The sequence below is a fragment of the Lotus japonicus genome, chromosome 2 (assembly GCF_012489685.1).
Source record: "Lotus japonicus ecotype B-129 chromosome 2, LjGifu_v1.2".
In the NCBI taxonomy this organism is placed as follows: Eukaryota; Viridiplantae; Streptophyta; class Magnoliopsida; order Fabales; family Fabaceae; genus Lotus; species Lotus japonicus.
Genome location: NC_080042.1, coordinates 89,830,838 through 89,890,061, shown reverse-complemented (window position 1 = coordinate 89,890,061; position 59,224 = coordinate 89,830,838). Strand labels below are relative to the sequence as shown.

Sequence of the window (59,224 nt, the reverse complement as noted above, 5' to 3'; positions counted from 1 at the left end):
AACACGTCTCTGTAGTCTCACCCATTGATGCTTGTTCTAGAAAACCTTGGTAGCCTTTGAAAGTGGTAGCTAGGGCTCAAACTTCTCTTCTCTAGGTTGAAAACCTCAACCCTTATAGTTATAGGCAAGGTTGACAAAATCACGAGTTAACTCGTGGAATCGTACGAGTCTACGATTCTACTATGTCTTTTCGTGTTGACTCGGTAGTATAATTGCAAATGATCAAAATCAGGTGGAATAGTCGTGTTTAGATGTAGAATCGTAGAATCAAAAACCATCTCCGATTATGTTTTCTAGAAATCAGTCCATATACTCACAAAGGCATTTCTCTTTTCACACACTCACAACATGCACTCCTAATCTTCAATGGAATGATGATTGTATGGATTCCAATTTGAATGAATTACTTGGCCTACCTTAATGTTTTATGGATATGTTAAGCTTTTGGTACATTGTAGATGCACAACTTTCCCTTTGGTTTACATGGAAATGTAAAGCTTTCTTTTGGTAATTAAGTTGGGATGTAAAACTTTCTTATGATATATTCGGGATATAAAGCTTTCATTAGGTACATCACGATTCTTTTAGTCGTACAGCACAAGAATTGGAGTCACAGCCGAAGTCTACATTACTAATTCATGTTTGATTTGAGAAAGGAAAATCAAATCCATGTCTCTAACAAGTAACATCTTTATAACTCTTCTTGTTCTGGAACTTTTCCTATCCATTCAAAGGGCTTAGCAAAATATATGTACTAAGAGATTATTAAATGGCTAGTTGAATGTAGCATGAGTATTGATTGGTGGCTCTTAATGTTGTAACCTAATTTTTACTGACATTATTTTCTTACATACTTACCTGACATGAAAAACATAATGGATAATGCTTAATCTATTATGCAGCACCAGGAGTCCAGGATACTGATTCATTTTTCATTTTCACCTGTGTGCAATATTTTCTGGATAAGGATTATCCTTATACACATTTCATTTTTCACTTGGCCTGCCATGTTCCATTTGAAAGATCAGGACTACATTCCAAAGTTTGAATTAGTAACGTAAATGTATTAACTATTCAGCCTGAATATTAATAAAGACACCAACAACCAGTCAATTGAAAAGATTCTCCAATATAACTAAGACAAGACTTCAAATATCTAGAAATTTAGAACAGTCATTAATAAGTACTAGAAATCAAAGTTAAACCTAAATAGCAACAGTAATCCTTAAAGTTAAACCTAAACAAACAGCAAGTTAATTAGCAACAGTGAAACTTAAAGATAAATCCAAATAGAAACACTGATAGACTAAAATTGAAAGAAATTGCATAGTCAATTTAGGATCAAAGGCCGTCTTCGAAGCATTGTCTGGCCATCTCGAGATCTGCCTTGATTACTCCTACCCTTCCATCTGGCCTCGGGTACTTCATGGTGAGATGCGCGGTGGACAAAATCCCTCCCAACAGTTTGAAAGTAGGCCTGCCGAGAATAGCATTGCAAGGAGTGTTTGCATCAATGACAAGGTACCTGATGTTGATGCTATCAACGTGCTCTCCCTCACCGAACGTGGTTTTGAGATCCACATATCCTTTGATTTCAGATTTGAATCCGAAAATATCAGTCAGATTTCCTGTGGAGGGTTTGAGCATGGAAGGATGGAGTCCCAGCCTCTGGAATGTGGACCAGTAGAGAATGTCTGCAGAGCTTGACTCGAGGAGAAGAACCTTTCTCACAGTGAAATCGCTGATTTCAACGGAAATTACCATGGGAAGAGGATCAGGTTCCTTAAGCTTATAGCCGCCGATGAAATCAGTGGCGGAGAAACTGATTGGGGGAGGAGTTCCGATCATCTTCCTTTCTGGGTTTAACCTTGCAGGCTCCAAGCCTCCTCCTCCTGAAATGTTTGCAAGAATGTATTTGGTCTGTGGTGAACCATTATTCTCCATATTTCCCTGGCTGAGAGTGAAAATTAAAGTTAACTCTGGTTTGTTGGGGGTTATATATAGGCAATGTTGCACGATTTCCATTTAACCGTTTCTGATTTAGTGGGTTTTAACTTCTATATACAGTTTCTGCATTGCTTTATGGGGTCCAGGATTTCGTACAGCAATTGAGGAAATCCTCTTATCTGAAAAAAAAATTGCGAATCACGCAACGGTCACTGCAAGAGTAGATTGAGTGTCACTAAATGTTATTTTTTCTAAATTGCTCTCGTAATGTGATGAAGGTAAAAAATTCCCATAACTTAATGAGCCTGCATATTGTTTAGCGGGGTTTGGAGCCGATTTGCAGTGTGGCGTCACATATTGAACCTATTTATTTTGAATGAGTACTAGAGAAATCGCAGTAAAAAGACATTGAGATATCATTATTAGTTTTTTTAGCTTAGTGTATCCACTACCGATAGTAATGATAAATTCATTTGTCGCAAGTGGTCACATTAAGAAATAAACGACTTGTCACAAAGAGAAATTAATCAATTGAACAACAACTTCCCCTTATATTATTTTAATCTAATTGATGTATCTACCAACAATAACCGTGACTAATCTTTTCGTCATGGTGATTGCAATAAGAGGGGGTAAATAGCTAACTTGGTCCCTGAATGTGTTCACCGACTTCAACTTCGTCCCTAAACTTTTAAAATGACGCCCGTGGTCCCTGGATGTGCCAAATCTCCTTCATCAGCGGTCCCTGAGTTAAAAAAAGCTGACCCCGTTAACGGAAGTGTGACTTGGAATATTTTTTTTGTCAAAGTTGAAGCTTGTATGACATTTGACTGTTGGGAAAGTTTTAAAAACTTCAATTTAGTCCCTGAATCTGAAAAAAAAATCTTTCTCTCACCCATCTTCCTCTACCTCTCCCCACCACCATCACCCTCTCTCCATCTCCATCTTCTTCATCCTTCTTCTTCTTCTTCCCACCATCATCCCCCTCCCTCTATCTTGCATATAAGAATTTGATTCCTACAACATGCCCATCTCTTGCATATTACAAATTCAAAAGAACAAACACGGAAAATATTCCAATCTGCCTCATTTTCCTGGATAATCCTAACATATGTAACCAATCGCCATAATCCAATGAACAACCCTCCTCAATTACTCAAAATTCATGCTCCACCAATTACCAGACTCTAGATCACCAAATACTGATGTTTCATTCATGCTCACATAATACACAAGAATAATTACCAGGAAATCAAAGCATCAAGTATGAACATCAATCACTCAACATCATATGCACATAATTGTCAGTTTTCCAATTTACTTTGCTCAGATAATGAAACAAAATTCATTCAGTTACCATGCAAAGTTGCAGACAAATCACCTCAACAATTTTTCACCAGCACAAGTCAATCCTCATTATTATTCAGAAACCAAAAGTGAAAAAACACAATCCTAGACCCTTCAAGAAAAAAGAAAAGCAACTCATGCTATCTGAGAAAAACATAAATCCTGAGGAAAAGGTAGGAGAACAATTACAGTACAAAAAATTCAAAGGAGCTTGAGGATATCATCAGTGAGGGTGGGGTGGGTTGCGATGGATTTTCGATCGGTGAGTGTGGATTTGTGGGTTTTTTGGTTTTGTGATTTTGGGTTGAAGGATTTTGGTTTTTGGAAGGGAAAAAGGGTTGGGGTGAGGGAGAGCGTCAGAGTATGAGAGGGAGGAGATGAGGGTGGGAAGAAGAAGAAGGATGAAGAAGATGGAGATGGAGAGAGGGTGATGGTGGTGGGGAGAGGTAGAGGAAGATGGTTGAGAGAAAGAATTTTTTTTCAGATCCAGGGACTAAATTGAAATTTTTAAAATTTTTCCAAGAGTCAAATGCCACACAAGCTTCAACTTTGACAAAAAAAAAATCGAATCACACTTCTGTTATCGGCGTCAGCTGTTTTTAACCCAGTGACGGCTGATGAAGGAGATTTGGCACATTCAGGGACCACATGCGTCATTTTGAAAGTTTAGGGACGAAGTTGAATGCGGCGTACACTTTCAGGGACCAAGTTGACTATTTACCCCAATAAGAGGTAATGACTGAGCACAGTTTGTTTTGTTGGAGAACAATCTAACCTCAACCTCATGTTCTAGATGAAGTAAATTAACTATTACACAAAACCCTGTGGTAATTATATGTTGATGATGATTTAATTTTTTTTTGTGAATGGTGACATTGCTAAAGGTAAATGGGATGCATGAGCGAAAGCTGGTCCTACATACAAGGTATAGTCAAACTGCAAATTCTTAACATTGTCTCCCATTACATGAACAAGAATGAGAAGAAAGGGCGATTCAGCGGGATCAATTAGGAAAATGAAATGACCTCCACTAGCTACCATCACTCGCTTCGCTCTTCAGCACCACCACTGGCCTAGCTAGCTCATCTTCACATCACATCAATCGATCCCTTCTTTACTTTATATCGTTTTGAATATGAAATATTGAAATGAGCTTTTTTTGTTGAATCACTCATATTACACGTACGGTTAGGCTTGATGGAGAGTAGTGCAGGGCCTACAAATTCAGGATCAGAAAGGGTGGGGTTTAAATTCATGAGACACCAAAACAACGACGGATTGAAAGGAAGGAAATTAACGAGATGGGAAGTGATGGGATGGAAAGGAAGAAACGCTATTAATGAGGGTGGCACTGGCACATGGAAATCACAAGAAGATATAAGAGCTCAGATCATGAGGCCTTGGCGGTGTTCCACACGTCAGTCACATGAATCAATGCTGCAGTCTGCAGAAGATAAAGTTCGGGTTCAGGATTACTCACTGTGGTGTGGAGCCAAAGGTACTATGATTATGATACGCCTGTTAGGCCTGTATGGACTATGGAGTGAGCTAGTGACCATTGGTGTGATATATGGATTACATTTATTGACTCTTACCATTTTACGCCTGCTAAGTTTTGCTATAAGTAGAATCTTCAATAAATGTACTTGACATACCTTGTTAACTAAAATAAATAAATAAATAACACATATACCTTTTTACTTCCTCCGTTCTAAAATATAGGTTGTTTTAGGTTGTATACTGTAACACCCCAATTTCTCAACTGAGGAGTCACATTAGTAACCTAACAAAGTCTAAGGACCAATCTGCAATCCCTAAAAACCAAGGGAATTTTTTTTTCTGTAAAACAACTAAACACTTCGGCTAAAAGGTTGGAAACATACCATAACTTTATTTAGATAAATTGTTTCCCGATATACAGTAATAATAGTTTACAATACCATAAGTAAGGTTCAGAATAAACATGCGCACTTTAACAGTGGCGGAAGCAAGACTTTAATAACAGAGTTCTCATAAAGTAAAAGAGACTCCAACATAATCCACAAGAAGAGAAGCAAAGCTGCTTCTCATACCTCTACTCCACCGCTTACAACTCGATCTCCAACTCGAGTAGCTATGCATCGGCGGAAGGATCTCCATCGCCTAATAGCGTTAAGCGCCCAAACAACAAGTAGCAAATAGAAAGGGTTAACTCCATGCAATTACCATGTATAAAAGAGAAAAATCATGCTGTTCGAATTTAATTACCTGGCATGGTAAATAACTAGCAACATAACTCAACTCATATATCAACAACTTAAACATAAATCGGACTCAGATAATAATAACCTAAACAATGTAACATCAAATCAGATATCAATAAACCAATACGAAAATCCAACAACATAGGGTCAGGTGTTAGTTCCCTATAATGCAACTATATGCTGCTAACAAAATGGATCGATCAATATCGTCTCTCAAGACGGGACAATGATAGGACACACCTCCTCATCGCCACTTATAACGTCATACATGACGGGACAATCATAGGACACACCTCCTAATCGCCACTTAACGTCACACAAGACGGGACAATCATAGGACACACCTCCTGATCGCCACTTAGCACCTCGCAAGATGGGACAATGATAGGACACACCTCCTCATCGCCACTTAACGTCACACAAGACGGGACAATCATAGGACACACCTCCTGATCGCCACTTAGCATCTCGCAAGATGGGACAATGATAGGACACACCTCCTCATCGCCACTTGACTCAAGCCCTATATGCCAAGTCAGACAATAACAAAGCCCACCCAAGGACCAATCCAAAGTAACCACATGTTCCATCCACTAGGAAGCAGTAACGACAGAAACCAGTAAACGGCCGAAGCCTCTCAGAAAACATTTTCCAAATTCAGCATAATAATCATAATCATCTGCCAATCAATATAAACATCTTCATCTCAAACACAGGCAGTGCGATAAAAGCATGCAAGACTCAAAGACGCTCTAAAACCGAGTTACCCTTACCTTCGTGAGTAGAAGTTGGGCATGGAAATTGCGAACCTAGAACAAAGAAAACACAATCATCAACACAAGCTTCACTAGGAGCAACACGATCTACTAATACTAATCGAAATCGTAAAGAAAGCCTCTAAAGCTTCAGAGTTCCTATTTAGGCACAAATTGACAACGGAGACTTCGTTCGCTAAAACGAGCATAACTCGAGCTACAGAACTCAGAATGACACGAAACCGGCGCCAAAATTTCGACAATTGGAAGAGCTACGCAATGGCTCAAGTCATAGAGACCCAAAAATTATTTTTGGACACGGTACCCAAGCAATTAGGTTTCGGCCACTATGGAAAATAGGGTTTTCGAACTTTTTCTTCGATCTAAATCAATTCACAAGGTAGTTTTAGGGTAAAACTAAGGCAAAGAAATTGTCGGAACAATTTTCGGACAATCGGGTCGAAATACGACTATCCAGGGGCATTTAGGTCCAAAATAAAGGCTCAAAACTTCAAAGTTATCAGTTCGGAAAACAAATTTGACAGCAACGATCCTCATGATATCCGTGACAACAAATCCTAAAGGCACGAAGTCAGATTAAGTCTTTTCGACAATAAAGTTTCGAAATGTGAGACAAAAAGAGTTTTGAGTCAATTTTTCAGATCCTGGACAACTGAATCGCAATCAGAGTTTACTGACAGAGGTTTTAGACTCAGGGGAACATAAGGAACATAACCCAAGCGAGAAATCAGAGAAATCGGACAATTTTAGAAAAAGCTCAAAACTTAGAGCACAGAAACGACTTCAGAAACTCAGCAGAAACAGAAATCAGAGGCAGGATTCATGATAGTTACCTCGATACCTAGAAGTAGGGACGAACTGCACGAAGATTGGTCAAGTTTTCGCGGAAATCTCCTCCCCCCTTGCTCCCCACGAAATCAGCCACAAATGGAAAGAAAATGAGAGGATTTTGCTTTTTCGCGCTATTTATAGGCGGGTGAAATCGCGGGAAAATGAAAATTTCGCGATTCCGATTTTTGCAGCACGATCACCGAGAAATTCTAAGAGAGATTCTGGCGTCAGAATTCCAGAACTCAAAACAAATATCTAGGATTTGGGAAAAACGATATCGAAAAACTCAAAAGCGGTGTCGGTTAATCTGCCCCGAAAAACTACTTTTTGCTGTGATGCTCAAACGACAAAACTTCCAACTGAAGAAAGATTGGAAACGTCGAAACAAGTCTGGCAACATGGACGGAATCTTCGTTAGAAGTCCCGAATAGAAAAAGTCTTCATCCATTGCTCGAAAATAGGGTTTCGAAGCAAAGAAATTAGCGTCGGCGGACATCCGAAAAGTGAAACCTATCGTGCGTACAGTCCAGAGTTCCGAAATGAAACGCTGGTCGAAGGAAAAATAAAGAAAATCTTTAAATTTTCCAAGGATTCGAAATCTCACTTAAAACGTTGCTCTAAAGCGAAATTAGCCTATTCTGGACACGCTTGCCATAAGGCGGGTGTGCAGACGACTCGCTCTAATTCCTAAAATGACTACGCAACATTCCTCAAGCAATTCCTGAACTTTCTTCTTCATTAATCTTTCTCAAATATCAAACTCCTGTCACGCTTACACTGATTCTACGCGTGAGTCGGAAATTAGCTTGTTCTGAAAATCCAGGTCTTACAATACTACCCCCCAAAAAGAAAGTTTCGTCCTCGAAACTTAAGGCTCAGTGAAGAGTTCCGGATACTGTTCCTTCATCCTCTCTTCTAGTTCCCAAGTAGCATCGCCCGTGACTTGGTTCCAAATCACTTTTACCAGAGGAACCTGCTTGTTCCTCAACTGCTTGATCCTACGTTCCTCAATCCTCATTGGTGCCACTTCAAAAGACAAGTTGTCTCTAAGCTGAATATCATCTTCCTTGATGATGTGAGAGGGATCAGGAATATACTTCCTCAATTGTGACACGTGTAGCACATCATGAATCTTGGAAAGAAAAGGTGGCAACGCAATCCGATAAGCTACTTTACCGACTCGCTCGATAATCTGATACGGTCCAATGAACTTCGGTGTCAGCTTCCTCGACTTTATCGCTCTTCCCACTCCGGTAGTTGGTGTCACGCGAAGAAACACATGGTCTCCCGCCTCAAACTCTAACTCTCTCCGTCGTGTGTCAGCATAACTCTTCTGTCGACTCTGTGACGTCCTCATCTTCTCTTGTATTTGCTTCACTTTCTCAGTAGTTTGTTGTACTAATTCAGGTCCAACGAGAAGATGTTCGCCATCTTGAAACCAACATAAAGGAGTTCTACATCTCCTCCCATACAAAGCCTCATAAGGTGCCATTCCAATACTAGCATGAAAACTGTTGTTATAAGTAAACTCGATCAACGGCAACAGCTCATCCCAGCTTTCTTGACTATCCAGAACACAGGCTCGCAGCAAGTCTTCCAATGACTGTATTGTCCTCTCTGTCTGCCCATCCGTCTGAGGGTGATAGGCAGAGCTCAACCTCAACTTCGTCCCAAGCGCCTCGTGCAACGCCTTCCAGAAATGCGAAGTAAACTTCGGATCTCTGTCAGAAACAATACTCGATGGTACTCCATGAAGTCGTACAATCTCAGCGACATACACTTTTGCAAGTGCCTCCACATTGAACGTGGTCTTCACCGGTATGAAATGTGCTGACTTCGTCAGACGGTCCACAATGACCCAAATGGAATCAAATCTCTTCCTCGTAGCTGGCAAAGCTACCACGAAATCCATAGAGATACTGTCCCACTTCCACTCCGGCACATCAAGTGACTGTAACATACCCGCAGGCTTTTGATGTTCTATCTTCGCCTTCTGACATGTCAGACATGCCGCCACAAACTCTGCTACATTCTTCTTCATTCCTGGCCACCAAAAATTCAACTTTAGATCTTGATACATCTTTGTCGATCCCGGATGAATACTCAATCTGCTCTTGTGACCTTCGTCAAGAATCATCCTTCTCAACTCCATGTCCAATGGTACGCAGACACGTCCTTTGCAACGCAGAATGTTGTCGGTTCCTACCTCAAAATTCGGCGCTTTTCCCAAAATGATCAAGTTCCGTTTCTCGATCAGCTCCTCATCTAACAGTTGTTTCACCTTGATCTCGTTCAGAAAATCACTAGTGATCGTCACCATCCCAAAGCTCAATTTTCCAGGTGTCACTTGCATACCCAAACTGAGGTCGCGAAAAGTCTCGATAAGTTCCAATTCCTTAATCATCAACGATGAAACATGAATTGTCTGGCGACTCAGTGCGTCTGCTACAACATTTGCTTTTCCTGGGTGGTACAACAAAGTGAAATCATAGTCCTTGATGAATTCCACCCAACGCCTTTGTCTCATATTCAGATCCTTCTGATCGAACAGGTACTTCAAGCTCTTATGATCACTAAAAACAGTGAAGGTGCTCCCATAAAGATAGTGCCTCCAAATCTTGAGCGCAAATACCACAGCCGCTAACTCCAAATCGTGCGTAGGATAGTTCCGTTCATGTATCTTCAATTGCCTTGAAGAATAAGCCACAACCTTTCGGTGTTGCATCAACACACAACCCAAACCTTGGTACGAAGCATCGCAGTAAACCTCGTAGGGTTCCTTCTCTTGTGGTAATGTCAGAACTGGCGCGGTCGTCAAACGCTTCTTCATATCTTGGAAACTCTGTTCACAATTCTCTGTCCAAGCAAAAGGTTGGTTCTTCCGGGTGAGTTTCGTCAATGGTCCTGCAATCTTAGCAAAACCTTCGATGAATCGTCGGTAATATCCAGCTAAACCGATGAAACTCCTTATATCTGTCACAGTCTTAGGACGCTCCCATGCAAGTACCGCTTCCACTTTACTGGGATCCACAGGAATACCCTCCTTTGAGATGACATGTCCTAAAAACTTTACTTCTTCGAGCCAAAATTCACACTTTGTCGCGTTAGCATACAGTACCTTATCCCGAAGAACTTGTAATACTTGACGTAGATGTTCCTCGTGTTCTTCACGATTCCTCGAGTAGATCAAGATGTCGTCGATGAACACCACAACGAAGCGATCCAAGAATGGATGAAAGATCCTATTCATGTAGTCCATGAATACAGCTGGTGCATTCGTAACTCCAAACGGCATCACCAAGTACTCATAGTGCCCATAGCGTGTCCTAAACGCCGTCTTTTGAATATCCTCATCCTTGACTCTAATCTGGTGATATCCCGATCTCAGGTCAATCTTCGAGAAAATAGCAGCACCCTTCAACTGATCCATCAAATCGTCAATCCTTGGCAACGGATAACGGTTCTTTATCGTGACTTTGTTCAACTGTCGATAATCCACACAAAGTCGCGATCTTCCGTCTTTCTTCTTCACAAGCAGCACTGGCGCTCCCCACGGAGAAACGCTAGGTCGGATAAACCCCTTCTTGGTTAAATCTTCGAGTTGACTCTTCAGCTCAGTCAGTTCTGCCGGTGCCATACGATACGGTGCGATTGATATAGGTCCAGTGCCTGGGACTATATCAATTGTGAACTCCATATCTCTGACCGGAGGTATTCCAGGTACGTCTTCGGGGAACACATCCTCGAAATCTTGCACAACAGCAATTCCGTGTACTCCATTCTCCTTAGCTTCCACCACGGTTGTAGACATGAGAGAACTCAAAGCTCCTTTCCTCAAAGAAAGCTTTGAAAAGTACGAGTTCAGGAACTCAGCGAGTCCAGCATCGGGAAAGATAACTACCTTATTGGCGCAATCAAGAAGAACATGATGGTGGGACAACCAATACATGCCTATGATCACATCCAATCCCTAGAGGGGTAAGCAGGTCAAGTTAGCTACAACGTTCTCTACCTAATACATGTTGTTCGATAATAACTAACTATGTATATACTTATATCAGATGTATAATTAACAATAACTAGCATAAGGTTATTCACTTACGAATAACCTTCAAAAATAATCTATATAAACAGTAATCAAGCACACTCTTCCTCCGATTGACACCCCATCAATCGGTCTCAGAGTTCAAACATCTTAAGCAGGCACTCTACCCAAAAGCTCTGGTTTTCTAGACCAAAGCTCTGATACCACAATTGTAACACCCCAATTTCTCAACTGAGGAGTCACATTAGTAACCTAACAAAGTCTAAGGACCAATCTGCAATCCCTAAAAACCAAGGGAATTTTTTTTTCTGTAAAACAACTAAACACTTCGGCTAAAAGGTTGGAAACATACCATAACTTTATTTAGATAAATTGTTTCCCGATATACAGTAATAATAGTTTACAATACCATAAGTAAGGTTCAGAATAAACATGCGCACTTTAACAGTGGCGGAAGCAAGACTTTAATAACAGAGTTCTCATAAAGTAAAAGAGACTCCAACATAATCCACAAGAAGAGAAGCAAAGCTGCTTCTCATACCTCTACTCCACCGCTTACAACTCGATCTCCAACTCGAGTAGCTATGCATCGGCGGAAGGATCTCCATCGCCTAATAGCGTTAAGCGCCCAAACAACAAGTAGCAAATAGAAAGGGTTAACTCCATGCAATTACCATGTATAAAAGAGAAAAATCATGCTGTTCGAATTTAATTACCTGGCATGGTAAATAACTAGCAACATAACTCAACTCATATATCAACAACTTAAACATAAATCGGACTCAGATAATAATAACCTAAACAATGTAACATCAAATCAGATATCAATAAACCAATACGAAAATCCAACAACATAGGGTCAGGTGTTAGTTCCCTATAATGCAACTATATGCTGCTAACAAAATGGATCGATCAATATCGTCTCTCAAGACGGGACAATGATAGGACACACCTCCTCATCGCCACTTATAACGTCATACATGACGGGACAATCATAGGACACACCTCCTAATCGCCACTTAACGTCACACAAGACGGGACAATCATAGGACACACCTCCTGATCGCCACTTAGCACCTCGCAAGATGGGACAATGATAGGACACACCTCCTCATCGCCACTTAACGTCACACAAGACGGGACAATCATAGGACACACCTCCTGATCGCCACTTAGCATCTCGCAAGATGGGACAATGATAGGACACACCTCCTCATCGCCACTTGACTCAAGCCCTATATGCCAAGTCAGACAATAACAAAGCCCACCCAAGGACCAATCCAAAGTAACCACATGTTCCATCCACTAGGAAGCAGTAACGACAGAAACCAGTAAACGGCCGAAGCCTCTCAGAAAACATTTTCCAAATTCAGCATAATAATCATAATCATCTGCCAATCAATATAAACATCTTCATCTCAAACACAGGCAGTGCGATAAAAGCATGCAAGACTCAAAGACGCTCTAAAACCGAGTTACCCTTACCTTCGTGAGTAGAAGTTGGGCATGGAAATTGCGAACCTAGAACAAAGAAAACACAATCATCAACACAAGCTTCACTAGGAGCAACACGATCTACTAATACTAATCGAAATCGTAAAGAAAGCCTCTAAAGCTTCAGAGTTCCTATTTAGGCACAAATTGACAACGGAGACTTCGTTCGCTAAAACGAGCATAACTCGAGCTACAGAACTCAGAATGACACGAAACCGGCGCCAAAATTTCGACAATTGGAAGAGCTACGCAATGGCTCAAGTCATAGAGACCCAAAAATTATTTTTGGACACGGTACCCAAGCAATTAGGTTTCGGCCACTATGGAAAATAGGGTTTTCGAACTTTTTCTTCGATCTAAATCAATTCACAAGGTAGTTTTAGGGTAAAACTAAGGCAAAGAAATTGTCGGAACAATTTTCGGACAATCGGGTCGAAATACGACTATCCAGGGGCATTTAGGTCCAAAATAAAGGCTCAAAACTTCAAAGTTATCAGTTCGGAAAACAAATTTGACAGCAACGATCCTCATGATATCCGTGACAACAAATCCTAAAGGCACGAAGTCAGATTAAGTCTTTTCGACAATAAAGTTTCGAAATGTGAGACAAAAAGAGTTTTGAGTCAATTTTTCAGATCCTGGACAACTGAATCGCAATCAGAGTTTACTGACAGAGGTTTTAGACTCAGGGGAACATAAGGAACATAACCCAAGCGAGAAATCAGAGAAATCGGACAATTTTAGAAAAAGCTCAAAACTTAGAGCACAGAAACGACTTCAGAAACTCAGCAGAAACAGAAATCAGAGGCAGGATTCATGATAGTTACCTCGATACCTAGAAGTAGGGACGAACTGCACGAAGATTGGTCAAGTTTTCGCGGAAATCTCCTCCCCCCTTGCTCCCCACGAAATCAGCCACAAATGGAAAGAAAATGAGAGGATTTTGCTTTTTCGCGCTATTTATAGGCGGGTGAAATCGCGGGAAAATGAAAATTTCGCGATTCCGATTTTTGCAGCACGATCACCGAGAAATTCTAAGAGAGATTCTGGCGTCAGAATTCCAGAACTCAAAACAAATATCTAGGATTTGGGAAAAACGATATCGAAAAACTCAAAAGCGGTGTCGGTTAATCTGCCCCGAAAAACTACTTTTTGCTGTGATGCTCAAACGACAAAACTTCCAACTGAAGAAAGATTGGAAACGTCGAAACAAGTCTGGCAACATGGACGGAATCTTCGTTAGAAGTCCCGAATAGAAAAAGTCTTCATCCATTGCTCGAAAATAGGGTTTCGAAGCAAAGAAATTAGCGTCGGCGGACATCCGAAAAGTGAAACCTATCGTGCGTACAGTCCAGAGTTCCGAAATGAAACGCTGGTCGAAGGAAAAATAAAGAAAATCTTTAAATTTTCCAAGGATTCGAAATCTCACTTAAAACGTTGCTCTAAAGCGAAATTAGCCTATTCTGGACACGCTTGCCATAAGGCGGGTGTGCAGACGACTCGCTCTAATTCCTAAAATGACTACGCAACATTCCTCAAGCAATTCCTGAACTTTCTTCTTCATTAATCTTTCTCAAATATCAAACTCCTGTCACGCTTACACTGATTCTACGCGTGAGTCGGAAATTAGCTTGTTCTGAAAATCCAGGTCTTACATATACATTGTTTAAGAGTTCATTAATTGACAATTTTTTTTATTAAAATACTCATATTTAAAGTTGTGTTATATTAAGGAGAGAGAAATATTATTATTAGTTAAGTGGATAGTGAGAGTCGTGATAGGCGAAAATTGAAGGTGATAATTAAGAGATATAATATTAAATAAGGGTATATAAGAAAGAAAGAGAAAAAAGTGTATTGGTTTTGCAAAACAACTTATATTTTAGAATATACTATAAATTCTAAAACAACCTACATTTTGGAACGAAAGGAATAACTTTAAATGAATTATTTTGAAGAACAATGATGCTTTACTCTATTGTGGTATCATAGAAAAACAATTTTTTTGTTGCAAATTTAGCCGCGATTTTTTCTATATTAGGTTAATTGGAACTTAATTAAGGCACGCCCTACTAACCTCAATTAGTCTCTCTCATAGAGGTTATTACAAGAATCAAATCTAAAAGGCACATAGTAAAATGAGGGTAAGTTATCGTAGATCTGCATAGGTATATACAATAAGACTATGACCATTCTTTGCAATTTCATGCAAATATATTTTTTGAAAATAATTATTTTAACACTTTAATGCGAATTTTCTTACAAAGTTTTCCTGCAAATAGTTTTCAAAATCAACATGAAAAAATGCAAAGCAAAATCTGCAACAAAATTTGTGTTTATTATGTCCCCATTGTAGCGTAGTCTTTGAATCATTATTGTTCGTAGAATACCCCCTCCCTATTTCATGTCATATGAGAACCTTGATCAAATGAAATTGATGGTTCATCCCTCTTCCTTGCCCGATCACTATAGCTTTTGAATGTGCTTAATGATCCCTCAACCCACCTTCCCATCCTTCATATCTTTTGTAAGTCTTTATAGGGACCCCTCATGGGCTTGGTCACAGCGGACCACCACAAGGACCCCCCCTTTTCCAACTTGACGGAAGCCGCCTCACCTCCATCCTGACTAGAGTTCAATTGTTTCATCTTCAATCAATGTCCTCTTGAGGGATTTGATCGGACTAGTCTGATTAAGTACGGTCGGATCAAAGTGTGCATTCATGAACCTAGGCCACCCTTCACTGACAAAATCTTTACTGATGTTCATGACCTCTCCACTTTCTCGGGATGTTTGAATTGCTCTCTGCTCAAGAGTTGCAACTTATGTTTGATTCTAAAAAAGGGTCAATTGTTGCATCTTTGAGTGAGTTTACTTCTTATGGAATGAAGGAAAACAATTGCTCCTAGGTGTTGTATGATTTTTTTTTTAACACAGATTTCTTCTTTATCAAGATTGGTAATGGTGTGGACTGTGGCGGATCTTTCTCTGGGCTTTAAGCCCGCTATGAAACAAAAAATGAAAACAATGTCATCAAAATACAGCAAGCTACAAAGGTAATTTGAATTCAAATATAAAATACAAATCAAAATGCACCCTTCTTTTTCATGTACCAATCTCACGCTCCTTCACAGGAGAATCTGCACGGGTGTCATGTAGATTAGATGCTCCATAATGGTTACAAATCAAGAAGACAAAACTCAACCAAAAATATACAAAAATATCAGCTTCATTTTTTCATTACCTAACAAAAATGTCACTAACAAGTTCCAAAGTTACATGGAAGAAGGTGGGAAGAAGTTAATAAAAAAACGAAGAGTGGTAACCCGAGAGCCTCTTGTTCCCCCTACCTAGGCCGTACGGAACCGTGGGTTGGGACCTGGTGAGAGGCCCCAATCACGTGGCCCATCTTTCTTCTACATTCACTAACTTCTACTTCCAAATTTGCCCTTCATTTCTTTTTCCTTTTTCTTAGCACTTCAATTGTTTTTCTTCTTTTTATCACTTCATTTGTTTTTTTTACTAAATAACAAATACCCTGCCTAATGCCTATGCTTATTCCCTAACCTTTTTCCCAATCATACCAAATGTGTACAAACCCAAGGTCAAGCCAAAAATCTATACCCTTCTCAGCAAATCAAAGTAAGTTACAAACACAAGAGAACAATGTGCCTCGATCCTCTTTCTATTATTATAAATTTGGTGTCAGTTTTATCTGCCTGCAATGTAAACCCATACTACATGCATATCCTTTTTCAAATTCCAAAGAAATCAATCTTCAGATAAAAGATACAAACAATTCACGCATCTCTGAAAATGTCATCCAAATTGAAATTCTACTGTAAACATGATGAGAGAGACTTTTCAGCTCTCTCCAATACACACATTGCCCCCTTTTTCGTTCCACCCCACCACCCCTTAGGCAGTGGTAAAACGACGACACCTGTATCTGCTAGCCTTGCGTTTTGGGCACTGCTGTCCCACACCAACCGCAAGTTCTGATTGGAGGCACACCTTTCTATTATTTAGAAATACTATTCATCAATATTCGTACGTTAATGTTTATGTGTGAACATTCACACGTGCAACTGGGTTATTTAGAAACCAGCCAGCTAAACACATCTTCATAAACTAATTAAAAATCACATAATAGCAAGGTTTTGTTCAGGAGATTCACTTCACTGTATACACTAAACAATATTTAACAGTTGATCATTTATTATGAAATTATATAGTAGCATGATCATAAGCATGTGTGATGTTTGAACTTTTTTGATCTATTGTGTTTCATAGTACAATTTGCTTCCCCCAAACTCTGAGATCATAAAAATTGAAAAAAAAAAAAAAAGTGTTCACCGGGTTCCAAGTATCATGACTGGGAAACAGACTGAGCCAGTTTCTCGATTCTTTCCACAAGCTCTGGGGAAAGCTTTTTCACCGGTTTCCGTTCCTTCTCGGGTCGAAAATCGAATCCTAAAGCTTCGGTTACCTCCTCGGAGCTCCACCCAGCTTTCCGGAGCGAATCCGAATACCTATCCGCTTTCAATAGCAGAGCATCCAGCAGCGCTTGATTATCCAGCACCACCATCTCCCCTTCGACAAATCCGGAAGCTGAAACCTGCACCATTTCTGTTACATCCGTTTCGCTCCACCCACCCGCTTTCAGAACCGACCCGATTTTCCCTATGTAGTCCTCCACCCAACCCGGGACTCCGGATCGGGGCATCTCGAAGAATCTCTCCGGCGATGAAGACGCTGATGACAAAGAGTTTCTCCGGCGGCGATCGGATGCCGCGTCGGTCCAGAACTCAACCCACCGTGGCGTCCTGCCTCCGTTGTCGAGGCTCCTCCGGGAGAAAGCGGTTGAAGAACCAGCGGATTTCTCGCTAACTGATCGCTGCTTGAGAAGATGCGGGTCGGATTCGGAGCTCCGGAAGAGTGACTCGCGTTGGAAGAAATCAGAGAGATCTAAGCCGCAGCAGAAGATTCTGTTCTCGTCGACGAAGAAAACAGGGTTCCCGGCGAGGCAGGGGTTGGAGGGAATGTAGCAATGGTTGCAGATGGGAATCAGCAACGGAGCTCGCTTCAGCGCGTTCCTCGCCACTCGCAGCGCCTTCTCCGGCTCGGCAGGCCTCAGGCCCCATGACTTAGACCACACGGTGTTCCTCGCGATCTGGAACGAAATCGCTGCGATTGGAAGGTCCAGAGATGCGCGTAGGTGCAGCCGCGCGCCGCCGGATCGCCAGTCAGGGAATCCAGGGCCGACGGGGACACCGGCGGCGAGGACTGCACGGAGGTCCGGTGGGAATACGAAGCCGAACTCTGCCTCTGTGCGTGCGAACTCTGTATCGGAGAGACCCGGTTGGACTTCGATGCCGGAGCTTCGGAGCTGGGTTATTACCTTTTCTACTACTGATGAAAATGAAACGACGCCGTTGCGTAGTGGCACGGAGGACGAGGTGGTGGAGGAGGAGGATGCTGCTCGCGCCGATAACCGTCTTAGACCGGCTACGTGAGCCGGGTTTAGACCGGTCATCCTCCGGTCCACGTCGACCATGGTTTGGTTAGTTAGTTCACGTTTTCGCAGTGTATTGTGAAGGAGAGATTAGAGAAGAAGTGAAGGAGGTTAGTGGCAGAGGAAGAGAGGAGGTTTGGGTTGGAGAGAAGGCTTCAATATTTATAGCACCGAAAGTGTGGACCCTACTATTAGTTTTGTTTTTGGGCGGTTGAGGATTTTCCCCCTTTTTCATTTTTCTTCATTGCCCTTTTCACATATTATATTTTTAGTTTCAGTAAAGTATATCATATTCAATTTAAGCGGGTGCCTCCGTTGATAACATAAATTGTGTGGGAAGAGTATTCGGATTTGAGCCTCGCACAATACACTAAAAGAGAGGAATGATAAACTTTAATGGCAACTAAATCATGAATCTGACAACATTTAAAGAATGATCGGATACGAATGTATATATAGAAAATATGCATCATATTTGACTGGCATAGGATTAAACTCTTCAAAACTTTAAAATTATATTAAATGAATAATTTTTTTTAACAAATTATTCAGTATACACACCGTCTAATAATTAAACTAGAGTTTTTACTACCTTGTGCTAAATGGAAAATAAGAAATTGTAAATTGCATTTTATGGTCTACTAGTACTAGCTGTTGAGCAACGGCTCCTTCAAGAAAGAAACAACTGTGGGATAAGATATTTTTCAGGTTGTACATCAACGGGAATGAAATATACTTGCCTCTAATGACTTTTTAGTTTTTGGTTACTTCTGCAATTAAAATTAAGTTTATATGCTAAAAACCCATTTTGCATAATCATAACATGTGCCATGTGGGATGCTTATTTAAAAATAGTTTTTAAATACTCTATTTATGTCATATCATTCCAAGCACTAATAATTATTTAAAGATTTAGTTTTTTGCCTAAATTAATATGCCAAAAGTTACTCTCTCAAGATAAACTAATTGGATTCTGATAAACCGTGTGTCATTGCTTTTCTTAGTGACCACAGAAATTTGATATACTTCTTTACTACTAGCTTGGTGAATTAACTTGTGCCCTTAGATTATTTTTACTTTTAGTATACATGACCTATCTATGGCCTGCGAGCAATCATGTATTTGTTTGGCCGGGGATCTAAAAGCTAAGCACGCAATTATAATGGCACATTGTTGTTATAGTCCAACGTTAGGCTCCCCTTTTTCTCTTTTTATCCCCTAATTCCTTTCTTGTCATCTTTATTTCTTTCCGCCATTGTCTAAAGAAACATGAAGAAAAAGCCACATCCAACTAATCATTAATAGTTATTTACAACTAGCTTAATGAGGAGGTGCCTCTTAAATAAAGAGCATGGTTAACTCTGCAACTAAATTCCATCCATCTACTAATGACCGAGTGTTAATGTGAGTTGGCTTTAAAAAAATTGGAGAAATATAGTAAATGATATCTTAGCCTTGAAATTTAGATTCTATGCTGTCAGATATTTTTATAAACTACACTAGTCATGCAATATGACTTGCTCGATTAAAATAGGTCAGCTCTGATCAAAAAATATATTTATTATAATTTTGATAAAATATATCAACCAACTAGTCTTAATCAAATATTCCAAGTCCCTTAAATGCATAAATGCGGTGTAGTATCTATGATCATTGCAAGAAACTCGAATTCTATTTTTTGTGCATGTATAACCTTAGACAATAAACGTTCTGAAAATGATGTAGTATAAGTGATAACATAGGCTGTGGTTTACACATAAGCTTGGCTAGATTCAACCCCTTTATTTATTTTTTGTTTATCCTAAGAAAAAGTGTCAAGTGTTACTACTTCATTCACGAGCTGGCTACCTCTGCTGCTGTTTCCGTGAACTCCTCCAACTACTTTAAAAGCATCGGTGGGAAGTTACATCAAGAACCCTCTTTATTAATGATGGTTCACTTCACCCCCTAACAAGTAACAATGCATTTGGGTATTTGGAGGTTAGGGAGTAGTAACCTCAACCGCTCAACCTCAACCATAACTATCACATAGTCACACACTCTAAAGGATGGGATTGGTATAGTCACGAGGGCCTACCTTTTTTTAATCTCCAAGTTTCCACAAACTTACAATGAATACACCATTTTGATGACCTCATATTTATCACAATCTTATAAAGTTGAGATATGAAACATGCAACACTTATACTTTGTGGCAGTTTTAAATTACCACAAATTGTAGAATTTTTTCATATAAACTTTATAACTTATGACAATTAAAAACGGTCATAAACTGTAAGGGTAAGGTATCTCGCGATTCACCTATTTTTAGAGATCTCAGAAATAATGTAAATATACTAATTAATTATCAAACTTGCAAAGAATTGACTATAGATGATAGGTGAGTCCAAGTAACACCCAAGAAGTTAGGGGAATCCTAGAAGTTGCTTTTGAAATGGAAACAGAAGTATTTAACCACCGCCAATGCAAATTAGAAAGCCGGCACTTGACATTTTGCTGTCGTTAATTTTCTTAACGTCTCTTTGCAACATTGGATTCATGCACATGGTCCTGGACATGGTGCCATGTGAAACTTTCATTGTGGCCGCCCCAAATACTCACTCCAGCCACTATTATGAGTTTTTATGAAATGGAAAACAATGCTTGCACTTAATTGTTCTATTTATGGGAGAACCATCAATCAATAAAACTATAAAAGCCCCACCGGTCAAACAGTAGTTAGTTAGGTGCCAAAATATAAAAGAAAAAGATGCATTAATTTAGATATAAGGATTAATGTGTTTTTGCAGTCCGTATAAAATTTCTTTACACAAATATTCAATAATTGATTACCACATTAAAAAATTTGATTTAATAAAAACAAAAATAAGTAACTATATACTTTTGAGTTTGTGACTTGGAAGTATGTGTAAATATCATAATGAATTGAATTTTTTTTTGAACTCAAAGATATAAATTGGGTAGACAAAAAGAAAACAAAAATGTTATTTGATCTTCCATTTTGGAGAAGCCGCTGAAAGAAAAAAAACGATATTGCATTTTGGGTCAAGTTGGTCCCTGAATGTGTCAACCGCCTTCAAATTGGTCCCTAAACTTCTAAAATGCATCACGCGGTCCCTGAATGTGGCAAAAGACATTCAAGTTAGTCTCTGGGGTTAAAATCGTTGACGGACGTTAACAGAACTGCTGACATGGATTTTTTTTCCATGCTGGAGTGTCCACATGTAAAATTTGGGGAAAAGGATAAACTTCAATTTAGTCCCTCTTTCAATTAAACCCATAAAATAAAATAAAAACAATTTTAGTAAATAAAAAAACTCTAGCCCTAAATTAGTCTTCATCATTTCACCGTCTTCATCATCACATCAACACCACACCATAACCAACATGAATTAGCACCACCATCTTCCTCCGCCGTCAAACTCGATCATCCCACCATCGCTTCCCCTCCATCCAGATTGCACCAGCACCGTATCTCCCCTCCTCCCGGATTAAACGCGCTGCCACCTTCATCACCACGACCTTAATCGCGCTCAGCCACCTCCTCTCTTCCCAAATCAATCCCCTTCATCACCGATCTGAAGCTTTTCTCTCCAAACAATGAAAACCCAACAGATCGGGTGCGGTGCTCTGATTTCATCACATTCGTTTCCTCTTCCTTTTCCTATTATGTTGATGTTGCAGTGGATGCTCGTGGTTCTTGTGTTTCCTTGTTTCATGAAATCGACCTAGTGGCATGATTTATCGGAATTGCTTAATGGGTCTTGGATTTTTGGATTTTTTGAGGTTGTTGGTGGTTGAAAGAGCGGGGATTTGAGTTGTATATCTCTATTTTTTTTTGGGTTTTCAATTTGGGGGTTTTTCTCTGTTAAATTTTTTTTTGTCTCTGTTCATCTTACTGAAACTTCAGGTGTTTAACAGCAGCACTTACATGATCTGCGTGTGATTTTGTCTTTTTGATTCTTTAATGTGTCAATTCCTCGGAGAAAGGGTGTGGTTTGCTTTTGTGTTTATGGGTTATTTGTCTACAAATGGTGATTGTAGGAAACAATGATCCTTCTGAATCCAAGTGCTCTTTGATCGATGGCTAGGTGCGGGTTGTGCTTTGACTGTCGCTGGGGAATTTAAGATGGAAGGCAGGATGATAGTAAGGGTGGGATTTTGTTTTATTTTCTTTCTTCTTGAATCTTCTATTTCTGGCATTGCTTTGTCTTCATTTCTTGTAATTAGGTGTTAGCACCATCTAATTGGAAATGAAAAAGAAGATGGGGGATTAATTTTTTGGGTTTTACTTATTATTTATGGATTTGAGAGTTTAATTTTCTAGGTTTTTGTTCTTGTTCTTGAGTTTGGAAAAACATATTTAATCCAATTGTGAATTTTATATTGGGACTAGTTTGCCACATTCAGTGACTAATTTGACTCCAAATGTTTTCCCAACACTTTAGTTCCACGTGGACAATCCAACTAGGCAAAAAAATTTAAAAAAAAAGATTTTGTTAACGGTCGTTTGTTTTTTTCACATCAAGGATTAATTTGAATGACGTTTGTCACATTCAGGGACCGCAGGATGCATTTTGAAAGTTTAGGGACCAACTTGAAGGCGGGTAACACATTCAGGGACCAACTTGGCTATTTACCCATTGCATTTTTATAGAGAGAAGAGCACACGTTTAGGTTAATAAATCCTCTACACATCCTTCGTCTTGTTAATTTTCCTTGAACCCAAACCACAAAAACCCTTGCTGATGAGTGAACGAGTCATGATATATACACACCTCATTTTTAAAACACTTCATTTTCATCTTTTTTTATTTCTATCTCTCTCATCTTACCATCTATCACATCTCATATTTTTTCTCACTTGTTTTTTTTTCCTATCTCTCTCACCATTCCACCTCTCCACCTCAAAAGAGAGGTGTGGTCTGAGTGAACGAATTTTCATTTTTTATTCCACTCACTTAGCTGCAATGCGCGTGCAGTGCGCTACATAATTTATTTGTAAAGAATTTTGTTTAGTAATTTAGATTTGAATAAGATGTCAAATTGCATATTAACGGTCACTTTCTGACCCTAAGCACGTGACCAAAACATTGATTTTCTCCCATACTGTATTATACTACTATAGTACTATTACTATATGTATACAGTTAACCTGCGTAGACTTTGGGGATATTGAGAAGGGGGTAAAACAATATCTGTCACATACTCACATGCATGAAGGCCTAAAACTAATTGAACCAATTTCATGAAAGAAATTAAATATGTAAAAAATGGAATTCGGTCAACGATTTTGTGTTTTATAGTAAGAGTTAGAGACATAAGGGTTAGCTCGGATGAAGGGTGAATGGTCCACTGTTCGAACTCTGAGAATCACTAATTTACTAATATTACTAAAAACTAATATTTGCGATAATTATTACTGTATGAAATAAATTTTATAACAGTTTGAACGAAAGAGTATGTTCTTCAATCACTATTTTCTATTTACAATCTGAACCCTCACCTGCACAGTCCATAACTTCACATAATTCATTTAGTAAACATCTTAATCAGTTTGGAAGCAACTTCAGCGCCACTCATTCCCTCTTATCCCATTTGAAGAATATGACTTTGTTCGACTTTTGGGGGGTTTACATGGCCCATTTTTCTCACTTAAGTGCTTTTCAAAGAAAAGTTCCATCCTTTGTTCTTTTATTGTACTCTTCTTCAGAGGAAGAAGACTTTTATGATCATCCACTTGTAGTATTAATCAACCTTTATTTGTGGGTGAGGATCCATGCATACATTTTTCAAACATTATTTTATTAATTAATTAGGTTATTCGATGAAAAAGGTTCGTGGGGTTTGGCTCTCTCTATGAGTGCTCTTGACCAACAAGCTTGCGTGGTCTTGAATTTGAACATACATATATGCATTGTATCGTAAGGCATGGACCAATTAGCATGTTCAACTGACCTTATCGTAAGCTACAAAAGAAGAAATGTAGAAGCAAAGCTGAACATTTTTTGGTTGAGTGAGTGAGGAACCGTTTGGAGGTTCACCATACTTTGCCGTGGGAAGTATGAAATATCAAAATCTTTTGTGTGTGGATCTATTATGCAATATAAGGTACATATGGAAGTTGGGGGTTATGGGCTATTGCTTGCCTGTCTTTCTCAAATTAATCTACAAACATTTGCCTTTAATTTTAATTGTTGATTCTCTAAAAAAACACATAATTATCGATGATCTTTTTATGGGGTTGTCTAAATGACTCATGATAAAGTTTGGGTTAAATAACCCATCATCCAATTACATTAGAGATAAATGAGTTGGAAATAAATTAATAAATAAAATATAGAAATTCCAACTCACTTATCTCCAATGTGAATTCCAACTCATTTATCTCCAATGTGATTGGATGATGGGTTATTTAACTCAAACTTTATCATGGGTCATTTAGACAATCCCTCTTTTTACTAATGGTTTAGAAACTTTCGTAAAATTTCGCTGTGTTACCGATGACACAGGTAAGTTGGTAGGTTTTAAAAAATTTACGGTCTAAGACAGATTTAACCGTCGATAACTTATAAATATCTTAAAAAAGCTGTCGTTAACCTGTAAATAGGCGTTAGTGATTCTTATGACATTTTTCTTCGTATGATGGATAATGATAGTTTTAATGGCCACAAAATGCTCATTTTACTGTGGAAAAAATAACTCCTTTATGAATAAAACTTTCATCAAAGTGATATTTTTTACGCAGCAAAATGAGTTTTTTATGCATACCAAATTAATGATTTAGGTTATCAGTAATCAGCATTATGTATAGAGTACAATTGATTTAGACTAATTATTGAGAGTACTAGTTTGTCAACACATATCCTCCAAATCATTTTTCAATACGTTTCTAAAATGTATTGATCGGGAGAGTACGCTCAAATCACTGATCAGATTGGTCAGGTGTACGTGGTCCTTGATGATAATAGTTTTTCTTGTAAAAAATATTAACAACAATTATTTCAATATTCTATTTTTAACATTTTTTATTAGTTTGTTGAAATTCATGACATGTCCACTACTAAGATAAATTTTAGAAGAGACTCACAAAAATTTCAATTAATTATCGGAAGGGTGATAAAGAAAAAATGTTAAAATTAGCATAGCTATCACTCCTTTTTTGAGTATATTATCATATGTGAATGCATGCTTAGAAGAAGGAGTATGATATGTCGGCTACGGACCTTTACCTACTTTTAGCAGTTTTGAACAATATATATGATTTTTTTTAACAGAACAATATATACGATATTAACTACTCTAGAACATTAGGAGTGCATTAATTAAGCTGACTAAGAAAAGGCGTCACGCCATGTGCTTCACTTATATAGCTATGAACCTAGTTTATTTTAATTAACTAAGTGGGGTCAAGCTATATAGTTAAGGATATATATATATCTGCAAGAATATACGTAAGATAAAAGTCTTTATCAGATTTATAATTAGTGGATTGTGATAGTTGTTATATATTACATAGAACCCAAAAAAAGGCTTAATCATAACTAGCGGGGGAAAGCCAAAAGGTCCACAAGATACAATATCCCTCGCGCGATGGGGATTTCTTTAAACAACTAGAGGTTCTCCTTGTCCAACAAAAATGTTAGCTAGCTAGCAGAGGAGATAGGGAGAATAGGAAATTAGATGTTAATTACCTTTAGTTATTTGTTAATCCTACCTAGCTAGCTGAAGTCTTTGTTTTTTAAGGATAAATAATAGCTAGATTAGGACTACTTGAGTTCAGTTTATAAAAGATTATACTAATCTCTCGTGTGAGATAAAGGTGTATATTGTTAAATATTCCAAGGCTTGTCTCAAAATAAAGTGATCAAGGGATCAAGTAAAGATGAGCATATATAGAAGATTAAAGGCTAGGGAGAGATTATAACAAGCATTATATATCGATTGATCACTTTCACAAGGGACGAAGGCACGCGTGCGGTGTGAAAAGGACGGAATAAAGTGTAGTTTTAGACGTGATCTTGATGGCAGGTAGCTAGCTAGCTTTAAGATCAGATACTGGAAAAATCCCGTGTGGTTCAAGAAATGCTCAAAGAGATGCTAAAGACAAACACAAAGTGGGAGGCACACGAAAAGAAGCATGTAGCAGTAGCAATTTGCTAGCTAATTTTACACAACTAAACTACCTTTTTGTGACTCCTCATTAGTGTTTCCATTTATAAATATCTTGAGAGTTCAGTTCATTTGTCTATGGGGCCACAACTATTAACGGTAGAGGTAGAGTAGAATCTGTTTACTCGATGACTTGTCCACTTGTCTTTTTTTAATGCTAAAAAGTGACTACTTCAATTGGAGGGTCTACTCAGTAAAGGAGAATATTGGGGGTGTTCATTTTGTGAAGATATATAAGGAGTGTGTTTGTATGAGTTGAGTACAAAGTTTGATTTTCCATCCATTGGCATATTCAATCACATTTTAATTCTTAGAATCTCAAATTGCTTATCATAATTTGCTTCATATGAATGAAGGCGGAGATGTCAATGAATAGGACCATCATGGAGAGAAGTAGAGTTATATTGCGAAGAGCAGCAGGAATGGTCAATTTGATATGAACAAAAGCAATTAAAATTATGTTACGTGATAAATCGGTTGCCATTAACTGCGAATTTCTCTACATGATATGTGCGCGTGATACACAACTCTCACGAAAGAACTAAACTATATCTAAAATCTAGGAATTGCGTATTCTAAAGATATGTTGACGGTGTTAAGGGATATCACTTGTGGGATGTCACGGCTCGCAAGGTTATATGAAGAAGAGTCTCTTGACCACTGTTAGGTTTTGATGAAGAGAACATCATCAACAAAGAAGAAAAATGTTGAAGACCATGAAGATTGGAAAAGACAAAGATTCAAGTTTATATAGATAAATTTTATATTTTTCTAGTTGTAGGTATGTGCTTGTGATAGTTCATTTTCAAGTTTGATATCACTTAAGGTTCATAACAGCATTTAACCAAAAAAAAAAGGTTCATACCAACTAAAATTAACAAGGGCAATTTTTTTTTTCAAAGTAAACGTGGTAAAAACCACTAAAGTAGACTTTACATTTTTAAGTTTGATATCACTTAAGGTTCATGACTCCCCATGGACTATATATACTTAGTTTAAACCCTGCATTCATGCTAGAACTCTTATATATCAGATTTATACTAGCTTTTTAGAGAATCAAGTTTTTCATAGAGAGCAAAATATATTATATCTACAAAAAACAGAAAACTAAATCTAATGTGATATTGTACTTTAAATTGGGCATTCCTTAGTTATTGTATAATTCTTCTTATCTTGAATCGGTTCTGGTTCCACCATAGGTTTGATGAAGATCATCATTGAGTTTGATGATAGTGTTCTTGAGCAGCCACTTTAAAGTTTTTTTTGTTCTAAAGATCTTTAATAGTAAGTCAACTTTAGTATTTTAATTATGGAAAGACATAAAATTAATATTTTACCCTTTTAATAAAACAGTTAGTTGAATAACGCCAAATTTAAAAGCGTGTCTTTTGCTATTTGCTGATAATTATTTAGTTCTAGGCTAAATATAGTTTCGAATTTACAATACAATATTACAAGCAACAAATTGCATGATCAACTCACAGAAGTGGCCCAACACTTTCAATTCAAGAAGCTCCAACTAAGTCTATCACAAGCTTACTGAAATTTTTGACCAAAAAAAAAAGTTTACTGAAAGTCAACCTTGAACAATGCTTCCAATGAACAAAACACCACTCATTAGAAAAAAATAATTGAAGTTATCTGACACTTGACGCGATTTGCATTAACTTTGGTCAATATCTTGTAAACAATATACAGAGAAATATGTAAACAATATACAGAGAAATATGGCAAAATTGTTGAATTCTAACTGGGTTGTCAATCTTTGAAATAAGTACAAGCAGAGTCTCATTCCACTTGACTAAGAGCATCTCCAATGCTAGTTCTTATTTCTTAGTTTTTAACACTATTCATGTGGGCCCATACTGCCACATGTGCTTAAACAACTCTATGCAGATTTTGCTCCAACCATGAGTTCTTAGTTCTTAGCATTATTCATTTGGTCCCACAATATCATTATAGTAGTAATATTTTTTACTTTCATATAATTTTGATTTAAATTTAAATGTTAATTCAATATTTAAATTAAATGAATTGATGAATGAGAGAGAAAAAATTAACTTTTCATACTAAGAACTCAAAAAGTAAAACATCTTATATAAGAACCTAGTTCTTATTTTTAAGAACTAAGAACTTCACGTCATCTCCTACAATGGTTAAGAACTCAGTTCTTAGTTCTTAACTAAAAAATAAGAACTAAGAACCTTGCATTGGAGATGCTCTAATGCAACTCATTATGATTGCAATTAATAATGAAGTCAATTACCAATCCTTTCACTGTTTACCACTGGAACTGAAAAAATACAGGTTGAAGTCTGTACGACTGAGAAATATGTACCTCATACGACTGAGATATAAAATTACTCAATTCATTCGTATAAATATACATTACCAAATGATTCAGCGACATGCACAAAAAGATTGCCTACTGCAATTTCCAACACAACATCCAATTCGAAGTAGTAAAATTCATATATAAACAAATTGCACACAAATTTATCAGCCTTTCTACATGCATACAGCATCCCATCAGTGCCTTGAACGGTTTCTTTTCCTGAAATGTGTTCTGAGTCAGTCTTTCATGATTAAGATGATGCTGTGGCATAACTTTCAAGGCATAGACAAATAAAAACCAAGTTGATTACCTGGGAGAACGGGAATAAGGGGATCGAGAACGAGACCGGGAGCGAGACCGGGAATGAGTTCGTGAAGGGGACGGGGAACCAGAACGAGAAGAAGAATAATGTCTTCTGGAACTCCTGCTTCTACTTGGACTTCTACTACGTCTGTATCTTCTGCAGTAAATCATATAATCTCAATACTAATAAATGAGAAAAATACACAGCAGGGCTCTATGTACTGACTTAACAGCAATTTGACTAATTGTTACCCATTCCACTAGTCACCCATCTCAGAAATCTACTAACATGTTAATGGTATTACTTTAAATTACAAGTCACTCAGTATACATTATACAGTCATTTGATTAAAATGAAATACAGAACAACAGCACCAGTGAGGAATCACACCACCTAGGGGGCATCAGGGTTGGGAATGAAGGTACCCCTCAACTTTGTATTTAATATTTATCCAATAGTATATATATATCCTTGAACTTGTGACCCATAAAACAGAAAACGTTGGCCAGTTATCTAATATAAGTTAACAGCAGAAAAAACTGATGTTCCTAAAGGAAAATTAGGTCAATTTTGCCAAGTCAACTAGAGGCAACTGTTGTCTTAAACTCTTAATAACAAAGGTCATGTATTCTGAACCCCGTTACATTAAACCATAGGCTACAGATTTTTATCTTGTGAATAATACATTAAATCAAAATGCACACAATCATCTAACGTGTGCAGAGTGTGATGAAATACCTTGGAGGGGAACGGCTGTTACTCCTGCTGCGGTGTCTATACCGACTCAATCGATTAGATTCAGCGAGCTTTTCCTGTCTCTGCTTCTCCTGTTCCTTTTTCTTGGCCAGTTCTGCCGCAGTATCCTTCTTAACTACACAGAGAAACACTTGCAATTATATCACGAACAGATTTAGAATTTACATAAATCCCGCTAGACTTGCTCCGGAAAAGAATGAGTAGAATGCAAAGAGAAGTAGTGCAGTAAAACAGAATATGTTTCAAATTTCTTTTGATACGTAACTAAAATAAATTATACAAACAGTCATACTTTGTTTGGTTAGTTGCCTGTTCATGATCCTTTTGAGTCTTTCTTGAGGAGTTTCTTTCTTCTCCCCTTGTAGAGGTTTCAAGGGCCCTCCAGAACCACTTGCCTTCAATTTTGCTAATGCTGATGAAGTGCTGTGGAAAAGAGAACAGCAATAAGAAAAATAAAAATAAAAAGATATTCATATTGAAGAAAGGAAAGACAACTAAAAGAAAAAATGAAATATCCATTTGCAATACCCCTAAGAAACAAGCTGAAGAAAGAAATAAGGAACATAAAGCAGAAATAACCCATGATTAATTTGCAGCATTATAACTGTCAGATGGACATGGAAGAATGTTCATAGGAAATCTAATGGTTAATGAAACAGAGGGTACCACAAAAACCATATACAATAAAACTCCCTTCACATAAACACAGTTGGGTGATAGCATACCTCACTGATGGCTTCCATACTTTAGTGCCCTTATCCTTATCAATAGATACACCAGAAGCAGGATCGACATGCAATGCCTCAAGTATGCAACCAGATGATGACCTGGAAGACAGTAGAGGAATTAGAAAAAATCTCCGTGATATTTCCATGCAACTCACAGTTAGTTATGCAAAATTCATTTCAAGGAACAATGAGCTTTAAATAGGAAGCCTCCCTCCTCCTTTTGGCAGTTACCCTCACAACCCTAGTCCTGATCTATTCTAAACCAAAAAAAATGCCTCAGGCAAACAATATAGGTGTTATGCTGCGCAGAGAAAAGACTGTCCAATCTATCTTGCAAGAATTAAAGGTCCAGTGCTCCGACCGGTTTAACATATCAACATGAGATGGAGGAGATCGTGGCGGAGAAAATCCTTCACGCCTGGGTTCAGCTGTTTCTCCAGAGCCCCCAAATTCAGTAATGTATTCTATTTTAGGAGTCCTTGGTTTGCTTCGGTAAATATCATCAGAATGACTACTGCGAGAATAACGCCTCGAGTGTGACGGAGAGTAGGACCGCGACCTTGACCTGTAAGTTGAAAATGACAATCATAACTAATAAGACTTCCTTCAAAATAAGTATGAGCAATCCGTAAAATTAATACATAAGACATAAATAACATCAACCAGAAAGACCTTGACAAGCAGTGGTATACCTTCTGGAACGAGAATAAGCTTCATAAGTAGGACTTCGCCTGGGTTCCCTGCATATATAGATTGAGTGCGTAACTAAGACAGGTATACAAGAAATAAAAAATGAACAGCTATCAAGCTTGCCGATGAGAAAAATATACTATATTCTTTGGTCAATATGAAAACATGAAAATATTAATATTACCGATAGGGATCATGGTGCAGCACACGAGTTCCAGATACCCGTGTAGATTCTCTCTCCCTCTCCCTTTCAATCTGAGAAGCCTTTCTCCTTTCCTTACGACTCAGCTTTCTCTACACAAATTATATATGCCAGTAAAGAACATCTGTACAATACTCTTAACAAAAATATTATTCATTCTTACTAAGAATGTTCCACTTACAATTGCAGGGTCACCTTTGATCATCTCTTTTTGCCTTTTTTCTTCTTCCTTAGCTTTCTTATCCATGTAAACAAGCCAACCGTATCTCTTAACCCCAAATTCTTTTGCAATTATCTCCATTCCTTCATCATTACTATCATCACTGTTAAAATCCTCATCATCCTCGTCGTCTTCGTCTTCCTCATTGTCATTATCATCATCATCATCTGAAATCTGGGATTCTTCTTTTCCATTCCCACCATAAGAAAACCCAACCTGTGAATAGGATCCTTTGTTTGCAGCAGGCTGTGGCAAATTAGATCTACAAATGCACATGAGGGTAAACAAAATAAGCTTATCTATCATGAAGTATTCCAATAACATATCATAAAAAGTTGCAGATAAAAGCGATGACGAATCCTCAAGGACTAAATTTTTAAAAAAATGGACTGCAAACTATTTCATGAACAATATGTTAAAACTACTCTTCCAAAATTAGATAGAAACAAAGTCAAACAGTGGATCCATTGAAAAAACCAAAAGCAATTCAATGGAAACACTCAAAATAATCAGAGTATTTTATGGAAACAAAATACTGTTATAAGATATTGCTTAAGAAAATTACTATGACTTTGCATTGAGAACCTGGAAACAAACTCAAACCCAATAGATTATAACTTTTTTACATATGCAAACCATGTCTATGCGCATTTATTGATACATTATTCCTTTTCGGCATTAAATGACTAAACAACTAGTTAAATATGATTGAAAGGGGTACCTGTCTGACATAAATGGAAGAGCAGACTTGGCCTCCATCTCTTGATTTACATGTTGCAAAGCCTCTTCATCAGTAACTGTTCAGATTAAAAACCTAGTTTGTAAATACAGCTTGAAAATTACTCCCTAGATGTCATAGATACAACCTTTTGTATGTATTGCTTTATCATGAATAGTTGATTAGTCGATGGACAATGGAGAAGGAAAAGAATAGATACAAAAACAACAATAAGCAAACTACTAGAGGTTATCAGAATCAAACTCGTTGTCGAGAAATAAAAAAGTACCGACATCCTCTACGCCGATGCTTTATTAAATCCCGATAACGCTCAAAATTAACAAACTCTTCTAATTCTTCTTCTTCTTCAGACTTCTCCTGGACCCGCCTATGACTACTATCCCGAATGAAATCAAGTAGAGCACGGCCATCAAATCTGCCAAGACATAGGATAAGCAGTAAGTTTAATATGACTAATCAAATCTACATAACAGCATTCATGAGAACAGAAGAAAGATTGTGACCTGTCAATCAATATATCCTGTTTCCCGTTCCAAGGTATCCTGAGACAGAAATGCACAACCAAGTCAGCCTTAAATGAAGTGCATTTTGCAACTAAAGTAACTTCAGAGGATATAGTTATCATACATGATATCTTTAACAATTAACAAAAGGGACTTCATATCATTATCAAACCAGCACATTGATTAACACACCATACTACTTCAGCCCTTAATTGTACAAAAAATCAGCTTACATTGCAGGAACCACTTTAAGCTGATGAAATTATTTCTTCTCTTATGATCTTAAATCAAATTGAAGACTTTAAAAATTAATTATGTGTATAATTTAATAGAAACAAATCGAGCTAAGAATAATATCAACTACATTAAAAAAGTAAACTAAAATCTGCATGTGAATACCCTAAAAACAGCAAATTACATCATGAATTCCAAAAACTTAATCAAATCAACTTGAAAGATTTGAAGCGATCCTATAAACGATGATTAGTTAGCGGTAAAAAAGGAAAGTGCCCACGGAAAGAGAAAAGGAAGAGAGACTAACAGGCCCTGCTGATCCTGGGTAGCTTGGTAAAGTGCGTCGTCTCGATAGGTTCGGGAACGGAAGCCAACGAGCTGAATGGATTGTTGAGGATCGCCGCGCCTCTTGGCAAGGTAAACGGCTCGTCTCTGTGCTCGCTTTCGAGCCGCGTCCATCATGTCGTGGACCTTCTTCTCCGACCTCCTCGCCTCGTGCCACATCGTTCCTTCTCCTTCTTCTTCTTCGTCTTCCTCGCAATCGATGGAAAGGAAACCCTAATTTTGATTCCACGAGATTTGATTGATTGACACACCAACCCGATGGATGAAAATGAATCCTCAATTCCACTGCCACATGCTTCTTTTCCAGCGAGCTATCTCGCCTTCTACGTGGCGGTTTTTCCTATTGGACCTGGATTACGGGTTCGTGGGCCCAACAATAAAACTTAAACCCGATATGGTCTTCGGTTGTAACTTAAACCCGAATTGACCAAAGAAAAAAAAAACCCGAATGACCCAAATTCACAGATTTTATATCTCCATTTATGATGGGAAATTATTAAAGCTGATTGACATATAAGTCAGAGAGGGAAAGGTCTGATGTACCAAAAATAAAATAAAAATTTGTCTCGCAAGAGTAAAGTTGAAAAACACTCTGGTAAAACTCTCGACTGAATGCTTATTGAACTTAGTTATCTACTAATTAACTGTGCTTAGACTTGTTGGTATACCGTAAGGTTCTGTTTCGTCCAACTTTTTTATGTCTTAAAAGTAACTTTTAAATTGAACTCAAAATAAGAGCTTTAAGAAAAAGTAATATTTGTCAATTTTATTTATTGTATTCCAAACGTTACTTTTATTCAAAGGCTATTTTTCAGTTTGTAAATTCACGATAATGAGTAATCACACAACACCATAGTAAATGGGTTAGGTAGTTGAGGTGGTGAACGTCAGCGGTGACAACAGAGGTGAAATAATGGTTACTTGGTAGTAGGGGAGGCGACGGTTATAGTGGAGGTGGTAGCAACAACAATAATAGTGGAGGTGGTTGTTATCCTATGTCAATGACTTTTTTTTTTGTAATGATCCTATGACAATGGTGGTTATGGTATGAAAGCAATGATGGTGGTAGTGATGTAGAGGTGATGGCAGCAAGATGATATTTTGGAGGTGGTGGTATAAGGTTGAGATGACAGTGACAATGATGAAAGTGTTGGAGGACGGTGTTGGCAGTGGTGGTAGAGGGGTGATGACGGTGGAGGTTGCGGTGAAGGGTGGAGATAGTGCTGGTGGTAGATGTGGTCATGATGACAATGATAATTGTGGAGGTTTGGTGGTGACGGTGGGATGGTGGAGGTGGTAGCGATAGTGGAGGGGTGGTGCTAATGATGGACTTGTTGGTGGTGATGGAGATGGATGTTACCTTGTTGCGACGATGGTCGTGGAAGTGGTAGCAATTGTGTTAATGGTGGATGGCGATGACCTTATTAATGGTGGCGGTGATGGTGGAGGGTGAAGGTAGCAATGAAGTAGGAGGGTGGTAAGGATGATGGTGGTGGCAGCGACGGTGGTGGGGCGTCAAGATGGTGGCGGCGACAACGGTGGTGGTGGTGGTGGACGAGGGTGGCCTTATTGATTGTTTAGATGGTTGTGGCGATGGTGGTAGATGGTGAATGTGGCGAAGAAGGAGGTGGTGGTGGTCACAGCGAGGTGACAAGGGTGGAGGTGATGTAGAGAAACCACCTAAATAAGAGCACGACACTTTAATTAACCTTTATAAAAGCATAAGTTTTTTTTTAAGAAAACTCGTAATAGTTTTTTTTTCTTCTTTTTTCGAAAAAGCTCATTATAATTTTTTTCTTCAACAAAAAAGATTACTTATTTTTCATAGAGTTTATTCTTAAATGTAGTTGACCCAACTTTTACTTTTAAGGAGTTTTTAAGTTAAAAAATGGTCAAACACACCTAAGTCTTATACGATCGATTTTGACATTTACTCAATCTGTTTTAGAAAGATTGTTGTTTAAAGTTGTGACACAAATAGTAAGATAATAATTATTGGTAGTACAAATGTTACTAAAATACTCTTATTTAATTGTAGTAGTAATATATGGATTATGTGCAACTATTAAATTCTACCTTAGATAGAGAAGAATGTGGTTGGTTCATATGAAATGTGATAAGTGAGAGAAAATTTATTAAAGGAAAATTCTATAAGACACGAGGAACCCGTCCACGAAAGTCACGACAATGAATATTTCAATTGTTTGTTGATTAGTTACCTGATTTTCCTCTCTCCTCAAATTTATTTTCACCGACTTTGATTGGTTAGATTGCCTAATCGTGCTACTCGTGTCTGTTTTCCTCCGTGTCCTGTAGCTTTGCTCTTTATTAAATGAGGGTTTAAAAGAAAAAAATAGAAACAAATGCATTGATTTTCTAAAATAACAGATTTTTTGAAAAAATTGAAGAGTGTCTAAAACAAAAACCGCAATTTTTCGGAAAAATGGGTAGTTAGTATTAAAGAAAATTTATCATGCCTGATCTATATGAGATAAGTTTTGCTCACGCGTAAGTTTTGTAAACAAAATTGCTTACGCGTGATTTCCCATTGAGTGTGTGAGTATTAATCTACTAATACATAATCCCATTGAGTACTTGACAAGCTCCTTTCAAAAAAAAAAAAGAGTACTTGACAAGCTTTTGAGGTTATTGTATTTATAAATAATTCTACCATAAGTGAATGATTATGTATAACCTGGGACTCCTGCTGTCGACACTAGACTCAATTAAGTTATTTTGTTCTAATAATATATGGCATCTATACTTTCAAAAGAAAATAATAATATATGGCAACTATGCGGCATCTTCGTACGCATATACTCAATTAGTAATAAGCACCAGAAGAAAAATATGGTAAATGTAGGCCCAAATTAAGATTATTTCAAGTGGGTTCATGATTTTGTGATGTGTTGACCCTTTAACCTAACAACCAGAACAAGGGTATCACGGTCCACATGGAGTGGTATTAACTGAAATTAGCAATCCCTATGGATGATAGTACGTAGTATACAACACGGCTAGCTTATTTACAAAGATAGAAATAGCATTGTCTTATACTCAACTTTAAATATGTCTCTAAAGAATATATATGTTTGATCATACTATTAGTTTCCCAAAGTTGATGATTGAAACATTAGCAAAGTCCACGAAATATTCCTTATTAGTATAGGAAACGTTGCAATTTTGACCGAACCTTGTATACCTTCGAGATTTCCTCTAAAAGGAAATTTGAAATTGCATGTTTGGTGATGAGGCAATTGCGTAGGATGAGTATTTTGTGTATTAGGAATAAAGTAAGAGTTCAATGGTTTTCAAATCTAAAGATGGAATTAAACTTTCTCATATTAGGGTAACAAGTCGACTCGTGAGACATATAGATCAAAATCATAATTAATCCGTTAAAACTGGGTTGAGTCGGGCTGACCATCTACTATTGGTTTTTAGGATAAAAATCTCAAACTCATATATTTGTGTATGCTATTATCAAGTTGTGACTTCAAAAACAATGAAGCTAGCATTGAAATAAATAATTCAAAAAACTCAACTATATTCAAATAAATCATATAAACGTCCCACTAGTGATGAATTATTGTCATTACTATATAAATTCATTTCGTTCTTAAATAAAATGAAGAAGGTTCGTTTTCAGAAGAGGAAAGAAAAAATTTCAAGTTGCTATCAAGGATTACACGTTCAAAGTTGTCTCATATTTGACCAAATCACGGATGGATATTCTATTCAAAGTAAAGAGAATTATCAACAAATCAACATAGAACATTAGGTTGTTTTGAGAAAATTCTATTAATAAAAAGAATGATCAACTCCGTGACTCATGCTGTTTATTTATTAAATTTACTAGTAGTGAATGTAACGTACGTGATATACGAAATGACAAATTCAAAATAGAATTTAATATATAATTATGATTATTGATTATGATTGTTCTAATAGACGGAAACACAGCTAATCGAAAACCTCGTATCATCTTAACACATGATAGCTAGAGAAATCACTTTTACGGTAATATATTTTGTCCGTAATTTAAATAAACACCAAGAGATATGTCGTAAATTGGAAGCAAGCAATTCCAGATTTCCCGTTTATTTAATTGAAAACCCATTAAATACTCCAGCTAACTTCATGTATAACTCTGACTCATCAATTACACCGAATATCTTGAGCGATTAATTTCTTGGGCATTAAGCTATAACATTATTATTTTTTGAATAGAATCAAATTAAAATATAATTATAACTCTTTGTGCGCAAGGTACTAATAAACAAGTGTATAAACTAAATAATGCAGTAATTGATTATGTTTTGGTGAAATGGCAGAAGAGTTGTATTGATTGGGTGACCTGTTAAGTTAATAAATAAAAAATATACGATATTTATACGCCAAGCAAGCAAAGCAGGCCAACGAAGAGAGAGAAAAAAAGGAAAAGACAGGTCATCATGACGTGGACCAATGAAAGAGAGACAAGGTCTTCAATGTTGATCCACCACCTCACCACACCACACAACTCACGCCTTAAATCTCTTCCTCCCTATTCCAATTCAAAACCGCCGAACCCAAAACCTAACGAAGCCATAGCGCTCCCTCCCAACTCTCCGTGCGAGGTCCCTCGACCTCCGCACAACCACCGCACCACCACCGTCGCCGCCGCCATGTCCGATTCCGATTTCGAAGATCCTCCACGCGATCCGCCACCAGCCTTCCTCCTCCACCGCCCCCCGCTCATGCATCCTTCCTCTGCCTCGCCGCTTCTAAAGCAGCGATCGTGGTCGCCGGATGTGTGCCGCAACGAGGCGTGGCTCCGCCGTAAAGGAAACTGGAAGAATCGCCGCACAAAGAGCGTGACGGATGAGGATGTTGATGAACTCAAGGCCTGCATTGAATTAGGCTTCGGATTTGAATCCTCACCTGAAGTAGAACTCGATCGCCGCCTCTCTGATACGTTACCTGCTCTTGAACTCTACCATGCCGTCAACAAAAGCTACAGTGAATCACGCTTCCATAAACCCCCAACCGCGACGGCGCCTTCTTCCTCCGCCGCCTCTGATCGCGAAAGTACACCTTCCCCAATCAGTAGTCCCCGCACCGCCATCTTTGGAACTGGTAAACAGTTATTCCTCAATTTCTCAATTAATTAAACCTAATTTCATTCTTAATCATGATCATGATCGCTCTGGTTTTCAATTTTGCTAATCTAGATTTCGTTGTTGTTGATTTTTAGATGATGATCCTCAAACGGTGAAGACACGGCTGAGGCAGTGGGCACAGGTGGTTGCTTGTGCGGTGCGCCAGAGTTCATGCTGAAATCGTGATGAATGATGTGATTGTTGAACCGTGATTAACCGAACCATGGTTAATTGGCACAGTTAACCACAGAACCAATCTCGCAGTGATGATTGATATGAATGATGAAAACGATTGCTCACCGAACCGGTCCGAATGCGGACCTAGATTAACCACCGAATTATCTCGCACCAAAGTTAGCTAGTTAGTTTATTAATATGTGGAACTGTCGGTAGCTTTTTTATTTGTATTTTGCTTGTCCAGTATATCTATGACTAAGGTAGATCTATAAATAATTCTTATAATAAGATGGTAGAATTGCAGTAGATTTGTTTTGTACTGTGAATTGGTTGAATTTCGTGCTGCTCCATCTTGGTATTAGTATTATATTCATCTTGATATTTTTGTAGTTTTTTGAAAGAGGAATATAGAAATCTTGTGACTCTGACAAAGGATTGACTCGTTAAGGGGATACAGCTAACTTTCTACTAACTTGAAAGCGAATTAAGCTGCTTTTGTTCATGTCATCAATTTGGGAATATTATTGTGGTGCTGGTTTCCTGGTGTCTCTGACTCATTGTACTTTCTAGCCTGTCATGACTCATGTTCCACCCTTTTTCTAGTAACGGGAAACTCAGGAGAATGGAACTTGTTGACTTTGATGAGGGATTTGTGCATGGTTTTCACATTTACCGCGGAGGTGGTGTCAGGTAACTGGGTAGTATATTATTAAACCCCAATTGTGACAGAAATTGCTGCAAAGGAAAATTGAAAGTTAGCTTAATACTTTCATGAATGCCTGCCTTGATCGAACTATGAGTGGAGTCCATGTCACCCCTCATGCTTATTGTAAAGCAATTGTTTCACTGAAAAATTAAATGACAGCATAGATCATGTATGATGTATGTAGCTGAAATCCTTTCAGATCAGTGATCACCAAAGAATTCTAGTAATCTAAATTAGGTCAAATGAGAGATCAGGTTCAGTCTTGATGAAGATGTCATTTACCGTTCACACAGGACTTCTTATTGATCTCATTACTACTGCCTACAGGTCTACAGCAGTTACAGAAATCAATGTTTCGGTTATCTCCATTGGGATTTAGTCTTAATGGTCTTCGTTGTCCATTACGTTTCAAATTGTTTCCTCTCCATATTCTTAAATAACGGTCCTAGCCAGACACAAGCGATGTTTGGATGTTATTTTACAAAAATCAATTCAAGTGGAGTAGTTCTGTTGTGAAAGCGAATAAAGGATTCTGGTAAAAAACACAATTGATGTTGATTGTGATGTTTATCACATATTCACACGCTAATCCAAACATGAGAGGTGTAAGCATGAAAAAACATTACATAAAGTCATGTTTAACATGCTTTGATTAGGTGTTGCTCCTTTTCCGTGACTTCTCATTGTACCGATTATACTCTTCATCCTTTTCTTCCCTGTCCCTGGTGTCACAACTGGTCATTGGAAAAATTAATTTGGAAATGAAATTGTAACTCTACCGTCTACCCAATTGTGGATGAGTAGAAGAGAAGAATAGAAAAATAGGATGAAGTCACTTGTTACAGGAAATGAGAAGGACCATTAAAATGTTTTTATTTTTTTCATTTATGCCTAAAATGTTTTTGTTTCCTCCATATCCCAGCTCGAGTAAATCCAAATGCGAGGAAATTTTTAGGGGATGTTGGCCAAACATTTGGTTATTGGTAACTTGATCCTGATATCAAAACTTCCGCCATAAAGAAGGCCGAAACTATTGGCAATCAACCACATTTACTACCTGACTGTTCCGGTATAGAACCTTAACGTGGGCTAATCAAACTGAAAGCGAACAAGATAAGAAAAAAGCTAAGAAAATTGCGTAAAAATGATAGGTCCCCTGCCGCTTGGGCGGTGCCTGTTATTTATAACTTGGGTTTTGGTCCGAACGAACCATGGGTTGCCCGGCCCATTAGGTATACAAAATGATCAGTCCGAGTGTCTTAGGAATTGATACGCCCATGTTAGACCACAAGCCCACAAGACACTAAGGCTTAGAATAAGACGAAAGTGTCTTTAAGCAGCCCACAACATTAGAATGTTTATAAAGTAACTTAGATGGGCGTATAAATCATAACATTTGCTCATTTGAATGAAAACAGATAACAATAATCACATCAGTCTAACTCTTCTTGTATTTCTCTCCCTTGCGCGTTGAATCAGCTAGTCAAATCTCTTTATCTGTCACTTCCTATGCCTTTACTGTGGCAAGAGCCATCATTGTTTTTACCTGCTATAATTACATCAACAAGATATCTACAGATATTTGAGAACTTGAGCCATAATGTTACCATGCGTTCTCAGAACCCACTAGCCTCATCATCAAGGCAAACATAAATACGATTAGATAATTAAATTCACATGCGAGGAGTCATACTCCTCTTTGAAACGTCACACCTACTGGACTAAAAAGTCCCTTCAATTCAAATTCACCACAAATCACATCCCTTTAAAATCAGATCTTGGACCAACGTGTCCCCCGAGTCCAATCGTCACATCTGTCATCTAAATGCACGCATGAAAAGACGCATCCATCTAGCATTTAATGCTGGAATTAATTCACTCTTTAGACCCACCTTTTCATCTTGTCTTACCCTTCTATATAAAGCCTAAAATTTCTACCCTTTCTACACACTCTCATTTTTCCCTTTCTATACTCTCTCTTTTTACCAAGATCCAAACTTTTTTAATCCTTTCTCCCGGAGTTTGCCCAACACCGCCGCTCTTCACCTATACTCAGTAGCGACATTTCCAGATTCCGACTAAGTCTTCATCCGTCCCAGGTAAATCTTCTTCCCCTCCTTTTTCCTGTAAACTCAACAAATATTTTGCATGCTCAAACCCAAAAACTTAAATTTCTCTCAACCCAAAAACTCGTCTTTCTCAACCCAGAAACTTGTTTTTCTCAACCCAGAAACTTGTCTTTCTCAACCCAGAAACTTGTCTTGATTTTGAATTTTTTATGTTCAAACCTACGACTTAAACCCAACTTCTACCTTCATCTTACCCTTCTAAAATTTCCCTTTCAGGATTCCCTCTGAAAGAATGGCTGCTAAACGAACTCGTAGGGAAACTTCTGCTCCTAATGTTCAAAACTCTGCAGACTCTTTATGGGTTGCAAGTAAAATCAAAAAACAATTTTCCAAAATCAATTCCCCAAAAGCCGTAGTGGATTTAGTGACCAAGTATACTTTTAGGAAAGATGGCCTAGATGCCCACCTAGACATAGTTCCCTGTGCTCTGGACGAACCTTGTTGTTTCGGAAAAATAGACAATCTGGGGCGAAACTTCACCTACCTGTTTGAAATTCTATTTTCTAACTTGAAGTACAATCTCCCCTTTTCTGATTTTACCTGTTCTATTTTAACCCTTCTAAACGTGGCCCCTACCCAACTTCACGGGAATGCATGGGCTTACCTTAAAGCCTTTGAAATTCTCTGCTTGACCTTAGGCATCGAACCCACAAGCAACAAATTTTTCTATTTCTTTGAAACCTGTGGACGAAATGTTAGGGGCGAATATGTTTCGCTTGCTACTGCTAGGGGCCTAGGATTATTTACCCTTTACAAAAGTCACTACAAACACTTCAAAGGAAGATTTTTCAAACTTCGCGAATCTGATCGCTGTAAGGATATATTCTACTTTGATGATGGAAGCCCTCGATTTCCTTTCTATTGGACGAACCGATATGAGGTAATCGTCAAAATTCCTGACGATGCCCTGACTCCCGAGGAACTAGTTGACTGTCGATTCCTGTCCAACCTAGGATTAAACCTGAAAGATTTTATGACCGCCCTTTCTAAAAATCAAGCGGGAACGTATATTGGTAAGGCATCCTAGTTGACATTTTTTTTCTTCCTGTTTTACACTATGTTTACCGATGTTCTAACATTCTTATTCTTTTTGCAGCCTAAATGGCTCGCCTTTCAGAGGAAGACATCCTCCGTTTCCGCCGCGAGCAACAAGCTGCTCGTGAGAAAAGGAACCCGACGAAGTCCATTGCCGAACAAAACACAAGTCATTCCGGCACTGAAACTGATCGCCCCACCAAGAAAAAGAAGAAAAATGAAGAAACTACTTCGGCCAAAAACAAAACTCCAAATCAAACATCTCTTGATCAATTCATGAACAAGAGTGCTGCTGTTGAAATGAACAAAGGCTGTTCATCAAGTGCTCCGCCCCCTTGCTGGAAGAACTTGCTAAAAGAGTTCGAGGAGTTAACTTCCAATGAAGTAACTTCGCTATGGGACTCGAAGATTGACTTTAATTCGCTGGTGGAAACAAATTTGGTTTTTGAGGCGGACCGTGAAAAGATGAGGAAGATGGGATTAAAGGAGGCTTGTCAAGCCATGATGACGAAGGGTCTAGAGATTGCTGCCATTTCTAAAATGATTGACTTGGAATCTGCCGGGTTTGATGGCCTTGCCAACACCAAACTCGTCGAAGAAAAAGAAAAAGAAATTGAAAAGTTGAAGGCTACTATGAAGTTGTTGGATAAGTCCAACAAAGCGATTGAGAAGAAAGCTGCTGACTTAACATGGGAAGTCACCAATTTGAAGAAGACTGCTGCGGAAAACAATTCATCCATTCAAGCATTAAATGGAGAGAATGAGAAGATGAAAGCTGATCTTACGCAGTTGACCACTGTTCATAATCAAACTTTGAATGAAAACTCCACACTGAAGACAGAAATTGCTGAGTTGAAGTGTTCTGTTTTGGATCAATTTGAGGCTGGTTTCGCCAAAGCACTGAATCAAGTCTCCTTCCTCAATCCTGATTTGGCGATCAACCTTGAGGGTTCCAACCCCTATGCTCGCATCGTGGATGGCAAATTGGTTAGCCCCGACCAAGCAGATGGAGAAGGTGAAGAAGAAGATGGAGAAGAAGAAGATGAAGAAGAAGAAAAAGAGAAGAATGAAGAAGAAAATGTTAACACCAAGGAAGGAGAAGGGGAAAACCATTAACTACGACTTTTGTGCCCTTTCCTTATAGCAAATTATGTAAAAGACCTCCGGTCCTTTTTATTTTTCCGTTCCTTTATTCCCCTTGCTTTCATGTAACAAACTTTCAATCAATGTCATGAATTTCCTTCACTGTTATATATTTGTCAAAGACTTTCCTCATCCCAAATTTTCCTACAAGCACCTTGTCTCAAATGAAACATGTTATTCCGTCAAGATAACGTGTATTTAAACTGAGTAACTTATATTCTAACTAAGTACTAAGATTAAAAACATAATATTAAATATCAAAGCATAAGAGCTTTTAACAGAGTATGAATGACTTCATTTACTAACCTTTTCATCAGAATTGATCCGCCCTCTTTCACTATTTTACTGTATGTAGTAAAATTCTCTTGAACGAATCTCCAAAATTTTTGCAAGTTTGAAACTTATTCAACTACTTTGAAATCATAAGGCTTTAGTGTATATAACTTAGTCAAATTTTTCATCATTTGACATAGTTATTTATAGAAATCAAAGTCACAATATTTGATTTCGTTATTATGCTCGCGTGGAGACTTGTGCTTATTTTGGACAAGCTTAAATCCAAGTTAAGGCTGTGCTTATGAATTCGTGGCCGGACGCTCTTGTTTTAAGAGACTTACTCTTTTCTCAATTGTCTGACATTGCCCAATTGATAGACCTTAGCTGATAAGTTTTCCGCTATGGGATATAAAATGTTACGCCCCTGAACATTTTTAAAGGTTATGCCTCGTTAAAAATTCTCCCGCCTGGGGTAGAGAAAAGAGTGCACACCTGTTTGTTTATTAATATGTGATGCCTCGTTAAAAACTCTCCTTTTCAGGTAGAGAAAAGAGCACATCAAACTGAGTCTTACACACCAAACATATTCTAAACAACATGGAGAACCAACATAGTTTTTCACACGCACACATAATGGAAACAACTAACATAGTCTTCAAAACACACAAACTGAAACACACGGAAAACAAATTAGGCGAACATCCCTCACTTCAACTGTAATAGTAACGCAGATGTTGCGCATTCCAAGCCCTCGACACCCTTCTTCCAGACAACTGTTCCAAATGGTACGCCCCCTGGCCCAAATTTCTCCGAATTCTGTAAGGTCCTTCCCAATTTGGTGACAACTTTGAATCGTCTGACCCTTTTGCTTTTCTTTTCAATACCAAATCTCCTACTTCCATCTGCCTCAGAACTACTCTCGTGTTGTATCGCCTTTCTGACCTTTGCTTTACCACTGCCTGCCTCAAACGAACCTCTGCATGAGTCTCCTCAGCCAAATTCAAATCCACAAGTCTATTCATATCATTATGTTCTTCTTCATAAGTTGCCACTCTAAATGTTATGTCTTGCACCTCTACTGGAATCATCGCATCCACTCCGTACGTCAATTTGAACGGTGATTCGCCAGTAGTTGATTGTGGCGTTGTATTGTACGCCCAAATAACGGTAATCAATTCATCGGCCCATAATCCTTTTGCTTCGCCCAAATGCTTCTTGATCCCATTTAGAATTACCTTATTCGCAGATTCCACTTGCCCATTCGATTGTGGGTGTTCCACCGATGCAAAACGCATCTCAATACTCATCTCTGCACAAAAATCCTTTACACTTCTACTTGTAAACTGAGTGCCATTGTCTGAAATGATCGTAGCTGGTAGCCCAAATCTGCAAATTATCTTCCTCCAATAAAATCTTTTAACTTTTTCTGCTGTGATTTTTGCCATTGATTCCGCCTCAATCCATTTTGTAAAATAGTCCACTGCTACCAAAACGAATTTAACTTGTGAACCCGCTGGAGTAAAAGGTCCCAAAATATCCACTCCCCACATTGCGAATGGCCATGATGAACTCATCGAACTCAAAGTCTCTGGCGGTGCTCTATGCAAATCTGCATACATCTGACACTTTTCACATTTCTTCGCATACTCCATACAATCTGATCTCAGTGTTGGCCAATAAAACCCTGCTCTCAAAACTTTTGCTGCTAGAGATCTTCCCCCTACATGACTTGCACACACTCCCTCATGCACTTCGAAGATAATTCTGTTAGCTTCATCTTTGGAAACACATCTCAGCAATGGAACTCCCACTCCCCTTCTGTACAATTGATCGCCCAATAAAGTGTAAGGACTTGCCTCTCGAATTTGTTCTTTAGTAAATAAAAGTAAGTCAGCCCCCTCTGCTTCTAAACACAACTTGATTCGACCCATCCAATCTTGATCCACCACCATTGGAATTGCCATAATTTCTTCACTTTCGATGCTGGGACTGTTTAATACTTCCTGAATGACTGATTTGTTGTTTCCTGGTTTCTTGGTACTTGCTAACTTTGACAAGATATCAGCCCTCGTGTTCTCCTCCCTTGGCACATGATTGATATGCACTTTCGGCACCTGCTTCATCAAACTTTGAGCCTTCACTAAGTAATTGGCCAGCTGCACATCCTTCGCCTGATACTCTCCTTGGATTTGTCTGGAAACTATTTGTGAATCTGTCTTGATCCTGATGCTTTGTACGCCCATTTCAATTGCTAACTTCAAACCTGCGATTATAGCTTCATACTCTGCTTGATTATTACTGGCTTTAAAATCAAACTTCAAAGACTGTTCAACTGTTACGCCCCCTGGTCCCTCTAAGATCACTCCAGCCCCACTACCTTTAATATTAGACGAACCATCAACTGACAAACTCCATTCGCCTGATTCTCCACCCCTGTCATCTGGAGACATTTCATTGACAAAATCGATCAAAGTCTGTGGCTTAACCTGCCCCTTTTTCTCAAAAGTGATTCCAAACTCGGATAATTCAACAGCCCAGGAAACCATCCTCCCAGCTAAGTCAGGTTTTTGTAACACTTGGCGAAGTGGTAAGTCAGTTTTAACTACCACTGGAAAGCCTTGAAAATAGGGTCGTAATTTCCTGGCGGATATAATTAGGGCTAAAGCAGCCTTTTCAATCTTTTGGTATCTCAATTCTGCTCCTTGGAGTGCATGACTCACAAAATATATGATTCTCAATTCGTCCTTGAGTTCTTGCAGTAAAACTGAGCTAACAGCACTATCAGATATTGAAATAAATATTGAAAGCGAAATACCTGGAACTGGCTTTGATAAGATGGGTGGTTTTGATAGGTGCTGCTTCAAACTTTGAAACGCTGCTTCACATTCATCTGTCCATTGAAACGCCTTATTTTTTCTCAAACACTGGAAAAATGGAGCTGATTTACTTCCAGAACACGGCAAAAATCTCGCCAAAGCTGCAATTCTTCCTGTTAATTTTTGCACATCTTTCACTGAAGTAGGACTCTGCATCTCAATTATGGCCTTGCATTTATCAGGATTTGCTTCAATTCCTCTTCTTGTAATCATAAATCCCAAAAACTTTCCACTCTGAATCCCAAACGAACATTTCTCTGGATTAAGCCTCATATTATGCTTTCTGAGCTCCCCAAAAGCCTCTTCCAAATCTGAACAATGTGTTAACATCTCACTTGACTTCACCACCATGTCATCAACATAAATCTCCATGTTACGCCCCACCTGCTTCTCAAATACCTTATCCATCAACCTTTGATAAGTTGCCCCCGCATTTTTGAGTCCAAATGGCATGGTTTGATAGCAGTAGTTCGCCTGATTCGTCATAAAAGCTGTCTTCTCCTCGTCCGGTCCATACATTCTGATTTGATGGTATCCAGAGTATGCATCCATCAGGCTAAGCATTCCAAATCCAGACGCCCTATCCACAAGCTTATCAATATTCGGCAAAGGATAAGAGTTCTTCGGACAATGTTTGTTCAAATTCGTATAATCAGTACACATTCTCCATTTTCCGTTAGCCTTTTTCACCATAACAACGTTCGCCAACCACGTTGGATATTTCACTTCCCTAATAAATCCAGCCTCCAAAAGTTTGTTCGTTTCCACTTTAACAGCTTCAGCTTTCTCTTCGCCCATCTTTCTTTTAAGTTGAACAATTGGTTTTGCCCCTGGATTTAAAGCTAACTTATGACAAATAAACTCCGGATCAATTCCAGGAAGATCTTTCGCACTCCATGCAAATAAATCCATGTTTTCAGCCAAAAGTTTAACCAGCCTATCTTGCTGACTTGCTGTCAAACTCGTTCCAACCTTCAAATTCCTCTCGCCAATCGCCACTACTTTGGTTTCCTCTTCTGATGTCATCTTGCTTTCAATAAATCCATCACGAGGATCTAAACTTGTTTCTTCCTGATTCATATCAATCTCATACACCCTGTGTCCCTTTTTCACAGCTTTCTTTCCCATATGACCATATTGCTTGAAGCTTTCAGAATAACATTTTCTGGCTACAATTTGATCCGCCTTTAGCACTCCGACTCCTCCCTTGCTCAGCGTATACTTGACTGTTAAGTGTCTGGTAGAAATGATCGCCCCTAACTTATTCAATGAAGGTCTTCCAATAAGCACATTGTACGGCGAAGTACATTTTACTACTAAAAATTTAATAGCAAATGTTTCCGCATTTTTTCCTTCCCCAAAAATAGTATTCAACTCCACGTAACCTCTGACAAATACTTTTTCACCAGAAAAACCCACCAAGGACCCATCATAAGGCTGCAAATCAGATTCTGTCAGCCCCAATTTTTCAAAAGCGTCTCCATAAATTAAATCCGCCGAACTTCCCTGATCCAAAAGTACCCTCTCAATCTCATATTCAGCAATCGTTAACATCACCACAATTGGATCATCTTCATGAGGCTGAACACCCTCAAAATCCCGCACAGTAAAAGTAATATCTGGCTGATTAATTGCCCAACTTCCCCAATCGTTAGAATAAACGGCATTAATTGAATGAACATACCTCTTTCGAGCTGAATTAGTTACTCCTCCCCCTCGAAATCCACCAAAGATAGAATGAATTCGCCCCTTAGCTTTACCCTCTGATTGCCTGTTCTGACCATCACTATCAATTTCCTTTCCATCTTCAGTTCGCTTTGTTGAAGTTCCAGCCTCTTCAGAATTATTCCGCCCTTCAAGTTGCTTCATACATCCTGCCTTCACCAATTTTTCTATCTCCTTCTTCAAAGTGAAACAGTCATCAGTATTATGTCCTGAAATTCTATGGTATTCACACCACTTCTTTTTATCCACATAACCTGTTGACGGCTTTGGTTGCCGTGGAAAACGGATAACATTCGCCTCCAAACACATGTGTAAAGCATCAGTTAAGTTAACCGCCAAAGGTGCTGAACGTTCATTTTGATTCCGAGTCCACGTCATCGAATGCCCTGGTCCACACACTCCATACGGTTGAGCACGATTTTTGAAATTGGAACAGTTATCAAATCGATTGTCATAACGATTGCGGTTATTATATCCCGTATTTCCACGTTCTGTCCATCCCTTCGAATATTGATCCGTAACCACTCCTTTTTTCGCCTCGAACTGCTGTTTCTGCCCTGTTACCACCGCATTTGGGCGGTTATTCTTGATCTGATCACTTTGCTCCTCCCTAATGTATCCTTGAACCCTTTCACGTAGATGCACCATTGTTTCCACCGGTTTCCTGCTTAAATTACTGTTTAGACCGCCCGGCCTCAAACCCAATTCAAAGGCTGCAATGCAAATTTCCGGCATCTTATCCTCCAAATGAACAGATAGTTGATTGAAACGCCCCATATAAGATTGCAAAGTCTCATTTACTCCCTGCCGAATGTTGAATAATGTCGCCGGAGTCACCTTCTGAGCACGACTGGTAGAAAATTGAGACAAGAACTTTGTTGATAACTCCGTGAAATTTACAATTGACCTTGAAGGCAAAGTGGTAAACCAAATCATCGCCGACTTCTTAAAAGTCGACGGAAGCATTTTGCACTTTAGAGCATCTGATGCGCCTACAATAACCATTTTTGTATTAAAATACACTAAATGGTCCTTTGGATCTGAATCGCCGTAATAGGAATCGAGCTTTAACGTCTTCAAATTATCTGGGACAGCGGTGTTCGCTATTTCCTCTGTGAAAGGTTGAAAGTCCACCACCGTCTCAGCCATTCTTCGATCGCCCTCTCGTAACCCCTGAGTCTGATTGATATCAGTAAGTTGATTCTGTAACTGTTGATTGTGTTGACGAAGTTCATTGAGTTCGTCCATGATCTGTTGAAGAACATCGGGAGGAACTTAATTCTGTTGAACGTGATTCCTCTCTCCGTTCGCCCCGGATCGAGTCACCATTGTGGTGGAAAACGAAGCCTAGGAAAGTATCCTTCGGCCCCACGGTGGGCGCCAATGTTCCGGTATAGAACCTTAACGTGGGATAATCAAACTGAGAGCGAACAAGATAAGTAAAAAGCTAAGAAAATTGCGTAAAAATGATAGGTCCCCTGCCGCTTGGGCGGTGCCTGTTATTTATAACTTGGATTTTGGTCCGAACGAACCATGGGTTACCCGGCCCATTAGGTATACAAAATGATCAGCCCGAGTGTCTTAGGAATTGATACGCCCATGTTAGACCACAGACCAAATGAGCGATATGACTCATCACCCTTATTCTTCAACCGAAAATTCAGCCCCGACCCCCTCAACTCAAGGACACGTCTAAAAATTCATCCACATAATGTACACACAATGTCAATCATATAAAACCCATATTTTGGATTATCTGCTGCCATAGTGCCATGTAGCTCTACAAAGTGATAAAAAATTATAATTTTTTATCAATTCAACTTTTTACTGTAAAAGTCAAGACCTAATGATTTGCAAGAGACAACTACAAATAAAAGAATTATGATTTCTTCACACCTCATTTTGAGGTGGAAGGAGGAGGAGGAGGAGAGAGATAGGAAGAAAAGAAAAAGTATGAGAGAGAAAGTATGAGATGTGATAGATGATAAAAGGAGAGAGGTAGAAACAAAAATAAGTGGAAATGAAGTGTTTAAAAGATGAGGTGTGTATATATCATTACTCCAAATAAAATAGTTGTCATATTATCCCATTTTTTGACTTTCATTCAGAAACATGAGTTAGACTATCCCCTTGTCTAGTTCGTTCTTGTAGATTTGTGTGGTGAGTTTTCACACAAACGTTTATCTAGTTCAATTGACATAATTGATCATAATTATTTAAATAATGTATTTGTAAACATCTAAAAATGCCCTACGCAATTTTTTTTTAAAACAGATCTCCATATGTATTTTAGTTACAATTTGTTTGTTTGTGTGAAAAATAAGGGAGAAGACATGTTTGAAGAGGAAAATGCGGGAAAACTTGATTCTCTATGTTTGGATAAGCATGGAAAGAGAGATGAAAAACTTTGACTTTGACCACGTATGGGGCCGTTAAATCAACTTTCTGATTGTTCTGCAACTGGATCTTTGCCTAGTCCGTGTATCTATTAGGCCCAAACGTAAAGTTCAGAAGCCCATATAGCAACAACATTTTCTTTAAGAAAATTGACCAAAAATATGTTTATGTGTTTTATCATAAAATTCGACCCAGCAAAATTGTATTGATTTTAAACAAAAAACTTTATTGACAAAAAAAAAAACAAAAAAGTTTACATTGATTATTGATTTAGAGAATAAATCAACTGATAAGAGTTAAGGGACATGTGGGTTGGGAGGAGAAAATCTAGGAATCAATCCATGTAGAGTGTAAAATTATATTTTCGATGTAAAAAAAAGAAGATAAAATTCTACATTCTAAATTACCATCTTGTTAGTGAAACGCATTTAAAATTCTGCAGCCTATATAACTATTCTTAGTTTAAGAGATCTAGCCAACTAGAATAAATTGATAGACCAAGATGAAGAGATACTGTGAATATAATTTAGTTTTTTTTAAGGTATCCCACATTCGACAATCATGAGATTAATTTTCTCGACACTTATAGATCACAATAAGTGACTCCTAACAAATTATTCTTCATACGCATGGTTACATTTTTTTATATTTTACAATGCATATATAATATTAAACTCATATTTTAAAACTTCATGTAAGGGTAAAATTGTAAAAATATTATTGACTAATTTTATTTTCTCTTACCTTTTTTTTCTTTTTCCATTAGTTCAAAACAACTTAAAAATAGTCTCTTTTTCTATTATTTCCTTTTCATTTTTTTTGTCATTTTCACTTTTGCATCTAAAGTCTAAACTTGTCATTAAAGTTAGGAAAAAAACTTGATATCTTGGGAGAAAAAATTCAATCCTCCAATAATATTGAATATTCAGTTAGTCAGTGCTTAAATCAAATCCTAGTATTGGTTATTGCTGCCTTGTGGTGCCGGCATTGAATTTTAAAACATGCGACAGTGTGACACATAATTAAGCATATTGCATTACATATATTGCATTACATATCCTTGAAATTAGATGGTGGAATTAATGGTGGTGTGGATGGATGAGATAGACATTTTCCTCAACAATTCATAACCGTGAATTTCTGTTCCCCCATAACATAATGAATGCTTAGTGCTGTCACCAACAAAATTAAATGGAAGTCCTAGAAAAAACGTAGTATAAGACAAACGATCTAAAACCTTCTAATGTGTCTCGGTGCTCGGTGGCTTTTTTTCTGCTCTGTAATTTCATTTTATTATTATCATTTGGCAAAACTTTAAAAAAGTCAGCAAATTATAGTGTTTAATTAAGACTAAAGTCATAATGCTACATATTATAAACACGACATGATTCTTTAGTATATTTCATCAAAAGTCGGAAATATATTGTGCATACTATTTTTTAGTCATCAGTTAACACATTTAATCTAGACAATTTTTGACATTGACAATGGAAAACCAAAATTAAAATCCTCTCAGGTGAATTGAAAATGTCAAACATTGTGTATATATATTTTTATTTTAAAGAAACAACTATTGAAATTATATGAAGAGAACGATAGATAAAAAATTGTAACGAGAATAATTGACGAGGTTTACAAATGAGAGGACCACCATCTATATTTGTGAATGCGTATATCAATTGTATTGTCGGAAAATAATATATCTATTACATTGTAAATATCATACTCACGAATATGATGTTTTCGAATTTTTAGGTTCTACTCCCTCCCTCCGTTTCTTATTAACTGTCCACTTTAAAGAAAAAAATTTATTTCTATATATCTGTCAACTTAGAATTTCAAGAGAGTATTAAATGATGTTTTTCCAAGAAATGCCCTTGCAGGAACAATAAATGAGGAAAGATAATATACACTTTAAAGGGTGAAATAGGAAATCAAATAATACTTTTATAAAAAGTAACAAAATTAATTACACTCCTTAATATGTGTGTTTCTTCTCTTCATGAAGAGTTAAATAGGAACAGAGGGAGTAAGTTCTAACGAGGGGAAGGAAGATAACAACTTTTTTTTTTGTACATCGAAAATATAAATTGCATCCGCCGGGATTCGATCTTTGGACCTCCCTTACCCAGCTCATATGTCCCTCAGCTTAGGGGTGTACAAGACCCGACCCTACCCGCCAACACGTCCCGACCTGATCATTAAAAGATACCGGGTTCGGGTTGATCATTGAGTTATCCAGCTTCGGGTCAGGTTCGGGTTGATACTCGGACCACTCGGCCCGTCCCACATATATATTTTATAAAATTTTAATTTGTTATAATGGTCAAAGTGTGATAGATGGTGCTCAAATTTATCTTACCATGTGGATGAGATGAAAATGCTTAACTTCTATCTTATGGATTAAATAAACGTTGGTCAAAAGATGAACACTTTCATGCTCTAACAAGAGAAAATCATGCATGTGCATTATGCACATGTGAGACAAGTGAAAAGAGATTAAACGAAATGAGTGACAGGTGCATATAGATCAAATAAAACGTAAACCTCTCAAGTACAATAGATTATGCAAGAATTTGGTCCTTTCAAGTTCTTTTTTTTATAAAAAATAGTTCTCACTTATAACTCTTTTAGTATGTTATTATCTTTAAATTTTACAATTAATATCAAATAGTCTTAGATTTATTGTCCCTCGGGTCAACCCGGTCCCGTCCTACATAGACCCGACCTAAATTGAACCCGCATATTATCGGGTTGCTTCGGGTCTAGGGACGGGTTAGGGTTTAAGAATTGGTCCGGTCAATATTTAGGGTCGGGTTAGGGTTAACCATAACCCGTCCCAACCCGTCCCTTAGACACCCCTACGCTCAGCTCCTACCACTTGACCTATCATACGGGGACAAGATAACAATTTTTTCAACTAATTATATTTCATTCACACTTGTATATAAGTGGAAATAAATAGGAAAAAGGAGAGAGGTAATAAGAAAATAGTGAAAAAGTGAGAGATCTATAGTGATTATATATGGTTAAAAGAAAAACAAAGTGAAAATGTAAATGTTTGTAAAAGTGTAAATGAGTCATAAGCTCCTTTCAATGAAGATGGGGTTTTTTTTTTTACTAAGGAGGAAATAAAAATGCAATTGGTTTGTTGACAAATAAATAATGATATTCAACATCGGACGGATATCAATTGCTATCGATTTCGCATGTAATTTTTCATTACGTACAAAAATTAAAAATTAAAAATAAAAAGACATTCTAAAAGATAATTTAAAGTGATAATTTTGTAAGTTGTAGTAAAATAATATATGGAGTTCCTCAAAATCGTTTTTTTTCAAATAGTAGAACATACAGAAAACACTCTTAGCCCACTCCTAGATATAAGTATTTTTATTTAACTAATAACGATTAGGCTTAATAGCACTTTTTGTCCCTCACTTATCACAGTTTAGCAGTTCTGCTCCCTCATGAAATTTATTAGCCTACAACGTCACTCACGTTTACTAATTGTATTTTTTATTTTCAGTCAACTTCCATCCCAATATTTTTTTACAGGTCTTGACTAACAAATTAATTAAAAAAAAACAGAAACCTTAAAATTGTTAATCATTAGACATAAAACAGTTCTTCAAGCCTTATTTTTTAGTTAAAAACCGTTAAATATTGGATGAAAGTTAACGAAAAACAAAAACTGCAACAGTGAGTAAACGTGAGGGACATTGTAGGCTAATAAATTTCTTGAGGGACCAAAACTGTCAAATCGTGATAAGTGAGGGACAAATTTCTTGGATCTTGTAGTCAATCACATTATAGAGCAAAATTTGATATGTATTAGTCAACAAATTGGAATACATTTATCAACCAATTTTTTTTTCTTCTATTTGAACATATTTCAATAATTATTTTAATGTTTTAATATATGCAATTGTCGTAGCTCACCGGTGAGAAATGCTCAGCATTGACTCTACTGGATGTAGGGGAATTCCAATCCTTGGTCTATGAAGAGGTGAAAGGTAAACTCAGAACCTGTGGTCTAAGTGAGGGACCAAAAATGTTATTAAGTCTAACTACTATTCTACATACATCACGGTACGAGATTATTTGGACTACAAGATCCAATCACATTATAGAGCAAAATTTGATATGTATTAGTCAACAAATTGGAATACATTTATCAACCAATTTTTTTTCTTCTATTTGAACACATTTCAATAATTCTTTTAGTTGTTTTAATATGTGCAATTGTCACAGCTCACCGGTGAGAAATGCTTAACGTTGACTCTACTGGATGTAGGGAAATTCTAATCCTTGGTCTATGAAGAGGTGAAAGTTAAACTTAGAACCCTTGGTCGGTTGTGTTAACCTAAATTGTAAGCATGATACTAATTTTCAGGGAATTATTTAGTTAAATTATTCATTAATTTACGCTTATATTGGAAAATAAAAAATAGTTTTTCAAACTCAAATTGCTTAGTTAATAATTATAACACTCATAACTTAATTAATCAGTATTTTCATTTCCATGCCTATATAAATTTATATCTACACTTTAATTAATAAAAACATCCCTCTAAGGAGGTTTTGCTTTTTATAAACTACCTACATAAAATTATTATCTGATATTTTAATTAATTATAAAAAGGGAAAGAAAAAAAATAGATAGAGGTGTGGAAGAAACTTCGTACATAACAATAAGGAAACTAAGGGCTCGTTTGGCACGCCGTATTAGACATGATAGTATAAGCTTATACAATACATTATGAGTTTATCTATTGTTTGGTGATGACATTGTATTGTATAAGCTTACCCATCAAGGTCCCCTTATACGTTAAAATGACGTATTATTTAATCCATCATGTGAGTGATGGATAAGACATGATAAGGTTGTGACGTAAAAGTCACCATCACCACCACCCTCCATTGCTGCCAACTTACACCACCATTGACACCACCACCGCCACCGGTGTTGTCGCCACCACCCGATCACCACCGCCCTACCGTCACCACTGGTGTTGCCGCCACCACCACCACCACCGCCCTACCGCCACCACCGACACCACAAACTTATCGCCACCACCACCATAATCGCCGCCACCACTCTATTGCCACCACCGCCACCACCGACACCACAACCACCACCCTATCGCCACCACCACCATTGCCTCCACCCTCCACCGTCGCCGCCACCCTACTAAGCCGCCACCGCCTTACCACCACCACCCTATCGTCGCCAACACCACAACCACCAACGCTGCCACCACCGTCGCCGCCCTATCGCCACCACCGGTGTTGCCGCCACCTCCACCTCTACCACCACAACCGCCATCCTATCGCCACTACACCATAATCGTCGTCACCACTCTATTTCCACCACCACCGACACCACAACCACCACCCTATCGCCACCACCATTGCTTCCACCCTCCACCGTAGCCACCACCCTAGCGCAGCCGCTACCGTCACCACCCTATCATCACCACCACCACAACCACCATCGCTGCCACCACCACCACCAACCTATCTCCACTATCACCATCACAGCCACCAACACCAACCTACCACCACTTCCATCACCACCGCCACCACCGTTATAATCACCTCCATATTTGATTTTTATTATATATCATTATTCAATACTTCGTTAAACATAAAATTGCATTACTTTAAACGATATGGTAAATTATACAGAGTATGACCAAACGCTGGATAATATAAGAAAGTTATCAGGGCTTATACTATCAGGCCTAATACTATCAGGCCTAATACTATCAGGTCTTATACTATCAGACCTTATACTATACGTCGCACCAAACGAGCCCTAAGTGGATAATAAGTGAATGACAACGGTGGTTATCTATCGCCACACCTATAAACATCAAACGAATGAGGTCATTTTCCATTCAAATCTCAGAACTATATATGGTGAAATGGTGGGTGCTATTTTTGCTTATGCGTTTCAATTACGTCTTTTGCTTTTTTTTTCTTCCTTTTCCTGACATACATTATACATGCATCTTTGGCTAATTGATCACTTTTTTCCAATGATTTAGGAAGAGAGAAATCAGAATGATATCATAGTTTAAGATGGAAAAAATTATTGGGCTTAAACAACATTTGCAGTAGATTTACATTTATCCGACTCAAGAAGATTAGTTTGAACCTCCAACATGTCTAATACCCTACTCTACCAAACTAACCCTTATTTCAGCTAATTGGATTTGAAGGGGAACGTTTATATATAGAGATTGATCTAGTCAAATTGACCTCATTAATTTGCTATCAGTGTTGAATTCAGAAATTTTATCTTGTGAGAATAATATACACATGTGATTTTTTATTTTTTTGCCAAAACACATAAAAGTTTTGTTTGTTAAAAGGGGTCAAAGGTGTAGAAACAAAAATCTTAAACTAAGGTAGATCTCGTAAATGAAAGTCACCCCTACAATCTCAAGGAGGACCATCTAACACATGCAAACCAAAACTCAGTTCATTAATTTTCTAGCTAGCCATACAACTATCCTATTTGGTTCTCACGAAACATTAAGCTATATCCAAACCAAGGGACCAGGTGGACAACTAAGGCTATGGGTGATTTATAGTTTTAGCAAATCAATATTGAAGATGTTTCTAAGAACATTAAGCTATGTCCAGACTGTGAGTATACTGAAGGCAAGCTAGGTTAGATACTGTATAAAGGCTTATTTGGTTAGAGCGGGACTTCTCTTGACGATGCTTGTAGGGTATCAATTTTAACAAAGACGGTAGCATACATCCTATGCACCACCCAAGACCTAGTTGTTCAAAATTATAGAACAAAGGCTTAATTGCACTTTTGGTCCCCCAACTTTAGCCTTCCTGTGAAAATCGTCCCCAAACTTCAAAATTAGCAAAAACCATCCCTGAAGTTTACACCTTGTTGCAAAATTGGTTTTCCGTTACACTTCCGTGAGAAACTAACAGAATATTCCGTTAAAAATGAATTAAAAAATAAAGAAAAAAAATAAAAAAATAGTGGAAGCTCTTCAGATCTTCATCTTCCTAGTAAGCAAGAGGGAGTGGAAGATTAGGGTTCATCACAGCTTCTCCTCTCCTCATCTCCTCTACCGATCTTCTTCTGCCTCTCCTCTCTGTCCCTCAATCGCGTTCATCTTCTTCTTCTCTTCTCTTCTCTTCTCCGTTCCTCTTCTCCTCACCCATTCCTCTTCTCTTCTCGCGTTCATTTTCCTCCCACATCTTCTTCTTTATCTTCCGAAACCCAGCAACCCCAAATCGCGAAAAGAACCCAGATCCTTTGCCAATGGCGGTGCCTTTCTTGCGATCGGTTGCAGGTGATGGTGGGGTCGGGGTTCTTCAGAAACCTGATCTTCATAAACGCGAGAGAGAGAAGCCGACGACGGAGATAGAGAGAGAGGGACGACGGCGGAGATAGAGAGAGAGAGAGGGACGACGGAGTCGGCTGGAACACACGGCGGCGTTCGAGGAGGTGGGGCGATGGAGACTCGGTGAGGATGATGCCATGGAGCGTCGGGGTGACCCTTGCGGCGACAATGGAGCTGACTACGGCGATGGGGAGAGGGAAACGATGAAAACATCAGAACCAAGGTGACCGAGAGATGGTTATGACAATTGGGGTGTTTTCTTTCATCTTCTTCTCTGATTGGGGTGATAGGGAAAATTGGGGGTTTTTAAGATGTGGCTTAATAGCATGGTGGTTTCGGTTCTGTGTGGTGCGTGATGTTGGGGTTTTTGTTCTTCCTTTCATCTTTTCCTTCTGGTTATGGTGATTGGGGAATGACTGTGGCGATTGACAGGGAGAAGAGGTGGTGTCTTCATGTTGGAATTGTTTCAATGGTGAAGTGTGAGGTTCTGTTTGGTGTGGTTGAGGAAATGGTTATTTGGAGATGGATTCATGAGGTGAAGAATAGTGGTTAGTCATGGCTATGGAAAGAAGGATCAAATGGTGTTGGTAATGGAAGATGAAGAGAAGCTTGGTTTGTGTTATTTGGTTCTTGTTGAGGAAGAAGGACATGATGAAAGTTTAACCAAGCTTTGTAAGATAAGGAGCAGAAATTACAAAGGGATAAAATGTCTCTTCAACATGATTGTGCTTGTTCATTTCATACATCTTCATGTAAATTGCATTGAATCTTGTTAAATAGAATTATTTTGATTTAGAGCATGTGGTTTCAA

The 59,224-nt window shown here is 38.1% G+C and overlaps 3 protein-coding genes and 2 long non-coding RNA genes across 5 annotated transcripts; 1 reads left to right on the top strand and 4 right to left on the bottom strand.

Moving 5' to 3' along the window:
* Positions 1-5,060: 5,060 nt before the first annotated feature.
* Positions 5,061-7,236, bottom strand: LOC130735850 (uncharacterized). Its single transcript, XR_009018581.1, has 3 exons — positions 7,147-7,236; positions 6,311-6,346; positions 5,061-5,436 (listed from the first exon to the last, which is right to left on the bottom strand). It is a non-coding gene; the product is annotated as an uncharacterized LOC130735850 (long non-coding RNA).
* A 4,220-nt stretch (positions 7,237-11,456) lies between these two features.
* LOC130735849 (uncharacterized) lies at positions 11,457-13,600 on the bottom strand. The gene is made up of 3 exons (XR_009018580.1): positions 13,511-13,600; positions 12,675-12,710; positions 11,457-11,800 (listed from the first exon to the last, which is right to left on the bottom strand). It is a non-coding gene; the product is annotated as an uncharacterized LOC130735849 (long non-coding RNA).
* Positions 13,601-16,881: 3,281 nt separating this feature from the next.
* Positions 16,882-18,342, bottom strand: LOC130740827 (uncharacterized). Its single transcript, XM_057593537.1, has one exon. It carries the CDS (start codon positions 18,238-18,240, stop codon positions 17,053-17,055), a length of 1,188 nt encoding a protein of 395 aa, XP_057449520.1. The 5' UTR covers positions 18,241-18,342; the 3' UTR covers positions 16,882-17,052.
* A 10,281-nt stretch (positions 18,343-28,623) lies between these two features.
* Positions 28,624-33,722, bottom strand: LOC130740826 (uncharacterized). The gene is made up of 13 exons (XM_057593536.1): positions 33,389-33,722; positions 32,848-32,886; positions 32,617-32,759; positions 32,327-32,402; positions 31,567-31,867; positions 31,368-31,477; positions 31,186-31,233; positions 30,855-31,058; positions 30,491-30,592; positions 30,058-30,188; positions 29,748-29,880; positions 29,016-29,165; positions 28,624-28,924 (listed from the first exon to the last, which is right to left on the bottom strand). Exons 1-13 carry the CDS (start codon positions 33,583-33,585, stop codon positions 28,900-28,902), a joined length of 1,659 nt encoding a protein of 552 aa, XP_057449519.1. The 5' UTR covers positions 33,586-33,722; the 3' UTR covers positions 28,624-28,899.
* A 4,143-nt stretch (positions 33,723-37,865) lies between these two features.
* LOC130740825 (uncharacterized) lies at positions 37,866-39,050 on the top strand. Its single transcript, XM_057593535.1, has 2 exons — positions 37,866-38,544; positions 38,663-39,050. The coding sequence occupies exons 1-2, from the start codon at positions 37,881-37,883 to the stop codon at positions 38,743-38,745; spliced, it is 747 nt and encodes a 248-aa protein (XP_057449518.1). The 5' UTR covers positions 37,866-37,880; the 3' UTR covers positions 38,746-39,050.
* The last annotated feature ends 20,174 nt before the right edge of the window (positions 39,051-59,224 follow it).

Coding starts and splice junctions, on each gene's coding strand:
- LOC130740827 (XM_057593537.1), bottom strand. CDS start 18,240: ATGGTCGACGTGGACCGGAGGATGACCGGTCTAAACCCGGCTCACGTA.
- LOC130740826 (XM_057593536.1), bottom strand. CDS start 33,585: ATGTGGCACGAGGCGAGGAGGTCGGAGAAGAAGGTCCACGACATGATG. Junction 31,868..32,326: donor CTTCCATTTATGTCAGACAG/GTACCCCTTTCA, acceptor GTGCATTTGTAG/ATCTAATTTGCCACAGCCTG. Junction 31,059..31,185: donor GCTTATTCTCGTTCCAGAAG/GTATACCACTGC, acceptor TTCAACTTACAG/GTCAAGGTCGCGGTCCTACT.
- LOC130740825 (XM_057593535.1), top strand. CDS start 37,881: ATGACGTGGACCAATGAAAGAGAGACAAGGTCTTCAATGTTGATCCAC. Junction 38,545..38,662: donor CACCGCCATCTTTGGAACTG/GTAAACAGTTAT, acceptor GTTGATTTTTAG/ATGATGATCCTCAAACGGTG.